General features: G+C 38.7%; 1 protein-coding gene across 3 annotated transcripts; it reads left to right on the forward strand.

Moving 5' to 3' along the window:
- Positions 1–4,575: 4,575 nt before the first annotated feature.
- Positions 4,576–34,918, forward strand: LOC143675756 (isopentenyl-diphosphate delta-isomerase 2-like). 3 transcript variants are annotated; one of them, XM_077151778.1, is made up of 6 exons: positions 4,576–4,616; positions 28,873–28,915; positions 30,279–30,441; positions 30,812–30,904; positions 33,360–33,490; positions 34,082–34,918. In XM_077151778.1, exons 1-6 carry the CDS (start codon positions 4,591–4,593, stop codon positions 34,397–34,399), a joined length of 774 nt encoding a protein of 257 aa, XP_077007893.1. In that variant the 5' UTR covers positions 4,576–4,590; the 3' UTR covers positions 34,400–34,918. The 3 variants fall into 3 exon arrangements, with proteins under 3 accessions (XP_077007893.1, XP_077007892.1, XP_077007891.1); XM_077151777.1 differs by lacking the exon at positions 4,576–4,616 and adding an exon at positions 10,728–10,943; XM_077151776.1 differs by lacking the exon at positions 4,576–4,616 and adding an exon at positions 11,728–11,858.
- Positions 34,919–59,317: the final 24,399 nt, after the last annotated feature.

Raw genomic sequence — 59,317 nt, forward strand, 5'->3', positions numbered from 1 at the left:
TTTCTGCGTGCGGCAGCATCGTCTAGCAAGCAGTGAGAAGCTGAGGAGTAGAGGTTCCCCGACAGCTTAGCGGTTGGGCCAAAACCGCAGTTACCAATGAAATATTTCAAGTTTATTCACTAATGTCAGTTCATATCAGTAAGACCATACAGTATTTGTCCTTTTGTTTTTGGCTAATCTCACTCAGCATAATATCCTCAGGGTCCATCCATGTTGTTACATACTTCATAAGTTTATTTTGTCTTAAACCTGCATAATATTCCATTGTATATATATACCACAGTTTGTTTAGCCACTTGTCTGTTGATGGACATTTTGGCTATTTCCATCTCTTTGCAATTGTAAATAATGCTGCTATAATCATTGGTGTGCAAATGTCCGTTTGTGTCTTTGCCTTTATGTTCTTTGGGTAGATACCTATCAGTGGTATTGCCAGGTCATAAGACAATTCTACATTCAGCTTTTTGAGGAACCACCAAACTGCCTTCCACAGTGGTTGCACCATTTGACATTCCCATCAACAGTGAATAAGGGTGTCTCTTTCTCCACATCCTCCCCAGCACTTGTTATTTTCTGTTTTATTGATAATGGCCATTCTGGTGGGTGTGAGAAGACATCTCATTGTGGTTTTGATTTGCATTTCTCTAATGGGCAGGGAAGTCTAGCATCCCTTCATGTGCCTTTTGGCCATTTGTATTTCCTCTTCTGAGAGGTGTCTGTTCAATTCTTTTTCCCATATTGTAATTGGATTGGCTGTCTTTTTGTTGTTGAGTTGAACCATCTGTTTATAAATTCTGGATACTAGACTTTTATCTAATATGTCATTTCCAAATATTGTCTCTCATTGCATAAGCTGTCTTTTTACTTTCTTGTTTAAATTCTTTGAAGCACAAAAGTGTTTAATTTTGAGCAGTTCCCATTTCTTTCTTTCTTTCTTTGGTCCTCTTGCTTTGGGTGCAAGGTCTATGAAACCGCCTCCAAGTATATGATTTATAAGATATCTCTGTACATTTCCCTCTAACTGTTTTATGGTCTTAGACCTAATGTTTAGGTCTTTGATACATTTTGAGTCAACTTTTGTGTAGGGTGTGAGATATGGCTTCTCTTTCATTCTTTTGCATATGGATATCCAGTTCTCTAGGCACCATTTGTTGAAGAGACTGTTCTGTCCCAGGTGAGTTGGCTTGACTGCTTTACCAAAGATCAATTGTCTGTAGAGGAGAGGGTCTATATCTGAACACTCTATTTGATTCCATTGGTCAATATATCTATCTTTATGCCAGTACAATGCTGTTTTGACCAATGAACCTTCATAATATGCCTTGAAGTCAGGTAGCATGAGACCTCCGACTTCATTTTTTTCCCTCAGGATACTTTTAACTATTTGGGGCACCCTGCCCTTCCAGATAAATTTGCGTATTGGCTTTTCTAATTCTGAAAAGTAAGTTGTTGGGATTTTGATTGCTATTGCATTTAATCGCAAATCAATTTATGTAGAATTGACATCTTAACTATATTTAGTCTTCCAATCCATGAACATGGTATGCCCTTCCATCTATTTTGGTCTTCTGTGATTTCTTTCAGCAATTTCTTGTTGTTTCCTTTGTATAGTTCTTTTGTCTCTTTAGCTAAATTTATTCCTAAATATTTTATTCTTTTGGTTGCAGTTGAAAATGGAATTTGTTTCTTGATTTCCCCCTCAGATTGTTCATTACTAGTATATAGAAACACTACAGATTTTTGAGTGTTGAACTTGTACCCTGCCACTTTGCTATACTCATTTATTAGCTCTAGTAGTTTTGCTGTGTATTTTTCAGGCTTTTCCAAATATGGTATCATATCATCTGTAAGCAATGAGAGTTTTACTTCTTCCTTTCAAATTTTGATGCCTTGTATTTCTTCTTCTTGTCTAATTGCTTTGGCTAGAACTTCCTAACACAATGTTGTATAACAGTGGTGATAGTGCATGTCCTTGTCTTGTTCCTGATCTTAAGGGGAAAGATTTCAGCTTTTCCCCATTGAGGATGATAGTAGCTGTGGGTTTTTAATATATTCCCTTTATCATTTTAAGGAAGTTCCTGTCTATTCCTATCCTTTGAAGTGTTTTCCACAGGAAAGGATGTTGAATTTTGTCAACTGCCTTTTCTGCATCAATCGAGATGATCATGTGCTTTTTCTGCTTTGTTTTGTTGATATGGTGTATTACATTAATTTGTTTTCTTATGTTGAACCATCCTTGCATACCTGGGATGAATCCAACTTGGTTGCTATGTATAATTCTTTTAATGTGTTGCTGGATTCGATTTGCTAGAATTTTGTTGAGGATTTTTGCATCTATATTCATTAGAGAGATTGGTCTCTAGTTTTCTTTTTTTGTAATATCTTCAGCTTTGGTATGAGGCGATGTTGGCTTCATAGAATGAATTTGGTAGCTTTCCCTACTCTTCAATTTTTTGGAAGAGTTTTAGCAGGATTAGTAGCAGTTCTTTCTGGAATGTTTGGTAGAATTCACATGTGAAACCATCTGGCCCTGTACTTTTCTTTTTGGGGAACTTCTTAATGACTGATTTGATTTCTTTACTTGTGATTGGTTTGTTGAGGTCATCTCTTTCTTCTCGAGTCAAAGTTGGTTGTTCATGCCTTTCTAGGAAGTTGTCATTTTATCTACATTGTTCTATTTATTAGCATAAAGCTGTTCATAGTAACCTGTCATTACTTCCTTCATTTCTGTGGGGTCAGTGGTTATGTCTCCTCTTCCATTTCTGATCTTATTTATTTGCATCTCTTATCTTCTTTTTGTCAATCTTACTAAGGGTTTATCAATCTTCTTCATTTTCTCATAGACCTGGCTTCTGGTTTTATTGATTTTCTCAATTTCATTTATTTCTGTTCTAATCTTAGTTATTTCTTTCCTTTTGCTTGCTTTGGGATTAGTTTGCTGTACTTTCTCTACTTCTTCCAAGTGGACACTTAATTCCTCAATTTTTGCCCTTTCTTCTTTTTTGATATAGGCATTTAGGGCAATGATTTTCCCTCTTAGCACTGCCTTTGCTGCATCCCATAAGTTTTCATATGTTGTGTTTTCATTTCCATTTGCCTTGAGATACTTACTGATTTCTCTTATAATTTATTATTTGACCCACTGGTTATTTAAGAGTGTGTTGTTGAGTCTCCATGTATTTGTGAATTATCTGGCACTCTTCATTCCTTTACGATCTGAGAAAGTGTTTTGTATAATTTTAATCTTTCCTAAAAACTCATCACCAACCCATGGTAATATATATTTTTCTTCTATGCATTCTCCTAGCAATTTATATTTTTGCATTTTGTATTGAAGTTCATGACCCGTTTTGAATAGCTTTTATTTATGAAACCAGCAAGGGTTTTCTCAAGGCTTGTTTATTTACATATATTTTGTCCAATTAGCATGGCATCATTTCTTGAAAAGACTGTATGTTTTCCATTAATTAGCTTTTGTACCTTTGTCAAGGTCAGTAGATTGTATTTATATGGGTTCTATTTCTAGGCTGTCTATTCTATTCCATTGATCTATGAGTCTAATCTTTCACCATCCTCTCTTGATTACTATAGCTTTATAGTAAATTTTGAAATTTAAGAGCGCAAGTTCGCCAACTTCGTTCCTCTTTAGTCTTTTATTAGTTAGTCTGTCTTTTGCCTTTCCGTATAAAGTTCAGAATCAATTTTCCATGTATATAAAACAGCTGGCTGGGATTTAAATTGGGATTATGTTTAGTCTATAGATCAAATTATCAAGACAAAATATCTTAACAATATGAGATTTTACCATCCAGAATGTGGATTATTGTTTCGTTTATTTAGACCTTCTTTCATTCGTATTTTATAGTTTGTTGCATACATATCTTGCATGTATTTTGTTACTTATGCCTAAGCACTTCACGTTTTTTTTTCTTTTTATTGGCCTGGGTTCCAGGAATCGAACCTGGGTCTCCAACATGGCAGGCAAGAATTCTGCCACTGAGCCACATTGCAACTGCAACACCCGAGCACTTCACTTTTTTTTTTTAATTTTTTTTTTTTTTTGCAGGCACCAGGAATTGAATCAGGGTCTCCAGCACGACAGGTGAGAATTCTACTACTGAACAACCATCACACTACCCCCAAGTACTTCACTTTTGATGCTATTGTTTTAAGTGGTATTGTTTTTAAATTTCAAATTCTGATTGAAAATTTGCACATGGCTGACATATAAGAAGGTAATTGACTTGTATATTTATCTTGTATACTGTGGTCTAGCTATACTCACTTATTAATCATAGGAGATATTTTTGTAGATTTTTTCATACTTATTTACATAAGATATTATGAAATAAAGATAGTCCTATTTTGATGGGAAAGCAGCCATTGTGCAAACAGGTGCCCCTCCTGAGCTGGCCCAATAAGAGCCTTGAGCCTGGAATATTCCCTTATTCAGAAACTGGACAGTGAGCTCATACTCAGCCCAGATTCTTCCTTATAAGGTAATCCTCCCCTGATCCAGGTGCACAGCAAATCCTTACTTACACATGGGCGTCATATGACAGCTGGACTCTGGCTATCTGCTGGCTGAAAATGACCTTACTCTGTCTCTTCCCTATGTGAGTACACGTTGTTCCTTCCAGTACCTATGTGACTCCCATTTTTAGTATCTGGCCACACTCTTGTATTGGAGTGGGTTGACATCTCCTAGGTGTCTCTTCTGGCTGGCAGTCTGGTGCAGTGGGCATCTCCAATTAATGAGCCATGGCATGGTGGTGACTTAAGGAACCCAGTGTTCCACTAGGGTACCAGCTGCCTGCAGGGTGACAGATTGAGATGATGGCCTTCCTGTGGCTACAGGGAGGCAAGTGTTCTGTAGATACCACATTGTCTACTGGGCCACAAACTACAGAGGTGGGCCCGGGACGGGGGTACTGGAGTTTCACCAGGTCTGGCTAGTTGCAGGCCCCAAATGCCTGAAGCGTTAGCTAGGGGTGATAGCAGAGGCCACGAGGCTTTCTTGGAGAATGCTAATAGATTGCTTTCTATAAGCTTTGAGATTCCAAAGGCGGAGCTGGGGGAGGTGGATTGGTGGGAGGCCTTGACCATTCTCCTTAGCCCCTGCTCCCACCCCAACTCCCCTGCAGAGCTGAGTGGACAAGATTAGAGATCTAGGGTTCGAGGAAGACTGGGGAGCAATTCTGCAGCCACTGCTTATGGCCTTTCAACAATGGCACCAGGCCAAGCCTGAGGGTGACTCAGGAGCTAAGTATCTATCCACAAGCAGGTTCTTGGCACCAGCAGACACCTAGACATTCCTGTGGCTGTTGAAACTGGAGAAAGGAAGAAAGAAGAAGAAAAGAATGTAAGCTGTTTGGGATCTCATTGCCGAAAGGCCTTTAAAAACCTTTGAGACTTGGTTCCTTTGCTTCCAGGATAATGGAGGCAATCTGGTGAAAGCCTTGAGAGTGTCGGATTACACCCCCACCCACCTTCAAAGCCCAGAGCACAACCTGCAACCTCTGCCCAGACAGTAGTGGTAGCTGTAGGGAAGGTGGGGTGGCCCTGCCCCCCACCCACGTCGTCCTGCAGCTGTGGGACCCCAGCAGCATTCACTTGAGCAATGACCGCAGGAGGCAGGGATGACCCTCGTGGCAGTGGCCAAATGACCGAGTGCCCTGTGGACCGGCACCGCGGGGCGGGCACTGGGCTTCAGAGAAGCAGGTTCCTCTGCCTCCAAGACTAAAGAGAGGGGGAGGGAGAAGGTGGGGCGGGAAAATGGGGAAGCAGAAAGACAGGGAGGAAAGATGGTAACTAACCTCACCCCTACTCGAGGTCGCTGTGTCTGCAAAACTGGCACAGGAGGGGTGCATGTCACCTGATGGCAGCTCTCCAAGCGCACCGTCCCCCTTTCGGGACGCCTGAGCTTGGCCCACACCCAGGAGGGCTGCTTTGCGCTGCTCTGAGACTCACCCAAAGAAGAGCGGCTCTGCTGGGCTCTTTGCTCCCCCCACAAACAAACGGGAGGCCTTGCTGCAGTCTGCACCCTGGGGGTGTAGTGACCGTCGGGGTGCTGTTCCCTTGCCCTCCTATGAACCTTGGGATGGGTCTCAGGGCCTCACAGGCTTTTTACCCCATCATCTCTGTTGAAGTGCCTGTGTCCCCAGGAGAGAAGGAAGCCTCGGGGGAGGGGCGGTGTTGGGTGGGAAGATTTCAGAGTGTTGTGATTCTGTGGTCACTGGATGCTAAAAGGATACTGGCATTGGGAAGAGGGGGAAACAAATAATGCCCTCCGGTTTTGGGTCTGAGGCCACCACCAGTGTGATTCTTGTACAAGCTGCCCACACACCTCACTGTGTGGCCCCACCATATAATGTATTATTGGTGGAGATGTGTTTCTATGTGCACTAGTGCCCAATCCCTAATGGGAATTGCTGCAGTGGGAATTGTGTTGGGAATGGGAATTGTCCCATTTTAGTGGGGCATATGAAAGACTGAACTTCAGTGACTCATGAGCTGTGGCTAATGGCCTGCTATTTGATGAGGCCACTGGCAAGCCAAACTGGCATATGAAATAAGACCTCTGTGGGGATAAGGCAATGGGCTAAATATCAATTCTGCTCCTAATGAGCTTTTCTCCCATGCCTCTGGCTGGTGAGGGCATCAGAACCAACAGCAGACCAGGCTTGTCAGCTGAATGTAGAGGCTGAGATAAGACAGCCCATGAGGGTTCAACCTCCATCCTGGACTGGGCTTTCACGTATGGACTGTCACTGTCAATAGAAGACTTAAGAACAACATGAAAAAGCTGTCCTAGTGACAGACTCCTGTCCTCAGGCCAGCATCTTCTGAGCAGATAGATCATAGGGCCTCTCATTTTACTGGATCCTGACTGTAGCTGGGACACATTCTGTGGGTTTGGCCTCGCCATTCCCATGCATTCCACTGACTCAGGCCCCACAATACCCTGCCCAGGCCCGACAATACCCCATGTGTTTCCCGTTCAGCTATTTCCTGAACACATTGCATCTGATAATGACACCAGTTTTGCAGCCCATCAAGGGGCATATGATGGACTTTCCATGCCCTATTACACCATGAAGTCACAGGGTGGGTAACTGAACATTTTCATGGACAACTAAAGGAGAGGCTTAAGTGGCTGTGGGAGGAGACAAGATAACTCCTCCCTGGATGACATACCTCAGGTGAGAAGCCTCAACGCGGCAATTCCAGGAAAGGGTGCTTTCCATTTGTACCGTATGTTTGATAACCAAATCAGGTACCTGGGGAGGCTGGGGGAGGGGACATATTAATGATTTTGCTTTTCAGAAATGCTTCTAAATTTGTTCCCTCCTCCTGAAGAAAAACTCTCCATGCTTCCTTTTCAAATTGCTGTGAGCCCTTTTGGTTCAACTTAGTGCTGATGCATAATCACACATGTTTCTGTTTGCTAAAGCTGCCAGAATGCCAGAAATGGGTTGGATTTTTCAATGGGGTATGATTAGTTTACAAATTTACAGTTCTGAGGCCATGAAAATATCCCAATTAAGGCATGAAGAGGAAGATACCTTCTCTGAAGAAAGGTTGCTTGCATCCGGGGTTCCTCTGTCAGATGGAAAGACACATAGCAATGTCTGTGCTCCCTTTCTCTTGGATTCTGGTTTCAATGGCTCTCTCTCTCAGCTTCTATGAGTCCTTCCTTGTTTCTCCTGGGATATTTCTCTCTAGGCTGTCTGGGCTTTTCCTATCATGTATCCTCTTTGCAAAGAACTCCAATAAAGAATTAAGATTGAATGGGCTGGGTCTCATCTCAGTTGAAATAGCCTAACCAGAAATTCCCACATATTATAGGCCTGTCCCCACAAGAATGCATTAAAAGAACATGGTCTTTTCTGGGGTACATAAAAGATTCAAACTGGCACAACACCTGACAGTACTGATTTCAAGACAGGAAGATGGAGAACCCTAAGGCTGGAGTCCCACCTTGGAAGGTGCTATTGGCGGCCCTGATAAACTGACTGCCTGGTGAATGCATGCTCTGCTTTGGATGCCTTAGCACTGGAAGCTCTTTGTTTCCAGAGGTTTTGCATATGCCCTGTGAGAGTGCACTTTTTCTGTGTTCCCTATTATGACACCTGCTTTTTGAAATAGCCCCTCAACATCTGTTACTGGACAAAGGCAGTGAGCTGTCTTCCCCATGCTCGATGACCCATTCCTGAGACACCCAGGGTTGCAAAGAGAGAAAGAGTTTATTGCCAGGCATGAAGCAGGAAAGCAGATGGCCTATCAACATGAAAATCTCTCTGTTACAATATAAGTACAGTAATTTGGACAGTTTTATAATATCAAAAAAATGGGCAGGTTTTAGGATAATGAGCACAATGACTCCAAATGATGTAATTAGAGGTGATCTAATTAGTTGGCATGCACAGATTGATAACATGCTTAGTCACAGAATATATGTAAGAAGATGGTCTTAATAGGATGGTAGGCATGATTTTTAGTATTATAATGAGGTAAGGTGACTTATAGGTTAAAGTCTGTATTAGTTTCTTAAATGCTGCCAGAATGCAGTATACCAGAATTAGAATGGCTTTTAAAAGGGGGAATTTAATAGGTTACAGGTTTACAGTTCTAAGCCTATGAAAATGTCCAGATTAAGGCATCCAGGGAGATACCTTCATTCAAGAAAGGCCGATGGGTTAGGAACACCTCTGACAGCTGGTAGTCACGAGACTGGCTTCTGTTGGTCCCTTGCTCTTGGTCTCCATTGCTTTCAGCCTCTGTTCCTGTGGGGTTTCCTCACTTTGCTTCTCCAGGGTTGGCTTTCTATCTCTTGGCTTCCTTTGGCTCTCTTTGGGTTCTGGCTTGCTTAACATCTCAATGCTATACCTGCTGGGCTCCAAACATCTTCAAACATGGTGTCTCTATTCTCTGCCTGTCAGCTCTTCTCTGAAGTTTCTTTCACCTTTGTCATTTCTGTCTTTTCTCCAAAAATGTATCCCCTTTTAAAGACTAGTAAACTCTTCAGGGCCCACCTGGAATGGATAAAGTCACATCTCTAGCAAATCAAAAGGTCACACCCACAATTGGGTGTGTCACATCTCCGTGGAGATAATCTAATAAAAGGTTTCTGTCCTGCAATATTGAATCAGGATTAAAAGAAACAGCTGCCCCCACAAGATTGGATCAGGATTAAAGCATGGCTTTTCTGGGGTACCTAATAGATTCAAACTGGCACAAAGTCTGAGCTACCGCACATGTTAGGTGGGCCCATTTTGGTTAGATCAAGCTTCAGTTATCAAGATAACTTTGGACCTGGAGGTGTTTGATTTGAGTTGACCCAAGACTCTTCATTAATAAACATTAGGAACTGTCTTTGGTGAACACGAGTCTCCAGAGTTGCAAAACTGGAAGAAAATGGGTACAAATGAGGGTCAGTCATCAGTTTTTACAAACACAAGGGCACAAGATAAAGGTTATACAATCATCAAAGATCAAGGCAACTAGATTAATTTGACCATTTCTGGTATTTCCTCTTGGCTATTCTAATACACTTAGAAAGTAAAAAAGAAACATCTACAAATTGATTTAATAATCATAATCATTTGTTAATTCCTAACTTCTTGGCTACACATCCCACCCATTCAGGTCTAGGATGGGATAGCTTAGTTTTTCCCATAGGTCCTGAAAAATCAAGGGATGGAGTTGAAGAATCTGGTTCCTAGCTAAGAACCTAGGTGTGATCTTTTCAGGCCTGACCCTAGGCCATTACTAAGGCTTTGTCTGGCAGGTCTCACAGGGGAAAGATTTGGTGCTCAGTCATTGCGATGATACGAAACAAATGCAGGGTTCCCTGCCTGATGCCACAACAGCCAATCCATAGCCCCAAGGTTTCAAAAAGAGAGAGTTTATTGCTATGGATGAAGCAGCAAAGCAGATGGCCTATCAGCCCACAAATCTGTCTCCCCAAGTCTGAGAAGTTCATAGTTTTTACGGATGCAGACAAGAAGGGGTGGGGTTGTTAACTTTACAATAGTAAGTGTACACAGGGCTGAGACTAGTTGAACTTGAGTAATTTCAGATATTAACTTCTGCCTATTCTACAGTATAGAAAGAATAAGACACCTATATAATGGTTCAATAATCATAATCATTTGTTGACTCTTAATTTCTCAGTTACAGCACTACGGTTTCTGAAGGGAGTTGCAGTCAGTCACACATGACACCCCAGGCTGGCCATGCTCTTAAACATGTCTCCATTTGAAATGAACTAAAGAGGATTCATGCTCAAGTGGGGTGGTTGTCTGTACAGCTGCAATCCCCCTTGAGCTCTTTCTTTAATTTCTTTAGCTGACAACTTTAGTATTTGTGGTTCTTGGTTGAGAACTTGACTCCAAGGAGGTCTGGCCATATTTCTAGGAATGGTCCTCCTGGAAGCTGCAATTAAATGCCATGTAAACCTGATAAGGAAGCTTTCCAAATGAATCATCATCATTGGAATTATTCATCATACACATCTCCACCTTCAAATTTGAGGTGGTTGCTGGTCCTACTGATTGTGACCTACTATTGCAATTTTATTTGTTATAACATGGTATGGGTGAAGGGAAGTAGACTGTTGGGCAAGGAGTCATCATATGACCTGCCATGCCTCCCAGGGTTTGCCCAGTCAGAGCCCTGATCCAGAATAATCCCTTTTTTGGGGAGTAGGCTGTGAGCTTATTATACTCAGTCAAAATTATTCTTCCTTGTATGGTGATCCTCCACTGTCCCATAGGAACAGCAAGTTCTTTGAATTGCTTCATCATGTATGTCATGTGACACCTGACCAACTCCACTAATATATCTGCTCCTAGCAGGGAAGGGATGAGGTAGCCCCACTGTAGCATCAGAAGGGACCCACTCGCTGAACTGAAAATGGCCCTGGTCTCTCTCTTCTCTATGTGAGTAAACACTGTTCTATCCAGTGCCTCATGTGAGTTGTGCTTTTACTGGGGACACCAACACTTGCATTGGAGTGGGTTGACATCTCTTTAGTGTCTCTTTTAACTGACATATTTCTTTCTTTTCAACTGCATATTTTCACTTCTTTGTCTTGCTTATTGTTTTAGTTAAGCATTCCGGTTTGATGATGAATAACAGTGGTAAGAAAGGACATCCTTTTCTTGTTCCCAGTCTTATAGGTAAAGCATCCAGTCTCTCACCATTGAATCTGATGTTAGCTGTAGGTTTTTCCATATGACCTTTGTTGTGTTGAGAAAGTTCCCTTCTATTCCTAGTTTGATGAGATCTATTATCATGGGTGGGTGCTGTGTTTTGTGAAGTGCTTTTTGTAACTGAGAAATTAAGAATTAACAAATGATTATGATTACTGAATCATTATATAGATTTTTTCTATATTGTAGAATTGACAGAAGTTAATACCTGAAACCACCAAAACTCAACTAGTTTCACCCTTGTTTATAGTTGCTATTGTAATGGTTATTCTGGCCTAGTCTAGTCCTGTTTATATTTTCTATTGTAATGGTCATTGTAAACTAGTCTCAGCTCTGTGTATGCTTTCTAATGTAATGGTAACAAATCCGCCCTGCCCACCTTGTCTGACTCCATATATACCCTGAACTCCTTAAACTCAGGGAGACAGATCCAGGGGCCCATAGGCCATCTGCTGTCCTGCTTCATGTGTAGCATTGAACACTTTCTCTCTTAAACCCTGGTATTATGGATTGGCTGCTATGTACAATGGGCAGAGAACCCTCTGCTTTTGTCCAGTATCAATTTGGTGACTATGAAGGGAGAAAGATTCCTAAGAAGCAAGGGTTCAGAATGCCTGATGTTTTGGAGCCCCGATGGGACAGGTAAATGTAGTACTTAAGTCTTTTGCGACTGCTAGACTCTTTTAGTCTAGAGGCTTGGCAGCTGCATTTTTCTCTACTCTGCTGGTACTCCAGACCGCTGGCATCTTGAAAAGCTTCAAAGAGAGAAAAGAGTTCCCAGTTTCAGGTCCAGACGTCTGACCGAGTGAATGGGTCATCAAGTTAAAAGCAGATCAGGAAGTTAGTCCAGCAGTTTTGAGTCCCTGGACCTAGGCCTTGAGGTCCTGAGTCCCACTTCCAGAATGTTGTCCCTTGCTCTGATCTCTGTACCTTTCTGTTTTCTGGCTACCATTCAGTATGAGATTTGGGGCCCTACCCTGAGTTTGTTTGTGGAGTATGCTCCTGGAAAGTAAGCAGTCCAATAATTAATTGGTATTTGATGAAATTGAGTATGCCTGCTTAACTATTTAACTGGTGTGTTATGTAGGGATAATGTTGAATACCTGTTTAAATGTTAATTAGTATGTTCGGTCTAGTTATTAATTTGTGTGTTACTTACATATATAGTAAGTGTTAAGTGTCTGTTAAAATTTGTTAGTCATTGTCTTATTGCATTTGTATTGTTCAAGTGTTCCTAATTGGTTATTGATTATTGAAATTCTGAGAAATGGGAAACTTTGGGCAAGTGAGAGGAGAAATGGGGTAACAAGATACATGTTCAATCCTTTATTTGTCTTTCTCAGCAATCAATGTTGAAAAAAATGTAAAATTTTGCCTGTAAAGATTAGCAGCCACCTCCACCCTGTAACCAAGGGTCCAATAGATCAGGAAAGCAGGAAACTCCCTTATTCTCCTACTCTGTATCTCTCTTTATCAGACGTAAAAGACCCTGAGATAGAAATGATCTCCCCCTCCCATACAAAGCAGTGTAGTCATGCTTTCTAAAATCAGCAGCAGAGCCTCTGGCAAGTTTCTACCTCATTGGCAAGTGCCAATTGGTAAGAGCCTACAGCAATGCATGAACAGCGAGGCCCTAGAGAAATTATAATATTCAAGCATACCAGGAAAAGTAGGGTTCAAATTAGCGAGTTTTCTATCTCTATGCTTCTGGGTGGGTTTTTTTGTGTGTGTTATCTTCTATTTGTGTCTGTTTGTGCAGTGTTTATTTTCCTGTCTCCAAACGGTAATACCAAATTGGCAAACAAAACTCTTAAAAGAGCTGTATTCAGATTTCTTAAAGATAAGTAAGCACCTATATAGTAGTACTCTTGGAGACCTAGAGGGGGAGAAAACAATCTAGGTACCAGGGTTCAAAGTGTTAGTTTTTACAATGACAGTAAAGAAAAATAAACAGTGAAAAGAAATCAACCCCCTGGAATTTCCTGAAGGCAGTAGAGGAATGCTTTGGGGAAAGGCAAAGACTTTTCCAATTGCTTTAGGAGCTTTAGAAGAAATATATCTAATAATTAGAAACAATTAAAAGAAGGGCATAAGAACTCTCATCAACACTAAGGCCACCTTAGGGGTCTTAAATCGTTCATTTAAAATTTTTAAAACCAAGCCTTGGTTCTTTCCATCTCACCTAACCCTGCCCCTAGAGCCTAACCAGCTAAGACAGATATGGGGAGGGGTTGGGTAGAGAAGGATGGGTAAGGGTAGGCTTGATTTAGAATTCTTTCTACTGGGTCTGGAGACTAGAAATGAGGGGCGCAGATGAAATATTGTGAAGTAGGCCATGTTTGTTCTGAGAGAATTCCCCAATTTGAAATTATTTTTTAATTCCCAATCATACCTTTGCAACAGTAGCTGCAACAAACAAATCATTATTAAAATATAAATAGCTTTAGGATAATGGTAATAGAATAAGATCTAATTTCCAAATTTCAGAGAGTAAGAGAAAATGTCCCTGAAAGACATAGTGAAGCTTCCTGGAGTTATACTTGGAGAAAACTAAACCACTGTTGCATATTTTCCAGAGCTTGAGGCTTTTGAGAATGTTCATAATTTTAGGATATTATGAAAACAAAAAGATTTTTTTAACCTCCAGTAGAAAAAAGGAACATCATATCTATTAGATCTTTAAGATGGTGAAAAATGTAAGTTTGTGTTTAATGAAATTATTAGTTTGACAAACTATTTTAAAGTAATTAAGCTTTGTAGGAGGTTTAAGACTGTATCAAAGATCCTTTTGGTGACAAGGTATGTGAGTATGTAAATATGCCAATTTGAAACTGTAGTGTACCCCATAAAAGCCATGTTCTTTAATCCTGATCCAATATTGTTGGGTGAGATCTTTTTGATTATGTTGTTTCCATGCAGACATGTCTCCAACCATTCAAGGTGGGGTCACTTATGGAGTCCCTTAAGAGTAAACCATTTTGGAGAGAAATTGCAGAGCCCACACAGGCCAAGACTTTTGTAGGTGCAGGAAGAAAACATCCCAAGGAAAGCTTTGTGGAAATTGTGGAAATGAATTTTGTCTGTTGTGGTCAATGCTGACTAAAATTTGATGAGTTTGAGAAGGGAGAATAGTTTGGTAAATGGCTAGTTTTAATGTGAGAGACAGGATCTGAGTGGATATGAAAAGTTGTAGAATAGTTGAGTTTCTTTTACTCAACACTAATAAAAAATTTGATAGTCTTACTTATCACATTATTGAAGAGCTTTTCATGTCAAACTGTGTGGTCATAAAAAATTGGAATTTAGTCTCTCTTAAAAATAATGCAGATTCCAAAGGAAGAGAAGTTGATTTTATCCAAAAACTAAATTTTCTGTAGCACATAATCTAATTCAACCTGTCTAGGTAGATGATTTAAACAACAAAACTCATGGACCCCAGAATGGGAATGAGGGCTTGCAATTCTGTAGAGTTTAATGTAATATCCTGATACATTCCAGAGTATGTTGAACAGATCATTAAAAAGTACTGGCAACATCCCTTGATGGATAGGAGGAAAAATGGTCCTATTAAGCTTTACCACTGGGAAAAGCCCTGATACCGTCTCAAATACTAGGAACTCCCAAGTCAACAGGCCAAGCCCTTTATCTTGAGGCTTGCTCTTGTGAAGCTTACTTATGTAACAGAGAAGTTTAACTTACCTATAGAAATGGCTAACAGTAACTTTCAGAGAACTTCTTTTGTTGCTCAGATATGGCCTCTTTGTCTCTAACCTGAACTCTGCAAGGAAAATCGTTACCCTCCCCGCTATGTAGGACATGACATTCAGGGGTGAAAATCTCCCTGGTAACATAGGAAATGAATCCCAGGGATGAGTCTGGCCTTAGCACCGTGAAATCAACAATGCCTGCCTGACCAAATTGGGGAAAAGAATTGTAACAAAATAAGGTGTCAGTGGCTGAGAGAATTCAAATAGAGTTGAGAGGCTACTCTGGAGGCTACTCTTCTGCAAGCTTCACCTAGATATTGCTATTTGCCATGGTTTGACAAACCCCAACCAAAACCGTTCCTGCCAACCCTAAAGAATACCCATGGCATTATCTGAGCTTCTACAAAGGTTCCATGCAGTATGATTACTTTCGAGGAACATACAAACTCTAGATGGGTTCCTAGGCCGCATAAGTCCTGAAACCCAGAGGGGCCAGCCTCTCCAGAACATCAACCAGTTCCATCCTTCATCCCATATTATTGACAGTACTTTTCAACATAAAAAAAGTTATAATGGGCATAGCCCAAATACCCCTAGAGATTGGGAGAGAGATCACAGGAGAAGGTGGAGTTGTAACAGAGCAGATAGGATTTAACAAATGAATATGACTGCTGAACCATTATGTTGATTTTTTTCTTTAGTTTCCAATGTCTTGGTGAGTTAGAAGGAAAAACCCAAAATTGTGGAGTTGTAACCCATGACAAACTCTGAAATCTGCTCTACAACTAATTGTTTGCAGTGTGAGTTGAAATATATTGCTTTTTTACATATATGCTATTTTTCACAATAAAAAAATATATAAAATAAAGACACCTAGGGCTCTAACTGAGATTCTATGAAAGTTCAATGCACTATGATTACTTTCCAGAAAACTACACACTCCAAATGAATTCCTGGCCAGATAAGTCCTGAAACCCAGAGGGGCCAGCCTCTCCAGAATATCAACTAGTTCCATCTCCCTATCCCATATTATTGACAGCCCTTTCCAACATGAAAAAGTTTGAATGGACATAGCCCATATACCCCTAAAGATTGGGAGAAAGATCACAGAAGAAGATGGAGTTATAACAGAGAAGATAAGGTTTTACAAATGAGTATGACTGCTGAGTCATTATAATGATATTTCTTTTAGGCTCCAGTGTCTTAGAGCAGCTGAAAGGAAAAACTGCAATTGTGGAACGGTAACCCATACCAAACTCTGAAATCTGTCTTATAACTACTTGTTACAATGTACTTTGAAATTTATTCTTTTTTGTATATATATTATATCGCACAATAAAAAAATTAAAATGAAAACAATGAAAAATAATGCAGATTGCTGTTCTGCTCTTAATGAAACATGATAAAAAGTTTTCTTAACCATCTGGGTATTCTTTCTAGAAGAGACAGATTTTATGTCATATCAGAATAATAATCTTGTTGATTTTTATGCTGACATTATCATCATTTATTTTAGAAGACTTTTTATCGTCACTTTGTTTAAATAAGGGGCCAAATCTTGTTTCACAGTAACCCATTTTCATTTTTAACATAATGTTCAAACCTGACAACTTCAGACATTTTGCCCTTTCAAAATCGATCTCTACAGATTATCTTTTATTTTAATCTTTGCAAAGGATGTGCCCTCTTACCTGGTAAAAGTGAGATGATATTACATAAAGAGTGTTTGGAGGAATTGCAATAATCAAAAAAGATTTTCTTTCCTTCTGTTAACTAAGAGTGAACTGTTATTCAAATATTTAGAGGTTATATAAAATTCCTAAAGACTTGACAATGTTCTCACTGTCCATATTACATCCTCATTCTGATCTGCATGATGTTAGACAACTACTGTTGTCTATTGATGCTATTAGGAATGGTTTTGTTATTCTTAAAAGAAGATTACAGAACAGGCCACGATGGCTTAACAGGCAGAGTTCTCACATGCCAGAGACCTGGGTTCAATTCCCAGTGGCTGCCCATGGCAAAAAGAAAAAGGAAGTTTACAGATCATGGAACAATGAAATCTACTTGTCAGTTATACTGCTTTACTCTAATGCATCTCTGGAAATTCACCTGTAAGTCAGAACTTCATCTTCAACAAAAAGGGACTTTAAAGGAGAAATAGTGCAAGTATATAAATCATGTTCTGCCTGTTAATTCACATAATCCTGGTAAATGTGTAAAGCTGAGTGTGCTGGTTTGAAGCTGTTATGTACCCTGGAAAAGTCATGTTCTTTTAATCTGATCTTGTGGGGGAAGACCTATTGTTAGCTGGGGTCTTTTAATTAGGCTGTTTCCATGGAGATGTGATCCTGCCCATTCAAAATGGGTCTTGATCCACTTATTGGAGTCATTTAAGAGGGACACATTTTGGAGAAAGCACAGACACTTGGAGACAGAAAAAAAAAATACCTCAGAAGATGCTAGCTAAGAGGAGAAATCCAGAATTTTCCCAGGAGAACCTAAGAGAGGACCCAGGAATCAGAAGCTGAGAGCAATGAAGCAGGAGCAAGGACAAGCAGATGCCAGTCATGTGCCATCCGAGTTGACAGAAGTGTTCCAGATGCCAGTGGCCTTTCTTCAGAGTCCAGGTATCATCTTATTGGTGCCTTAATTCAGGCAGTCTCATGGCCTTAGAATTGCAATGTGTCATATAATAAATCCTCTTTGTAAAAGCCAACCTATTTCTGCTATATTGCATTCCAGCAGCTTTAGAAAAGCAAAACAGATTTTGGTACTAGAGAAGTGGGGTTCTGTGATTAGCAAAACCCAAAAATGCTGGAATAGCTTTGTAAATGAATAAGGGGAAGATTCTGGAAGAGCTGTGAGGAGCTTGATAGAGAAAGCCTAGATTGCCTTGAAGAGACTGTTCTAGGATATATGGACTCTAAAGATACTTGGGATGAGATCTTAGAAATGGTCTGGTTGCAAATTGGAAGAAAGGTAACCCTTATTTTAAAGTGGCAGAGAATGTGGCACATTTGAGCCCTGGATTTGGATGGAAGGTAGAATTTGAAAGTGAACAAGCTTGTATATTTAGCTGAATTGATTTCCAAACGGAGTTGGAAAATACAGCCTTACTTCTCATTACAGCTTACAGTAAAATGTGAGAGGAATGAAATGAATTGAGAACTGAACTCTTGGCTACAAAGCAACCAGAAATTAATAGTCTGAAAAATTCTGGGCTTCCAGAAAGTGAGACCCCAGAGAATCATACCCCAAATCAAATAAATCAAATAAAGATTTACCCAACTGTGGAAACAGTCATCCATTTCAGAAAAAGCCAAGAGTGGAAATATAATTATCCTGAAAGAATTTGTGCAAAGTCCTATTGTCTGACAGCTGATACCCCTTATACTGCATGCCAACCGTACAAATTTGTTTTATGAGATCTGTATGCATGGAACCACTGCCAGTCTAGACTAAAATGAAGAGAAAAGACAGATTGAAGGAAAAAGGACTTCAAAGACAGAACCATGGAAACTAAGGTCTGGAGCCAAGAAACCTTGGGCCAGTAGAACAGACTCACTCATGCATGTGGAAAGGGTGAGTTTGCCCTGGAGGCAGTTGGGCAGGCTTACTGCCTTGCTGTTCAAGAAAGGCTTGATACCTCAGGCCTTAGAAAGAGTGGGGCACATTTCTTGGCAATTCAGGAGAGCCTGGCCACCATCCCACTCTTCTGAAGGGGTAGAGTGTGTACTCCAGAGATGGCAGAGAGTCTGGATGCCACCCAGATGCTGGAGGAGGCGGAGTCAAGAACAAGGTGTTTTTCCCAATTTTGTAACCCTCTCTCCAGTGTTTGAAGAGAGCAGGTCCACTGCATAAGTCCTTGGAAAGATGAGACTGCCTCTCTCAAGTGCCAGGGATAAAACATCATTCTATAAATGACTATCAGACTTTGCAATATAATGGAGTTTGCCCTGCAGGTTTTCACAGTTGTTTGGGTCTGGTGACCCCTGTTTTCCTTCCAATTTCTCCTTATGGAAATGGAAAAATTTATCCTTTGACTGTCCCTCCTTTGTAATTGGAAGCAGATTACGTGTTCTAAGTTCCACAAGTTTACAGCCAGAGGAGAATTTCACGTTAGAATAGACCACACCTGTAAGTGATTTTAATGAGATTTTGTACAGTTTATGACTTTGTATTATACTGAAATGGTTTAAGGTGTTTGTGATATTGCAATGGAGTGAATGTATATTGTATACGGAAAGAACATGTCTTTTGAGGGTCCAAAGAGTTGAATGTGCTGGTTTGAGGCTGTTATGATTTCCAGAAAAGCTGCCTTCTTAAAATCCAATCATGGGATGGCACACCTAGTACTGGGAGGGAGCTTTGGATTAGGTTGTTTCCATGGAGATATGGCCCCGTCGATTCAAGGTGGATTTTAATCCACTTACTGGAGTCCATTAAGGGAGAGGCATTTTGGAGGAAACATAGACACATGGAGACAGAAAAGAAAATACCTAGGGACGTGCTAAGCTAAGAGATGAAATCCAGAATTTGTCCTGCAGAAGCTAAGAGAGGACCCTCCAATCTGAAGCTGAAAGCAACAAACCATTAGCAAGGACCAGCAGATGCCAGCCATGTGCCTTCATAGCTGACAGATGTGTTTCAGATGCCAGCGGCCTTTCTTCAGAGTCCAGGAATCTATCATCTTGTTGATGCCTTAATTCAGACATTTTCATGACCTTGGAGCTCTAAATTTGTAAACTCATAAATCCTCTTTGGAAAAGCCAATTCATTTCTGCTATATGGCATTCCATGATTTTTGGCAAACCAAAACAGTGGGACAGAACAAAAACTTCGACATTTTCTGGCTGATGTTTCCAGTATAAGCCAACAGTCAAATGTCTTTATTTCTGAAACTAGCTTCATTTAGAAAATGCTTATAAAAAATTAAGGCCTATATTAGAAACTCTTACAGCAGTCCCATATATCCCTGAGCTTAACTGTTTTTTCTAAGTTCTGAGATGCTTTGTTCTTTGTGTATGACCTGGTAGGTCTTTGGAATTTTGGGTATCTGTGTGACATCTGCGACTCAGCATTAGGGTACTGCAGCTCTGAAACTCAGCATTACTCCAGACAGCCACTTAAAATTTTTTTAATTTTTATTTTTTATCATCCCATAGCTCTGCATTCTTCACCATGATCATTTTTAGAATATTTGCATCACTCCAGAAAAGAGAAAGAAAAAGAAAAAAAAAGAACTCATATACTCCATACCCACAGTATTTCAATCTACCCGGTTCTAACCCTTTATCTTCTCCATTATTTATTTTTACCTCCCCCCCTTTTTTAAACTCATCTATCCACACTCTGGATAAAAGGAGCATCAGACACAAGGTTTTCACAATTACGTAGTCACATTGTAAAAGCTATATAGTTATACAGTCTTCTTCAAGAGTCAAGGCTACTGGAACACAGTTCAGCAGTTTCAGGTACTTCCATCTAGCCGCTCCAATACACAATAAACTAAAAAGGGATATCTATATAATGCATAAGAATAACCTCCAGGTTTACCCCCTAACTCCATACAGCTGTTTTTAAAGTAAAAGAAAAAGAGATTAGAATTTAATTAGAGATGTGAATGAAGTTGATCTGGGTAGGGCTAAAGTAAATCAGAATACAGGATAAAAGATGTTATTGTCTGTATTTTAAGACCTTTTATTCCTTTTTAAGAACAAAGGAATAGATATTTACTTTAACCAACATTTAAATTTTCTGTGGCACACTAACTTAATTTACTTGTCAGTTTATTTAAACAACTTAATTCAGCTTTATGTAGCAGAGAACCTAGACTATGGAATGATATATTAGTATAATTTTGATGTAATACTCTTACACATTTCAGAGTGTTTTGGGCACAACATGAAAAAGTATTTGTAAGGTCCCTGAGGGGCTGGTAAAAGAAAGTGTGGAACTATTAAACTTCCCCACATGAGGAATTCTTACCATTCTTACAAGTAATCGGGGCTCCCAATTAAATAAGCCAAGCCCTTGATCTTTTTTTTCCCCTGTAGGAACAGACTATACATTGGGGAAATTATAATACGTTCATAGAAAGACTAATTTCTCCACAGCAGGAAATAAAGATGAAATTAATAGCATTGGTAATTCTTTTTTTAACTCTTTTTAGTGTATAATATAACATATATATAAAGCAAAGAAATAAAAAAGCAATAGTTTTCAAAGCACTCTTCAACGAGTAGTTAAAGGACAGATCCTAGAGTTTCTCATGGACTGCCGTATGATCCTCGTATATTTTTCCTTCCAGCAGCTCCAGAATATAGGAGGCTAGAGGGTTTAAATATTTTTTTATCATCGCAATAAACTTTTTTCCTTTTTTTTGGTGAATAATAGCATATATACAAAAAAACTACAAGTTTCAAAGCACAGCACCACAATTAGTTGTAGAACGTATTTCAGAGTCTGACATAGGTTACAATTCCACAGTTTTAGGCTTTTACTTCTAGCTGCTCTAAAATACTGGAGACTAAAAGAGATATAAATTTAATGATTCAGCACTCATATTCATTTGTTAAATCCTATCTTCTCTGTATAGCTCCACCATCACCTTTGATCTTTCCATCCCTCTCTTTAGGAGTGTTTGGGCTATGGCAATTCTAAATTTTTCATATTGAAATTGTGTATCACTATTATGGGGTAGGGAGATGGAACTATCTGATGTTCTGGAGAGGTTGGGCTAGGTTTCAGGACTTATCTGGTCTTGGAGGTTGTAGGTTTCTGGAAAGTTACTCGAGTGCATGGAACCCTTGTGGAATCTTATATATTGCCTTAGGTGTTCTTTAGGATTGGGTGGAATGGTCCTGGTGGGGGTTGGCAGGTTATGATAGGTAGCAAGGTCTAACTGAAGCTTGCACAAGAGAAGACCTGAGTAGCCTCTCAACTCTATTTGAACTCTCTCTGCCACTGATACTTTATTAGTTATTTATACTTCTTTTCCCTCCTTAGGTCAGGATGGAATTGTTGATCCCACGGTGCCAGGTCTCCTTCTTCCCTGGAATTCTTATCCCACATCACCAGGGAGAATTTCTCCCTTGGATGTCATGTCCCATGTAGGGTGAAAGGCAATAACTCCAAGAACTTGAGCTTGAGGCTTGCCCTCATGGGAGACTCTTTTTAATAATGCCAAAGCTAAACTTACTTATAGCTAATACCTACAAGGATCCCCAGAGAAACTCTTTTGTTGTTCAGTTGTGGTCTCTCTCTTTAAGCCAAACTCTGCAAATAAACTCACTATCTTCTCCTCCACATGGACATGACGTCCAGGGTTGTAAGTCTCCCTGGAAATGTGGGACGTGACTCTCAGGGATAAGCCCAGCACTAGTATCATGGGACTGGTTGACCAAAAGTGGAAAAAGAAATAAAAGTAAAGTTTCAGTGGCTAAGAGATCCAAATAGAGGTAAGAGATCATTCTGGAGGTTACTCTTATGCAAGTTTCAGCCAGATATTGAAAATGCCACAGTATGCAAGCCCCAGGTAGGCACAAGGTTTTTGTTCTTGAAAACTCTAAGGAACAGCTCAGGTTCTATCTGCAACCTATAAAATGTTTTTTCTCCATGTAACAGGGTTATGTCACCTCCTTCTACTCCTTTTGTTAAAACTTACAATTTTCTTTTTGTTTGTTTGTTTAGTTGTATATTCATCATCATGATCATTTCTTAGAACATTTGCATCAATTCAGAAAAAGAAATAAAAACAGAACAGAAAAAGAAAGAAAACGAAAACAGAAAAAAAGTTGTACACATGTGATAGTTAGATTCAGTTGTCAGCTTGGCCAGGTGCAGGCACCTAGTTCTGTTGCGATGGACATGAGCCAATGGTACGTGAACTTCATCTGTTGCTGATTACATCTGCAGTCGGCTAGGAGGTGTGCCTGCTGCAATGAATGACGTTTAACTTAATTGGCTGGTGCTTACCTGAGCGAGCACAACCTAGCACAGCCCAAGCAGCTCAGCATACCTCAGTACAGCACTCGCATCTCAGCCCATGCCTTTGGAGATGCAGAAAGGAATCACCCCGGGGAAAGTTGTTGGAACCCAGAGGCCTGGAGAGAAGGCCAGCAGAGATTACCCTGAGTCTTCCCCCATAAGAAAGAACCTCAGATGAAAGTTAGCTGCCTTTCTTCTGAAGAACTAACAAAATAAATCCCCTTTTATGAACAGCCAATTCTTCTCTGGTGTGTTGCCTTCCAGAAGCTAACAAGCTAGAACAACATACCATACCCCTTACCCCTCCCTTTCATTGATCACTAGCATTTCAAACTAAATTTATTTTAACATTTGTTCCCACTATTATTTACTTTTATTCCATATGTTCTACTCATCTGTTGACAGGATAGATAAAAGGAGTATCAGACACAAGGTTTTCACAATCACACAGTCACATTATGAAAGCTATATGATTATTCAATCATCATCAAGAAACATGGCTCCTGGAACACAGCTCTACATTTTCAGGCAGTTCCCTCCAGCCTCTCCATTACATCTTGAATAACAAGGTGATATCTACTCAATGTGTAAGAATAACCTCCAGGATAACCTCTCGACTCTGTTTGGAATCTCTCAGCCATTGACACTTTGTCTCATTTCACTCTTCCCCCTTTTGGTTGAGAAGGTTTACTCAATCCCTTGATTCTGAGTCTCAGCTCATTCTAGGATTTCTGCCCCATGTTGTCAGGAAGGTCCACACCCTTGGGAGTCGTGTCCCACATAGACAGGGGGAGGGTGGTGACTTTGCTTGTTGTGTTGGCTTGAGAGACAGAGGCCACATCGGAGCAACAAAAGAGGTTCTCATGGGGGTGACTCTTAGGCCTAATTTTAAGTATGCTTGACCTATCCTTTGTGGGGTTAAGTTTCATATGAACAAACCCCAAGACTGGGGGCTCAGCTTATAGCTTTGGTTATCCACACTGCTTGTGAGAATATCAAGAAGTCAACTTGGGGAGGTTGAATTTTCCCCAGTTCTCACCATTCCCCGAAGGGGACTTTGCAAATACTTTTTTATTCACTGGCCAAATCACTGTGGGATTTATCGGGGCGTCACTCTGGACAAACCAACAAAATCTCAAAAGCATACAATTTTCAATTTAATTATGAACCTTATTTTTCAGAGCCATAAGCCTCCAGATTGTTCCTATGCCATTTAAGCCCTGAAACCCAGACGGACAAGTCTCTCCAAGAACAACAACTAGTTTCATTACTCTACCCTTTAATGAACATGCTCCTTTCCAGCATGAAGACAGTAGAACAGTCCTCACCCAGATATCCCTCAAGATTTATGAACGAACAAAATTAAAAGGGAGTAAAAGAAATGAAGTATTAACAAATAATTTATGACTACTGAATCATTATATAAGTGTTTTACTTTCTATATTTTAAACTAGGCAGAATTTAATTCCTGAGACTACTGAAACTCAACTAGTCTCACCTAGACCAATTGTTCTGGCTAGAACTTCTAGTATAATATTGAATAGCAGTGGTGAAAGTGTCATCCTTGTCTTGTTCCTGATCTTTAGGGGAATTCTTTAAGTCTTTCACCATTGAGTGTGACGTTAGTTGTGGATTTTCTTAAATGTTGAGAAACTCCTTCTATCCATAATTTCTTAGTTTTTATTTTTAAACAATAAGGTGTACTAGATTTTGTGAAATGCCTTCTTTGTTTTTACTGAGAAAATCATGTATCTTTCCCCCTGCATTCTATTTAGGGAGTGTTTTGCTTTGGTAAGGCTGAAGAAATGCAATATACCAGAAACAGAATGGCCTTTAACAGTGAGGATTTTTAGCTTACAAGTTTACACTTTTGAGGCTGAGAAAATGTTCAGATACGGGCATCAACAGGCTGGCATCTTCTCCCCAAAGACCAGCTGTTGGTCATCCTCAGATCCTCTGTCACATGGCCTCACACATGGTAATGTCTGCTGGTCTCTCCTTTTTCTCCTGGGTTTCGTTGATTTCATCTTCTGGCTTCAGTGACCTCTACTCTGAGCCTCTGTGTGTCTTCTTGTCTCTCTTCACTTTCTGTTTGTTTTCTGTGTGTCCTTTATCTTCTTATGAAGGTCTTCAATAAGAGGATTAAGACCCACTTTGAACGTTATAGGTCACATCTCAGTTGAAATAACATAATCAAAAGTCCCCCCAACAATAGGCCTACACTCACAGGAATGGACCAAAAGTACGTGATCTTTCCTGGGGTCCAAACAGCTTCAGGCTACCACATGCAGTTTATAACACTGATTGCTTTTCATATATCACCTTGGTCTGTAAGGTTCTTTCCTTGTAATATCTTTATCAGGCTTGGTATCGGGATAAGTCTGGCCTCATTCCATCTCTTGAATTCTTAGGAAGAGATTTAGAAGCATTGGTGTTAGCTCTTAAATGTTTGGTAGAATTCACCGATGAAGCCATCTGTTCCTGGACTTTTCTTTGGCGGGAGGTTTGATTATTGATTAAATCTCTGTAGCTGTTACAGATTTATAACATGTATAGACATATTGGATATGACAATTATAGCACATAGGGGGAGAAGGGAAAGGAACTATACTGGAGCAAAGTTTCTGTATTTTACTGGAATTAAGTTAGCATGATCTTGAATTAGTTTGTAACAAATTAAGACACATATTATCAAGTTAAAATGACTACTTTGCTTTAACTTTTAATAACTCTGTTGCTTTCCTTTTAAGACATGCTGATCTTAAGACTTTTTGAGTAATATACAATAATTGGGTAAACAGTGTTGGGAGGCAAAATCTAAAGTAATTTTCTACTTGACACAGTTCCTGTAAGTAGAAAATCATAAGTATTTCATTGTTGCTTTACATTTCTAGATACAAAGAAAACGAAAACAGTTTTTATTAATCTTTTTATTTTGAAATTATTGTAAATTCACATGCATAGTATAAGAAACATCATGCTAAGAAATGATCACGATGATGAATATACAACTATGTGACGATATTGTGAGTTATTGAGTATATATCAAGAATGGAACGATCATATGGTAAGAATGTTTGTATGTTGTTATGTTTAATAAATAAATAAATAAATAAATAAATGCAATTTTAAAAAAAGAGAGGGAAATGCTATGGGAAGAGACCATGTTATCCTTTACCCAGTTCTTCCCGATGGTAAAATCTTGCAAAACTATAGTATGATATTACAACAAGGAATTGGACAGTGATATAGCCGGGAAAGTTGAGTAAGAATGATGAGCTCATTGGCTGCGCGGCGCGGGGGCACAGGAGAGTAGGGAAGGAGGTGCATCTGGGCGCGCGTTCACGGGTCGCGCGCTTTGGGAAGGCGCGCGGCGGCGGGCACGGAGAGGCGCGGAGGAGCGGTGGGGGCAGGCAGCCCTATCCGCGCAACCGGGAGCAGCCCCGGGAGCAGCCCCGGGAGCCGGGCGAGACGCCCCCAGAACCTGTGTTCGGCGCGCTGGGAGATTCCGCGCTCGCTGCCACGGATCCCGCCACTAAGGTCTGCCTCGGTGCTATGGCCATGTTCCTGTACATTCTAGAGCAGCGGCCAGCAGGATGCAGTGAGATGCGTTCCCAGACCAGAGCCACTGTTTCGAGTAGGATTGACATCTTAACAATATTTCGTCTTTCAATTCTTGAACATGGAATGTCCTTCTATTTATTTAGGTCTTTGATTTCTTCTAACAATGTTTTGTAGTTTTCTGTGTACAAGTTCTTTATACCCTTGATTAGTTATCTGAATGTAGTTAAAAGGGAAATGTTAGAGTGTACATATGGTAACAATAAAAATCTTAAAAAAAAAATCCATGGAACTGCATAACACAAAGTTAAACCATGGACTATAGTTCACAGTACAATTATGAAATGTGGTATCATCAGTTGTAACAAATGTTCCACAGTAACGCAAGAGGTTAATAATAAGATGGTATATAAGAATCTGTATTTTATGCGTGATTGTTCTGTAACCCACAACTTCTCTAATAAAGACAAAAGAAGTTATTATGGATAATTCATTTACTGTATGAAATGTAAATTTGTATTGAATTGACTAATCTTCTACCTCATAATTTTTTAAATTTTAATTATTTTTATTGTTTTAAAATTATTTTTAAAAATTAATTTGATGTACTGCTGAATTCAGTTTGCTAATATTTTGTCTTGCATTTATAATCATGAAATACTGGTCTATAATTTTCTTTTCTTGTGGTATCCTTATCTGGCTTTGATACGACGGTGAGATTGGTCTTGTAGAATGTTTTAGAGTGCTACACCTTTCTTCCATTTTTTGAAAGAGTTTGGTTGGATTGGTGTCAATTCCTCATGGAAGGTTTGGTAAAATTCCTCTGTGGTGCCATCTGGTCTGAGCTTTTCTTTGTTGGAAAGTTTTTAATTACTAATCAATTTCTTTACTAGTTATTCGTTTTTTGAGATCTTCTGTTTTTCTTCCTGAGGAAGTGTTGGTAGGTTTTGTGTTCTGGGGAATTTGTCCATTTCATCTGGGTTATCTCATTTGTTTGCATACAGCCATTCATCATGTTTTCTTATAGTCCTTTCATTTCAGTGGGGTTGGTAAATATTGTCCCCCTTTTCACTTCTGATTTTAGATTTTTGTGTCTTCGCTCTTTTTTTCCTTCATTAGGCTGTCTAAAGGTGCATCAGTTTTATTGATCTTTTCAAAGAATCAACTTTTGGTTTTGTGATTCTGTCATTTTTTTACTCTCTATTTCATTTATATTTCATTTTAAATTTTCTTCTTTTCTGCATGCTTTGGGTTTAGTTTTCTCTTCTTTTTCTCCTTCTTCAAGTTTTGACGTTAGGTCTTTGCTTTGAAATCTTTCTTCTTTTTTAATGTAAGCACTTAGAGCTATAAATTTCCCGTTCAGCACTGCCTTTCTTGCATCCCGTAAGTTTTGTATGTTCTATTTTCATGTTCATTCCCTTCACGATATTTGCTAATGTCTCTTGTGATTTTCTCTTTAACTTACTGGGTTGTTTAAGAGTATATTGTTTAATTTCCACATATTTGTGCATTTTCCATTTCTCCCTCATTTCTAGCTTTAACCATTGTGGTTGGAGGAGATACATCATATGAGTTCAGTGTTTTAAATTTATTGAGGCTTGTTTTGTGACATAATATATAGTCTATCCTGGAGAATGATCCATGTGCTCTTGAGAAGAACGTATACTCTGTTGTAATTGGGTGAAGTATACTATGTATGCTAGGTTGGTTTAGAGTATTATTCAGGTCTTGGCTTTTCCTTATTGCTCTTCCTTATAGATGTCCTGTGAATGGGATGTTTTTGTCCATTATATTTCAGTGATGATACTTATTGTTCCTTCAGAAATATTTTAATTTTCTTTTTTAAAATATGATGTTGAATGAAAACTTAAACATACAATTCACTCTGGAAAAATATATATTGTCACTAGATTTATCTCCTGGATTTCACCCTAGTGATTTAAAATTACACCTGACCCACTCTCCATTTTTACTAGTGATGTGGATCCAGGGCAGCCAGATCAGTCCCCTGCACCTTTTCTATTTTAGCGAGGAGTCCTGGAGTCAGGTCAAAGTATCTTCCTACTTTCTGAGACCTTGAATCAGGATATGATCTTCACTGCTGATTTTTATGGCTTAATTATAATAAACTTAAAATTCCAGTTTTTCTCTTCTTTGTGCTTTTAAGAATAAGCTGTCAATCCACAAGTCAAATGAAAATTTTTGTATTGTCCTTGGATTGTAATTGGGAGGAGAGAAACAGCAAGAATGAGAACTAGAGCTAGAGAAAGAAGGAGTATGATTTCTGGTGCTTAAGAATTCAAAGATTTGAGATCATCCTAATTAATATCTTTCCAAATCATAAGGGTGTAAATGTACTCTGGCTCAAGTTGGGCATTTGTTTTATTCTCTAGGTTTCCACGCCTGATATCCAGGAATCTCCAGTTTCCAAGAACGGTTAGTGTGTTTTGTCATGTGAGATTTTCTTCCTTTTTTTGGTAAAATTTTGAACATGTTCAACACTATTCTGCCTGAGTTTCTGATCTATCCCGTGTCTACTCATTTGGTGTTTTTTCTTCAGCCAGTCAGTTACTTTGTTAAGAAGTTGAGCAGATTACTAAAAATAAGAGAGCAATGATAAAGGATGGAGTCTCCCATATTTCTTTAAAAATAAAATGAGAAAGGATGATGAAAATATTTTATGTAAAAATAAGTGGTTCTTGGGTGGTGCCCTGGTAGCTCAGTGACAGAATTCTCACTTGCTGTGCCAGAGACCCAGGTTCAATTCCTGGAGCCTGCCCACGCAAAAAAAAAAAAAAAAAAAAAAAAAAAAAAAGGTGATTCTCATTCCTGCCAATCCTGAAGAACACCTAGGGCATTATATAAGATTCCACAAAGGCTCCATGCACCAGGGTAACTTTCCAGAAACCTATAGCCTCCAGATGGGTCCCTAGACCAGATATATCCTGAAATGCAGAGAGGCCAGCCTCTCCAGACCATCAGCTAGTTCCATTCCCCATCTCATATTATCAACAGCCCCTTCCAACATGAAAAAGTTAGAATGGACATAGCCCGAGTACCCCTAAAGAGTGGGAGAAGATAGTGATGGTGAAGTTATACAGAGAGCGTAGAGATTAAAAAATGAGTATGATTGCTCAATCATTATATTGATATTTCTTTTAATCCCCAGGGTCTGGGAGCAGCTAGTAGCAAAAACCCAAAAATGTGGAACTGTAACCCATACCAAACTCTTGAAAATGTTCTACAACTAATTGTTGTGATGTGTTTTGAAATGTATTACTTTTTGTATATATGTTATTTTTCACAAAAACAGAAAAAAAATGGTTGTGATGATAAAAAAAACTTTTTATTTAAAAAAAAGTGGCACTCAGCATATTTTCAAAGAAAATCATCAAATAAGAATGTATTTGGCACTAAAGAGATGCACAAAGTTTTCTATCGGTAAATGATAGGCTAAAAAAATTGAGCTTTCCTTAAAGCATGTGAAATGTCACCATCTTTGACCCAAATCCACTGTTTTGTCCAGGCTCTGACCTGTTCCCCACAAATATTTTGCGAAGAGCACTACCTGAGCTTTTCTTCACTATTTGTTTCTTCCGTGGGGATTGATTATTTGAATCTTAACTGAAAGACTCCTGGGAAGCCCGAGGAATATATATATATATATGTTCTACATTTAACAACTGCCCTATTTTTATACTATTTTTGTTACTTATAAATAAAGAGGTACGTTAAAAATAACGAAAATTATATGACAGCATTTTTCACAGAAACCTGTAATTGTGTACATATATTTTAGGTTGGATCACAACTAGCAACTCTATCTGGAGGAAATCTTGACTGGCTTGATAAGCAGCAATTGCAGCGCTTAGATGAAAAGTTGATTGTTATTGATGAAAATGATAAGGTTATTGGTACAGACACTAGGAAGAATTGCCATTTGAATGAAAACATCGAAAAAGGTAGTATGGAATGTTCTCTTTGTCCATTTTGCAAGATTTTCTCATTTTTTCCAGCCGGCAAGAGGAGGAGAGGGGAAAGAATTAAGGCATTTCTCATGATGAGGAGACCCCTCAATCAGTTCACGTTTGTCTTCTTTAGGAGAGGATTCAAGAACAGTTAATCTTAAACCATTTATATGGACCTTTAATTTGTCAAGCAAATTTTAATTAGGTGGAAATTCTGAAATATTAGTTTGGGTCATCACCATAATCATAGACTTTCTGCTATATTATTTTTTTTCTGTGAGACAGAGACTGAGGAAAAAGTGAAACAAACTATTGTACTGACTGCATATTTTTATGTTCATATGAATGGCATTTATTTTTTCAGGACTGTTGCACCGAGCCTTCAGTGTTGCCTTGTTCAATACGGAGAATAAACTCTTGGTACAGCAGAGAGCAGACACTAAACTTACTTTTCCTGGTGAGTCAGTTCAATGTATAGTTTAAGAGGAAGGTTTCATGTTTGGCGTGAAAGTATCGGGAAAATAAATGATTTGGATTACCAGTGTCCATCTCTCACTTTGGTCAACAGTTAGTTCATCCCTGAGGAAATGGGTAGTACGAACAGATCCTTATTATGCTGATATTTCTTCAAATGACTGTTTGATTTTTGCAATACAACTCTGTGAGTCTTTGGTTGATTTTTGTTTTGTAGTGGAAAGGTATTTCAATGCAGAAGAAATGAGCGATGTAAGGATTTGGGAGATTAAAGTAAATAATATTTAGCATAAAATTAAAGAGAGAAATGATTATTTTACAATACAAGACTTAGAGTTATATATGTATTTTATTGTCAGTTTTATTCACACACCATCCCATATCCTAGGTATACAATCAGTGGCTCTTGGTATAATCACAGTTATTCATTGACCACCATAATCAAGACGACATTCCCATTTCTTACGAAAAAATAATCCCATCCCCTTATTATTGACATTTAGCTTTGGTAAAGTGCCTTTGTTACAATTACTGAAAGAATATTACAGTGCCACTGCTAACTATAGACTGTAGTTTGCATTAATTATATTTTCCTGTATACCACCCTATTATTAATAATAGTGACATGCATTTGTTCTAGTTCATGTAAGAACTTCCTTATTTTCTCACAATTAACCACCATCATCATCCATTTCAGGTTTCGCTAAGTTATACAGTCCCTGTTTTTATCCTCTAGCTTTCATTTTGGTGATACACACACAACACTAGCCTTCCTCTTTCAACCATACTCCCACTCAGCTTTGTTAGTTATACTTTCAGTATTGTGCTACCACCACCACACGTATGGTGGTCATGGACAATAATGGACAAAGTACTGTTTCCATTTCCAAACATTTACAATCAACCTCATTAAGCATTCTGTAGTCGTTAAACATCAGTTGTCCAATCTCCACCCACTTTCTATCTTCTGATCAACTGTGCTCTAGCGTTTAACTCTCGAGGTTGCTCATTATGGTTCATTCATATCAGTATATTTTTCGCACTTACAAAATCATGAGTGACCAATGTAGGGATAACAACTTTAAGGGGAGAAAGCGTGAATACCAGCCATAGAGAGAGCTCTTGTGCATTCTCTTTTATTCTGGGTAGAGTTGAAACTGAACAGGAGTCTGGTTTTCTGTAAAAGAAGAAGAAATTGAAATGTTAAACAAAAAAGAAGGCCTAGGATCATCTGGTTTTCATTTTAACATTTTTTGCATGGAGACTTCTACAGTTTTCAAAAGCACACCTTGCCTACTGCAAGCAAAACTGGATGGAACACCCCACCCCAGCATAAACGATTGTGGTCATGGAGAATCCTTTCTTCCTCTCAGTTCCTTGTTCTCTGAAGTTCGGTGGATTTATCCTAGTCATTCCCAAACTCATTTCTGTATTTGCTGGCCAAGCTGTAGGCAGTTGGCCCTTCTGTGAAGCTGAATTAAGTTTACATAAGAAAAATTTAAGGCTGTTAATTTAAAAGCTTAACTGTGGGGCAGGCCATGGTGGCTCAGCAGGCAGAGTTTGATTGTAGGTGCCTGTCTGTGTAAAAGAAAAAAGGCTTAACTGTGGAACACATAACCACAGTATGCCAATAATGCTCCTTGCTTTAAGATAGACATCAAAATTGAAGCCACCTTCAGGATATACAGAAGTGAGGCAAGGGTTCCAGCTCTGTAATTGTATATTGAGTTTTAAGCAAACTTTTGTAAAGTGACTTAAAGCATTCACTATCTGAGGAGTGAGATGGAACAGAGGGAGAGTTCACGTGGGGAGTGGTTCCCTCTCACTTCACGTGTTCTTGCCATTACTTAGGTGCAGTAAGTAGTGCTTTCCACTAAGAAAACTTTGTCAAGGATATGATAGCTGCAATTCCTCCTATAAAACTATACTCATTAAACAAGAGCACCCTACTTTGCAAATGTGACTCTTGCCTTCTCAGTATCATCTCATGTCAAAACACTTGCCCCAATACACACATCTCACAAATACACTTTCCTCTTCCTCCTTTCCTATGATATTCAGATACTTAGTTGGGGTATAAATATGTATGACACCTCATCCTTGTCTCAGTGCAGCAGAACATACATGAGATGATAAATTCCAATTCAAGGATCTTCCTTAGATGAGCAATAAAGGCAACCCATTCTTAGGAGCACCTGCACGAGGTACCCAGCATTATGCATTACCTTGTCACATACCTCATCCAATCTCTCAGTGCCCATGAAAGCATCAGAGTCAGGCTCTATATAAATGCTCACAGCAAACCCTGTGCTCTTTCTGCTCTCCCAGGCTATATTTGTTACAGATCATTTTGTGTTTCCTAAAGGGTTTGTGTTTTTATTTAGCATATTCTGTTTTCAGGAAATAAAGGAAATGTTTTCCATGTGCATTCTGTCCAGGGTATTTTACTGACTCTTGCTCTAGTCATCCAATATGCAACTCAGAAGAACTGGAAGAAAAAGACGCTGTTGGAATAAAGAGAGCAGCTCAGAGACGTCTGCAGAGTGAGTTGGGAATTCCGCAAGAACAGGTACCTAATATCTGCCCAATAACAGGTGTAACAATAGTTAACCCAGTGCATGAAACTGGGTGAAAGTTGAACATGAGTTCAGTGATGATTTGTGTCCTTGGCTTCGAAAAGGCAAGTTACAAACAAGCAATAGAGAGAGCTGTTGTGCGTTCTCTTTTGTTCTGGGTAGAGTTGAAACTGAACAGGAATCTGGTTATCTATAAAAGAAGAAGGAATTGAAATTTTAAACTAAAAAGAAGGTCTAGGATCATCTGTGAACCAGTCATTCATTTTTGCCTCTATCTGTTAAAGAAGCTGTTAGAGAGAAAATCGATATTTTGTTTACAAAACTGGTCAGTTTCTATGGGAGTTTCTATTGCAGGGTGGGAATCTCTGTAAAGTCTGTCCCAGACAGATATACTGAAACTTTAAAGGCCAAAAACAGATTACTATTCAGACTTGAGTCTACAAAAGTTTAGTTAGATAGAACTAAAGCTTTGGGAACTAACTCTTTTGAAGGAAATGAATATGTATTTGTTTTCTATATTTGTCTATATATTCTCTATATTTTTTACTTTAGCGTTGTTAACATGGCACCAATTTTTGTCATAGGTTTCTCCAGAGGACATGTCATTTATGACAATGTATCATCATAAGGCAAAATCAGATAAAATTTGGGGAGAACATGAAATTTGTTACCTTCTGCTTGTAAGAAAGAATGTTCCTGTAAATCCAAATCCCAGTGAAACAAAAAGTTTCTGCTACATGAGCAAGGAGGAATTAAAAGAGCTACTGGAAAGAGGGGCTAAAGGAGAAGTAAAAGTTACTCCATGGTTGAGAGCCATCTCCGAGAAGTTTCTGTTTAAATGGTGGGATCACTTACCTGATGTGGCCCAGTTTGCTGAGCCTCATAAAATACACAGGGTGTGAAAGCATGGATGACAAGAATTAGCCGTAAATACTGCACCCAAACAGAAAATGCTGTGCTTATATTCCAGGCAAGCTTACCATACAACTGACTTTCTGTAGTTCACCTTTGCCAAACAAACTAACAGACAAAAAACACTTGATTGCTAATAATCTAGAAATCACTTATATTTAGCCTTTCTATCTGCTTCATCTTATCTTCACATTTTTCTTTTTTCTCATTTCCATAATTTTCTTCTGCTTAGTTTTAAAAAGGAAATTTAATATTTCCCCCTTACACTATTGATAAATAGTCAGTCATTCTTATATCTCTGGACTTGACTATGTCAGTTTCAATTCATCTTTCATTTGGGGCAGTCATATACTCATTGTATGGTGTATGGAGTTTATGGAGCGAAAGAAATTGGGTACTGATCACTGCTGAGTGTTGTAATAAGATGGAAAGGATATTCCTGTTGTTCTCTTGCATTGTTTGTGTCCTCCTATAAAGCTCGGAAAATGTGGTATAAGATTAAAATCTGTATCTCTTGAATCTGTGTCTCTTGAACTTTCATTCACAACTGTGGTACTGCATTCACTTTCATTGTTTCGTTCAACCTCACACTAGAGGTTCTTCCATTAAGACAAGAAAAAGACTAAAGTTTGTAAAGATTGGAAGAAAGAAATACAACCATAATTATTTCCGCACAGTATGGTTATGTGTGTCCTAAATCAAAATAATCTTCAGGTAAACCATTTGCATTAATAAATGGATTTAGTAAGATTACAAAATATGAAGTTAATATGCAAAAGTCACGTAAATTTAACAGCTTAGATGAAAGGTGTTAACGCCTCAAAAAGCATCAGCTGCCACAGCTTGACGCAACATGAAATTTGAAAACCCTAGATGTTTTCAAATTTGAAATGTGAAAATTGAATTTGCAGTTTAAAACTCCCAAATGAAAGAGAATGTGAACAGTGACTGGAAAGGGGAACAAGAGAGGTTTCTGGAAACTCATAATGTTCTGTTTCCTGACCTGGGTAGTGGTGACAATGTTCATCCACTTTGTGAAAATTCACCAAGATAAATATGTTAGTTTTCCCTATCTCTGTATGGCTATCTCTCTATATTTTTATCAACATATAACAAGATGATATAAAAAGACATCTTTTTATGTGTCAATAAAGTAAAATAAAATAAGGTTTTAAAAACTCTTCAAAAAAGAAATATCCAGGCCCTGATAGTTTCACTGGAGATCTCTACCAATGATTTAAAGAAAGAACACCAATTCTACACAAACTCTTCCAGAAAATAGAAGTAGAAAGAGCACATGCCAATTCATTTTATATAAGCCAGTATTACCTTGATACCAAAACCAGAAAAAACAGTACAAAAAAGAAAACTACAGAACACCGTCCTTGAGTGTAAATGCATATAATACTTAACAAAAAGTTAGCAAATAGAATTCAGATACAGACACACATGCATATAATTATGCACCATAATCTAGGGGTTTATTTTTGAGATGCAAAGCTGGTTCAATATTTGGAAATAGATTAATGTATTCCACCATATTAACAAAAGAAAAAAATACATGATTTTTGAATTGAATTGAAGAAAAGCATTTGAAAAAAATTCAACAGCCACTATAAAACATCAAGAATCTAGGAATAGATGGTAACTTCCTCAATTTGATAGAGAATATCTACAAAAATCTTACAGCTATATCATACTTAAAGACTAAGTGTTTTCTTCCTAGGTCTGAGATCAAGGCAAGGATGTCTAGTCTTACCCGTACTATTCAACCTAGTATTGGAAGTTCTAGCCAGTGCAGTATGCAAGTAAAACAACCAAAAATCATACAGTAAATAAAGAGAAATAAAACCATCTCTATTTGAAGATGACATGATTGCTTACATATAAATCCCAATGACTCTACAAAAAACTTCTCGAACTAATAAGTGAATTCAGCAAGGTCACATGATATATGACCAATTAAAAAAATGAATCACATTTCTGTATAATTGCAATTCATTTATGGAAAGTGTAATTAAAAATATAATGCTGTATATGATTGCTCAAAAACATGAAATATTTAGGTGTAAATCTAGTCTAATATGCACAGAAATTGTAGTGTTGAAAATTACAAAATGCTGATGAAAGAAATCAAAGAATATCTACATTAATAAAGATACATACTGCATTCATGGATTGAAAGGCTCAATCTAATCTACTAAAAATGTCGCTGTCTCAAACTGATATATTTTTACACAATTTCTATCAATATCTTTGCAAGATTTTTTATAAATAAAGACAAGAGTACTCTAAAATCTATATGGAAATACAAAGAAACTACAATAGCTAAAACAACTGAAAATGAATAAACTTAGAGGAACAACTCTATTCAATATATATGTACAATAATATGACATTGTGATAATGGTAGGGGATAAACAGATTAATAAAATAAAATGGAGAAACCAGAAATATATCCCATAAATATGCTCTCCTCATTTTAAAGTGAAATTTGTAGTTTAATTAAAATAAAACAGGGATAAATTTAACAAACACAAATACTTTTCTGGTCATCAAATTTTGGGACTCAAAGCATCCCCAAAACATTGGAGGCCCAATTTATTCCTGAGAGACATCAATCATCACAAAAGGCTTTCATTCTTGGAACCACTCACATTTCCGTAGCAGAAAATAGAGCAAAGTTCCTCAGATAACCTTCTCCTTTCTGCCTAAAATATTTTCAAAAATAGGCCCTTCCTATACTTCAAAAGAAAAACAAACAGCTTTCTTACTTAATCAATTGGCCTGTTACTCTCACCCTGGCATGTGATCTCTTATTAAAAGGGCTCAAGGTGCCAATTCAACCAGAAATTTCCAGGACACCAGCAGCTACTTCACTGATCTTTCTTATGAGGAGATGAATGTAGCTTTCTACAAGGGAAGTCACTCTTCTGAGATTATTGTGTCAGTTGACAGTCATAAGAGAGTGGAGTAGGAAAGAGGGAGAATGAAAAAGCAAAGGAATAAGAAAAGAATGAGGCATTCATTATCTACTCACAGCCAGGAAGAAGAGTTCAGTCTTAACAAACCACCCACTACTAACTCCAAACATGCACAACCCAAACTAGGGGGGAAGGATAAAGGTCCTAAGGGCTGGAGAGACAAAGGCTGATGACATAAAACAGCAGACTCCTCAACAGACATTTCTCAATTCCCTAACACCGAAAGACGTTTAATTAAAAAGTTGCTGTTCAAAATCGTATGGAAAACATGCCTAAAAATAGGCCTGCAGCCATTTTAAAAATAAACAGGCACTCATCAGATATGAGTGGTATATATCAGATACTAACACTTGAGGGACCTTTGATGTGAATTTGAAAAATGGGCTGGCAGAGAAAAAAGAAGGAAAGAAAGGAGGTGGTAGGGGGATGGAAGTAAGGGGAGTACAATGTGGAAGGTAATAAAGCTAGGAAGAGCATGTTTATAAGCCCATGCTTGTCTACTCCAGCAGTCAAACAAAGCAAGTCCACAATGAAAAAAAAAATCTGAAAGTCAACTTCAAATTCAAAGTACAAAAAATTGCAATCCCAAACAATAAATATGCCAATGCCTTTGAATTGTAAAATAGAGACTGCTGAGACTGGGTACTCAAACAGTTCAATGCTCTTCAGAGGTCATTCTTAAGTATTATCTGGAATAACACTATCTCAGGTTTTATTACTTGGTGTAGACCAGTTCTGGGAGCAGAGAAAATCACCAGGTATTTCCAAGTACAATAGGGCCCTGCAAGCAATCAGATGCAAGCAGAGAGGAATAGGAGAGAAAAAATAGTTGGATACTAAAGAACTTCCCTTGATGTAGACAGTTCAAACTTTTTCTGCATGAATGTGTTAAGAAATGGGAATATGAACTATCATACCAAAGACACAAGCAAGATACTCCTCCCTCCAGAGGAAGGAGGAGAAGTAGACCTTTAAAAAGTCAGAGAGAATGTTACCAAAGCTGCACAAACTGTGCTCTGTCCTTAAGGACAAATACCCAAAGTCAGAAGGAAAGCAGCTCTTCTTTTCCTTCTCTATAATTTTCTTCCATAGTTTTAAAGACTCCAAACCCAGACTCTTGCAGAAATGAGCACAAGTGGCATACAAGGAAGCTAGACAAGTGGCAAGGAAAATGAATAACCCTCAGCCCATCAAACTTCTGTATGCCTTCCCAAATTTCCCTGCCAGTTTAGTTATTGGTAGGTTGTGATTATGATTTGATACCAAAACATAAAAAAATAAAAAGAGGGGGTTGGCTTGGGGCACCCAATAGAAAAATGAACAGGGAAGCCAGAATTTAATTGTTTCCTCTGTGGGCTGCATAGTTCAAAGGAAAAGATGCTTAGAGTCTTCAATCTCACCTGTCTAACTGGGTAGGGGAACAGGAAACAGGGAGAGGATATAGTCAGATGAAAGTCATCTCATCATTTGGCATGGGGAGGAAGAGGAGAAGGTGGAGGTGCAGGGGGCTGCTGGTCTTGCCTCTTCTTCCTTTCAATGTTGAGCCTTTTGGCCACATCATATGCACATGTGTCGATGTTGCTGCTTTCCTCTGATCCTGTCAATGTCCATCTCAAACTGAGCATCATCCCCAACTGCATGCTTCCTGTCATGATTGTTCACATTGGTCAACTTGTTTACATCTACTATGGAGTCTTCAATTAAGGGGCCAGGGCTCATCACTGCTGGGATATTGTGTAGATGGCAGGGTGGGGTCTGAGCCATGGGGGAATTGCAAAAACCCAACAGAATCATAAACGACATGAGTTCCTCTTTGCCTGGGAAGTAGGCAGGAGATAGGTGCATGCTGTTGAGGGTGGGCACAATACAGGTGGGGGTGTTGGGCTTCTGTGCTTTGTTGGGTGGGCAGTGGCCAGGGCAGGTCCCCAGCTGCACGCATTCCCCATGCGGGTGAAAATGTGGGGTGGCTGGGCATGCTAGCTGCATCCTCGCTGCCTCCCCAGTCATGCTCGGCTCACATCACCACCATAACCCCATCCTTGCGCCTCTGCCAGCCTTTCAGCTGTAGCAGCAGCAGTGGGGTCAGTGGCAGCCCCTGTTCATTTTTGACAGAAGTACAAAAGCAATTCAATGGAAGGAGAGTCCTTTCAACAAATGGTGCCTGAACAAGGATATCCTGAGGCAAAACAAAAGCGAAAAATGAACTGCTACTTAAACCTCACACCCTACAAAATATTAAATGAAAATATATTAGGTTTAGCACTTCAAAGGATAGGAATAGAAGGGAAATTCCTTAAACTGATAAAGGGAATATATGAAAAACCCACAGCTAACATCATCCTCAATGGGGAAAAACTGAAAACATTTCACCTAAGATCAGGAACAAGACAAGGATGTCCACTATCACCACTGTTATTCAACATTGTGTTAGGAAGTTCTAGCCAGAACTATTAGACAAGAAAAAGAAATACAAGGCATCAAAACATGAAAGGAAGAAGTAAAACTCTTACTGTTTGCAAATGATATGATACTATATGTCAAAAACCCTGAAAAATCCACAGCAAAACTACTAGAGCTAATAAACTAGTACAGCAAAGTGGCAGGCTACAGGATCAACACTAAAAATCTGTAGTGTATCTATACACTAGTAATGAACAATGTGGAGGAAATCAAGAAATGAATTCCATTTACAATTGCAGCCAAAAGAATAAAATATTTAGGAATAAATTTAGCTAAAGAGACAAAAGACCTATACAAAGAAAACTATAAGAAATTGTTCAAATAAATCACAGAAGACCTAAATAGATGGAAGGGCATACCGTGTTCATGGATTGGAAGACAAAACATAGTTAAGATGTCAATTCTACCTAAATTGACTTGCAGGTTAAATGCAATACCAATCAAAATCCCAACAACTTACTTTTCAGAAATAGAAAAACCAATAAGCAAATTTATCTGGAAGGGCAGGTGCCCCGAAATGCTAAAAGTATCCTGAGGAAAGAAAATGAAGCTGGAGGTCTCATGCTGCCTGACTTTGAGGCATATTATGAAGCTGCAGTGGTCAGAACAGCATGGTACTGGAATAAAAATAGATATATTGATCAATGGAATCAAATAGAGTGTTCAGATATAAACCCTCTCATATATGGACAATTAATCTTTCATAAGGCAAAAAAGCCAACACATCTGGGACAGAACAGTCTCTTCAATAAATGGTGCCTAGAGAACTGGATATCCATATGCAAAAGAATGAAAGAGGACCCATATCTCACACCCTAGACAAAATTTAACACAAAATGGATCAAAGATCTACACATTAGGTCTAAGAACATAAAACTGTTAGAGGAAAATGTAGGGAAATATCTTACAAATCCTATACTTGGAGGCAGTTTTATAGATCTTGCACCCAAAGCTAGCACACTGAAGAAAGAAAGAAAGAAATGGGAACACCTCAAAATTAAACACTTTTGCGCATCAAAGAATTTCATCAAGAAAGTAAAAAGACAGCCTACACAATGGGGGACAATATTTGGAAACAACATTTCAGATAAAGGTCTAGTATCCAGTATTTATAAAGAGATTGTTCAACTCAACAACAAAAAGACAGCCAACCCAATTACAAAATGGGAAAAAGATTTAAACAGACACTTCTCAGAAGAGAAAATACAAATGGCCAAAAGGCACATGAAGAGATGCTCAACTTCCCTGGTCATTAGAGGAATGCAAATCAAAGTCACAATGAGATATCATCTCACATTCACCAAAATGGCCATTAACAACAAAACAGAAAATGACGAGTGCTGGACAGGATGTGGAGAAAGTGGCACATTTATTCACTGTTGGTGGGAATGTCAAATGGTGCAACCTCTATGGAAGGCAGTTTGGCAGTTTCTCAAAAAACTGAATATAGAATTGCCATATTACCTGGCAATACCATTGCTATGTATTTACTCAAAGGACATAAGGGCAAAGACACAAATGGACATTTGCACACCAATGTTTATAGCAGCATTGTTTACAATTGTAAGGAGATGGATACAGCTAAACTATCCATCAACAGATCAGTGGCTAAAGAAACTGTGGTATATACATATGATGGAATATTATGCAGTTTTAAGACTGAATAAAGTTATGAAGTATGTAACAACATGGATGGACCTTAAGAATATTATGCTAAGTGAGATTAGCCAAAAAAAAAAAAAAAGAACAAATACTGTATGGTCTCACTGATATGAACTGACATTAGTGAATAAACTTGGAATATTTCATTGGTAACAGAGACCATCAGGAGATAGAAATAGGGTAATTGGGGTTGAAGGGATACAGATGGTACATCAGGACTGAATATAAAAACTCAGAAATGGACAGCACAATACTACCTAACTGTAATACAATTATGTTAAAGCACTGAATGAAGCTGCCTGTGAGAATGATAGACGGAGGAGGGCTGGGGGCATAAATGAAATCAGAATGAAAGATAGACATTAGAGATTGAGATGGTATAATCTAAGAAAGCCTAGAGTGTATAATAATAGTGAGTTAAAGTACAAATTTTAAAAATGTTTGTGCATGAGGAAGAACAAAGGAATGTCACAACTGCAGAGTGTTGAAAATAGATGGTAATTAATATTTTAAAATTTCACCTTATGTGTGAGACTAAAGTTAAAAATGCTTTTTGGTACAAAATTTATATTTTCACTAGTACATTTCCTAGTATAACTTATGTAGATAGCTTGATTGAACACCATAAGTACTTGGAACCTAGGGTAGAACATGAGATTTTGTTGGTTTGTCCAGAGTGATTCGATCAGTGAGTGGAAAAGTATTTGCAAAGTCCCCTTTGGGGAATGGTGAGGATGGGGAGAAATTCAACCTCCCCAAGTTGAATTCTTGATATTCTCACAAGCAGTGTGGACAACCAAAGCTAGGCTGAGTCCCCAGTCTTGGGGTTTGTTCATATGAAACTTAACCCGACACAGGATAGGTCAAGCCTACTTAAAATTTAGGCCTAAGAGTCACCCCCAAGAGAAACTTTTTTGTTGCTCAGATGTGGCCTCTCTCTCTACAACCAACACAAGAAGCAAGCTCACCACCCTCCTCCTCTCTATGTGGGACATGACTCCCAGAGGTGTGGACCTTCTTGGCAATGTGGGACAGAAATCCTGGCATAAGCTGAGACTCAGCATCAAGGGATTGAGAAAATCTTCTCAACCAAAAGGGGGAGGAGTGAAATGAGACAAAGTGTTAATAGCTGAGAGATTACAGAGTCAAGAGGTTATCCTGGGGGTTATTCTTACACATTGAGTAGATATCACCTTGTTATTCAAGATGTAATGGAGAGGCTGGAGGGAGCTGCCTGAAAATGTAGAGCTGTGTTCCAGTAGCCATGTCTCTTGATGATGATTGTATAATGATATAGTTTTCACATTGTGACTATGTGATTGTGAAAACCTGGTGTCTGATGCTCCTTTTATCTACCATGTCAACAGACAAATAGAACATATGGGATAAAAATAAATAATAGGGGGAACAAATGTTAAAATAAATTTAGTTTGAAATGCTAGTGATAAATGAAAGTGAGGGGTAAGGAGTATGGTATATATATAATCTTTCTTTTTCTCTGTTATCATTTTATTGCTTTTTCTGTTGTCTTTTTATTTCTTTTTCTGAATTTATGCAAATGTTCTAAGAAATGATGAATATGCAACTATATGTTGATATTGAGAATTACTGATTACATATGTAGAACAGAATGATATGTTAATGTATTTGTTTGTTTGTTCTTAATTTTTTTAAATTAATAAATTAATTAAAAAATGTGTTAAGTTTGGGGTGGGCCCCATGGCTCAGCAGGCAGAGTTCTCATCTGCCCATGCAAAAAAAAAAAAAAAAAAAAATCTAGTATTAAAAAAAGTGTCTGATTTAAACATAAAACTAAAATTTTTTGTTAGAAAACATAGGCGAATATCTTTGGGATAAAGATTGGTTAAGTGCTCTTTGATGTAACACTGAAAGTAAAATACGAAAGAAAAAATCAGTATATTGGACTTCATCAAAACTAAAAACTTTTGCTCTGCAAAAAACACCATTAAGAAATTGATAAGACAGGCTACAGATCCAGAGAATATATTTGCAAACCACATATGTAACAAAGGGACTATATCTCATGTATATAATGAACTCTCAAAATCATAAGTAACAAAACAAAATATCCAAAGAGAAAATGGGCAAAAGACACAAACATTTTACTGAAGAGAATAAAAGAATGGCAAATAAGCAGATAAAATGATGTTCAATATCATTAGGTATTAGGGAAATGCAGATTAAGACCACAATGAGATATCACATCATACCCATTAGACCATTGGCAAGGATGTGGAGAGAGATTGGAACCGTTGTGTGCTGCTGGTGGGATTTTAAAATGATGCAACCCAGGTAGAAAACAGTTTGGGGATTCCTCAAAAACTTGAACATACAATTACCATACAACCTGTTGTTTTAATTTTGTTAAATGCTACCAAACTGCCATATACTGGAATGGGATGGCTTTTAAAAAAGAGAATGTATTAAGGTACAAGTTTACAGTTCTAAGGCCATAAAAATGTCCAGACTAATGCATCCAGGGAAAGATACCTTGGTTCAAGAAACACCGATATCTGTCACATGAGCAAGCATGTGGCTGGCATCTGTGATTTTTGTTCCCAGTTTCATTGCTTACATATTCTAATGCCAATTGTTCCCTCTGTAAGCATCTGTGGGCCTTCACTTAGATCCTCTGGGCCACAACTCTGGATTCTGGTTTTCTTAGCATCCTATGGGGAGGAACATGGCTCTGTATTTCCAAACATTTGTGTCTAGGCATCTGCTTTCTCTTTTGGCTCTCCAAGCATCTCCAAATATATGCATCTTTGTGGGCTCTAAGCTTTTTCTAAAATGTTTTCTCTTTTAAAGAACTCCAGTAACCCAATCAAGACCCACCTTGAATGGGGGAAGCCACATGTCCATGGAAGTAATCTAATCAAAAGGTTTTACCCACAATTGAGTGGGTCAAATCCATGGAAACAATCTAACCAAAGTTTTCCACCCCACAATATTGACTCAGGATTAATAGAAATGGTTTTTTTGGGGTACACAACACTTTCAAACCAACACACCTGGCAATTCCACTACTAGATATTTACCAGATATAATTGAAAAAATGTGTCTATGCAAATACTTATAAATGAATACCCATGGAAGCATTATATAATAGCAACAAAGTATATATTCCAACCCAGTTTTAGGAGGGTTTGGGTTAGGGCAGCCATAAGACCAAGAACAGGCTAGACCCAGAGTTAAGCATGGATTTTATTGGAACTTACAAACAGGAGAAGATTCTTCCCAATGGTGACTGATTGGAAAATGGAAGTCAGTGTTCCACAAAGGGCAAGGACTGCAAGGGACAGTTTATAAGAGTTTAAGATAAGGGTGTGAAAACAGAATTTCAGCAGGGCCACATGACACAGGGGACTAGAGGTTTGTCATCAACAGTGATGGGGAGGTGCTTTAATGCTTTGTCCATGATACTATTGTACATCCTTCCCCCCACCCCGTTGAGGAGGTCTGATGACTTTTAACTTCTGTCCTGATCATTGTTGGTGGCTACATGCAGTAACATATTCTCAACATGGATGGGGTCCAGCTTTGGGTTATCACAACCCACCTTCACACAGACTGCATTGACCATAGGACAGACATTGCCTCCATTTTCTACAGCAGTATAAGAGACAACAGAACACTAAGAGTCCCCCATGTAGAGATAACAACCACAAAGAGATGCTGTAATGGCCAAGAAAGGAAATTAGAAGATTCTTTTCCAGATTTTTTAGTGCATGGAGTTCTGCCAGGCCAGCAGAGTATTTTACACAGCCCAATTCACAGACTTGCAGTTTGAATAAGTGTGGTGTGCTTAGTTTGAAACTATTATGTACCCCAGAGAAGCCATGCTCTCTTAATCCTAATCCAATCTTTGATTAGGTTGTTTCCATGGAGATGTGACCCATTCAATTGTGAGTGTGAGTGACCTTTTTTTTAGCTGGGGATGTGACCTCACCCATTCAAGGGAGGTCTTAATTAGTTTACTGGAGTGCTTAGAAGAGCCAACACAGAGAGCAGAGAGTTCAGATACTTGAAGAGCCGATACAGGCACAGATGTTTGGAGATAGAGATAGAAATAGCCTAGCAAGTCTGTGCAAACCCAACATTGGGTTCGATTATGGGCATGATTTGCTGCTGAAGTCCACTGTAAGAAGGTGTTTACTAGAATTTTTTTTTTTTACAAGGGCAGGCACCGGGAATCAAACCCGGGTCCTTTGTCATGACAGGTAACCATTCTTACCTGCTGAGCCACAGTGGCCCACCCAAAAAGAAAGACCTTTATGGGGAATAATAAGGGGTAATTTTCTGCTGACTTAACAATATGCATGCTATAGTTCTGTTGGTTAACAACAAGGTTCTCTAGGCAGAGTTACATTATGGGAAGTTTTTAAATATCAGAAGCTTTCCCCTTGCAATTTTTCAAAGTCCTCTTCTGTTACATCAATAGTTAGTTTAGGCAACAGTTATACATAAGATCCTGTGAGGACAGAAGGATCCAGATTGGTGATAAAAATTTTAACAAGCATTTTTTATGTAAATCATGATCAGACTACAATATATTTTCAGTGACTCCTATTCCCCACAGGCTTAATATTCCCAACCAGTACAAATGCATAGGTTGGCAATAAGGTCAAAGAATCTCATTCCCCCCCCCACTTGCATGGTCTGAAGCATAGATAACAGCAAATAATTATCAGTCCCCTTTTAGGCTGTAAAACACCTGGCCCTTTAATTTGTAGTCTCAGAACCTGCCTCAGTCTTGTCATTATTATTTCAATAGGAGCTGGGGCTGCAGCCTGTGGCATTGCATTTAAACAAGTTAAGGCCTGATGGAGTTTCTGTTTGATTGTCCTCTGTTGCAAGGACTTCTTATCTTTTTTTTTATTAATTAAAAAAAATTAACTAACACAACATTCAGAAATCATTCCATTCTATATGCAATCAGTAATTCTTAATATCATCACATAGATGTATGATCATCATTTCTTAGTACATTTGCATCGATTTAGAAAAAGAAATAGGAAGACAACAGAAAAAGAAATAAAATGATAATATAGGGAAAAAAATAAAAATAAAAAATAGAAAATATATAAAAAAACTATAGCTCAGATGCAGCTTCATTCAGTGTTTTAACATAATTAAATTACAATTAGGTAGTATTTTGCTGTTCATTTTTGAGTTTTTGTATCCAGTCCTGTTGCACAGTCTGTATCCCTTCAGCTCCAATTACCCATTATCATACCCTGTTTCTAACTCCTGATGTTCTCTGTTACCAATGACATATTCCAAGTTTATTCTCTAATGTCGGTTCACATCAGTGGGACCATACAGTATTTGTCCTTTAGTTTTTGGCTAGTCTCACTCAGCATAATGTTCTCTAGATCCATTCATGTTTTTACATGCTTCATAAATTTATTCTGTCTTAAAGCTGCATAATATTCTATTGTATGTATATACCACAGTTTGTTTAGCCACTAGTCTGTGGATGGACATTTTGGCTGATTCCATCTCTTTGCAATTGTAAATAATGCTGCTATAAATATTGGTGTGCAAATGCCCGTTTGTGTCTTTGCCCTTAAGTCCTTTGAGTAGATACCTAGCAATGGTATGGCTGGGTCATATGGCAATTCTATATTCAGCTTTCTGAGGAAATGCCAAACTTCCTTCCACAGTGGTTGCACCATCTGACATTCCCACCAACAGTAGATAAGTGTGCCTCTTTCTCCACATCCTCTCCAGCACTTGTCATTTTCTGTTTTGTTGATAATGGCCATTCTGGTGGGTGTGAGATGATATCTCATTGTGGTTTTGATTTGCATTTCTCTAATGGCCAGGGACATTGAGCATCTCTTCATTGCCTTTGGGCCATTTGTATTTCCTCTTCTGAGAAGTGTCTGTTCAAGTCTTTTTCCTATTTTGTAATTGGGTTGGCTCTCTTTTTGTTGTTGAGTTGAACAGTCTCTTTATAAATTCTGGATACTAGATCTTTATCTGATATGTCATTTCCAAATATTGTCTCCCATTGTGTAGGCTGTCTTTCTACTTTCTTGATGAAGTCTTTGATGCACAAAAGTGTTTAATTTTGAGGAGCTCCCATTTATTTCTTTCTTTCTTCAGTGCTCTTGCTTTAGGTTTAAGGTCCATAAAACTGCCTCCAATTGTAAGTTTCATAAGATATCTCTGTACATTTTCTTCTAACTGTTTTATGGTCTTAGACCTAATGTTTAAATCTTTGATCCATTTTGAGTTAACTTTTGTATATGGTGTGAGATACGGGTCCTCTTTCATTCTTTTGCATATGGAAATCCAGTTCTCTAGGCACCATTTATTGAAGAGACTGTTCTGTCTCAGGAGAGTTGGCTTGACTGCCTTATCAAAGATCAAATGTCCATAAATGAGAGGGTCTATATCTGAGCACTCTACTCAATTCCATTGGTCAATATATCTATCTTTATTCCAGAACCATGCTCTTTTGACCACTGTGGCTTCATAATATGCCTTAAAGTCCTGCAGTGTGAGACCTCCAGCTTCGTTTTTTTTCCTCAAGATACTTTTAGCAACTTGGGGCACCCTGCCCTTCCAGATAAATTTGCTTATTGGTTTTTCTGTTTCTGAAAAATAAGTTGTTGGGATTTTGATTGGTATTGCATTGAATCTGTAAATCAATTTAGGTAGAATTGACATCTTAACTATATTTAGTCTTCCAATCCATTAACAAGGTATGCCCTTCCATCTATTTAGGTCTTCTGTGATTTCTTTTAACAGTTTTTTGTAGTTTGCTTTTTGTAGGTCTTTTGTCTCTTTAGTTAAATTTATTCCTAAGTATTTTATTCTTTTAGTTGCAATTGTAAATGGAATTTGTTTCTTGATTTCCCCCTCAGCTTGTTCATTGCTAGTGTATAGAAACACTACAGATTTTTGAATGTTGATCTTGTAACCTGCTACTTTGCTGTACTCCTTTGTTAGCTCTAGTAGTTTTAGTGTGGATTTTTCTGGGTTTTTGACATATAGCATCATTTCGTCTGCAAACAGTGATAGTTTTACTTCTTCCTTTCCAATTTTGATGCCTTGTATTTCTTTTTCTTGTCTAATTACTCTGGCTAGAACCTCCAACCTGATGTTGAATAATAGTGGTGATAATGGACATCCTTGCCTTGTTCCTGATCTTATGGGGAAAGTTTTCAATTTTTCCCCATTGAGGATGATATTAGCTGTGGGTTTTTCATATATTTCCTCTATCATTTTAAGGAAGTTCCCTTGTATTCCTATCTTTTGAAGTGTTTTCAACAGGAAAGGATGTTGAATCTTGTCGAATGCCTTCTCTGCATCAATTGAGATGATCATGTGATTTTTCTGCTTTGATTTGTTGATATGGTGTATTAAATTAATTGATTTTCTTATGTTGAGCCATCCTTGCATACCTGGGATGAATCCTACTTGGTCATGATGTATAATTCTTTTAATGTGCTGCTGGATTCGATTTGCTAGAATTTTGTTGAGGATTTTTGCATCTATATTCATTAGAGAGATTGGTCTGTAGTTTTCTTTTTTGTAATATCTTTGTCTGGTTTTGGTATGAGGGTGATGTTGGCTTCGTAGAATGAGTTGGGTAGCTTTCCCTCCACTTCAATTTTCTTGAAGAGTTTGAGCAGAATTGGTATTAATTCTTTCTGGAATGTTTGGTAGAATTCACATGTGAAGCTGTCTGGTCCTGGACTTTTCTTTTTGGGAAGCTTTTGAATGACTGATTCAATTTCTTTTCTTGTGATTGGTTTGTTGAGGTCATCTATCTCTTCTTGAGTCAAAGTTGGTTGTTCATGCCTTTCTAGGAACTTGTCCATTTCATCTACATTGTTGTATTTATTAACGTAAACTTGTTCATAGTATCCTGTTATTACCGTCTTTATTTCTGTGAGGTCAGTGGTTATGTCTCCTCTTCCATTTCTGATCTTATTTATTTGCGTCCTCTCTCTTCTTCTTTTTGTCAATCTTGCTAAGGGCCCATCAATCTTATTGATTTTCTCATAGAACCAACTTCTGGTCTTATTGATTTTCTCTATTGTTTTCATGTTCTCAATTTCATTTATTTCTGCTCTAATCTTTGTTATTTCTTTCCTTTTGCTTGCTTTGGGGTTAGTTTGCTGTTCTTTCTCCAGTTCTTCCGAGTGGACAGTTAAGTCCCGAATTTTTGCCCTTTCTTCTTTTTTGATATAGGCATTTAGGGCAATAAATTTCCCTCTTAGCACTGCCTTTGCTGCATCCCATATGGTTTGATATGTTGTGTTTTCATTTTCATTCGCCTCGAAATATTTACTAATTTCTCTTGTAATTTCTTCCTTGACTCACTGGTTGTTTAAGAGTGTGTTGTTGAGCCTTCACGTATTTGTGAATTTTCTGGCACTCCGCCTATTATTGATTTCCAACTTCATTCCTTTATGATCTGAGAAAGTGTTGTGCATGATTTCAATCTTTTTAAATTTGTTGTGACTTGCTTTGTGACCCAGCATATGGTCTATCTTTGAGAATGATCCATGACCACTTGAGAAAAAGGTGTATCCGGCTGTTGTGGGGTATAATGTCTTATAAATTTCTGTTAAGTCTAGCTCATTGATTGTAATATTCAAATTCTCTATTTCTTTATTGATTATCTGTCTAGATGTTCTGTCCATTGATGAGAGTGGGGAATAAAGTCTCCAAGTATTATGGTAGATGTGTCTATTTCCCTTTTCAGTAATTGCAGTGTATTCCTCATGTATTTTGGGGCATTCTGATTCAATGCATAAATATTTATGATTGTTACATATTCTTGTTTAATTGTTCCTTTTATTAGTAGATAGTATCCTTCTTTGACTCTTTTAACTGTTTTGAATTTGAAGTCTAATTTTTTGGATATTAGTATAGCTATTCCTGCTCTTTTCTGGTTGTTATTTGCATGAAATATCTTTTTCCAAGCTTTCACTTTCAACCTATGTTTATCTTTGGATCTAAGATGTGTTTCCTGTAGACAGCATATAGAAGGATCCTGTTTTTTAATCCATTCTGTCAGTCTATGTCTTTTGATTGGGGGATTCAGTCCATTAACATTTAGTGTTATTTCTGTTTGGGTAATACTTTCCCCTACCATTTTGCCTTTTGTATTATATATATCATATCTGATTTTCCTTCTTTCTACACTCTTCTCCATACCTCTCTCTTCTGTCTTTTTGTATCTGACTCTCACGCTCCCTTTAGTGTTTCTTGCAGACCTGGTTTCTTGGTCACAAATTCTCTCAGTGACTTTTTGTCTGAAAATCTTTTATTTTCTCCCTCATTTTTGAAGGACAATTTTGCTGTATATAGAAGTCTTTGTTGGCAGTTTTTCTCTTTTAGGAATTTAAATATATCATCCCACTGTCTTCTTGCTTCCATGGTTTCTGCTGAGAAATCTACACATAGACTTATTGGGTTTCCCTTGCATGTGATGGATTGTTTTTCTCTTGCTGCTTTCAAGATCCTCTCTTTCTCTTTGACCTCTGACATTCTAACTAGTAAGTGTCTTGGAGAATGCCTATTTGTGTCTATTCTCTTTTGGCTGCGTTGCACTTCTTCGATCTTTAATTTCAGGTCTTTCATAAGAGTTGGGAAATTTTCAGTGATAATTTCTTCCATTAGTTTTTCTCCTCCTTTTCCCTTCTCTTCTCCTTCTGGGACACCCACAACATGTATATTTGTGCACTTCATATTATCATTCAATTCCCTGAGCCCCTGCTCAAATTTTTCCATTCTTTCCCCTATAGTTTCTGTTTCTTTTTTATTTCAGATGTTCCATTCTCCAGTTCACTAATTCTAACCTCTGTCTATTGAAATCTACCATTGTAGGTTTCCATTTTTTTTTCATCTCTTCTACTGTATCTTTCATTCCCATAAGTTCTGTGATTGGTTTTTTCAGACTTTCCATTTCTTCTTTTTGTTCATCCCATGCTTTCTTCATGTCCTCCCTCAATTTATTGATTTGGTTTTTGAAGAGGTTTTCCATTTCTGTTCGTATATTCAGAACTAGTTGTCTCAGCTCCTGTATCTCATTTGAGCTATTGGTTTGTTCCTTTGGCTGGGCCATATCTTCAATTTTCCTGCTGTGTTTTGTTATTTTTTGCTGGCATCTGGGCATTTAATCAGATTTCCCTGAGTGTGGGACTCAGCAGGTTGAAAGACTTTCCTGTGAATTCTCTGGGCTCTGTTTTTCTTATCCTGCCCAGTATGTGGTACTTGTCTGTCTGCGGGTCCCACCAGCAAAAGATGTTGTGGCTCCTTTAACTTTGGAAGACTCTTGCTGCTGGGTGTGTGGTGGAGACAGAGGAAAGGTTGTAGGTTGGTTTTAATGGCTTCAAATTGTGAAGTCCTGGGATCTGAATTTCTTGAGAGAGGGATTCCACCTGAGTTGCATTTCAGCCCTCCTGTGGGGAAGATTCAGGTGGTATAGAGCCCTGAAAGCAGCCTGTTTCTGTGTTCAGGGCAGTTGCAACCTTTGTAATCCCAGCGCTGATCCCAGAAGCAACCAAGCGTCCATAGAAACAGCTGCAGAAGGCTCTGATTCACCCCCTTTCCTCTTTTTCAGTTAGCCCAATAGGTGACTTCTGCCTTGATCAATTTCGCCTGAGCTGAGGGCCTATTTTTAGTAGTTAGAAGTTGTTCATTAATGCCACTATTGTTGTTAGGTTGGACTCAGTCTCTATTACCATTGGAGACTCTTTCCTTTCCCTCCGGAAAGTTGCCTGTGGGGGAGTGGCACCGGCTGCCACGGCTTGGGGAACTGCTGATTCGAGGCTCCCAGCCGGCCAGGGAAGCCGCATGTGGGAGGGGTGCCCGTCGCTGGCCGCTGCAGCTTGGGGAACCGCTGATCTGAGGCTCCCAGCCAGGCCGGGAAGCCACATGTGTGGGAGGGGCGCCAGTCGCCGGCTGCTGTGGCTTGGGGAACTGCTGATCCGAGGCTCCCAGCCAGCTTGGGAAGTCGCCTGTGAGGGAGGGGCACTGGCCACCAACTGCTGTGGTCTGGGGAAATGGACGCAGCTCGGGGACCTCACCGCAGCGGAGTCTCATAGCCGGTCCAGCCAGTCCAGATGGGTACACTGTGTGCCTGGTCTCTGTCGTGGCTCTGGGAGCTGTTCTGTACTGTTTCTAGTTATTTAGTAGTTGTTCTGGAGGAGGAACTAAGATGTGCGCACCTTACTAAGCTGCCATCTTCTCGGGAATGTGGAAAATCTTTTGCCTGATGATTTGAACTTATTTAAAATGTCCTCCAGATGAACAAGGATTTTGAGAATTACTATGAGAAGAAGTTATGCCAGCTTGTGAGCACCATTTTCTTGGTGAGCACTTTTACCTCAGACTCTGATAAGGCTCAGCCAGAGCTGTTCTGTCCCTCTACTGCTCCATTGGAAGGGTGGATGTACTCCAAGTACTCCCAGAGCTACGGGCGCCTTCTCTGTGTTTCCCATGGGAAGAAATTGTTTCTCCTTCCTGTGGCTGTGGTCTCCTATCATCTTTTAGCTGCTCCTTTAATAAGCCAATCATTCTTTCAGTAAGGTCTGTGCATTTGGGATTGTAGGGCAGATGGAGCAATAGCATGTTGTCCTGATCCATGGCCCAGGATTGGGATATCTGCCCAGTGAAAGAGGTCCCCCAATCATTGTCTGTCTGTGTTGACAGTCCATGCAGAGTGCTTACTCTCTCCAAATATGAGAGGATGGTTCATTGGTCTGCCTTCCCCACTAGGAAAGCTAACAACAATCCTGTATCTGTGTCCATGACAGTAAAAAGCATAACTTGCCCCCTCCTAGAGCAGAAGGGGACTGATGTAATGAATTTACTATTGCATCACCAGGATTTGTGACTGGTCATTGTGACCCATCTGGTATAGTAGACCATGTGGTCGATGCAGTTAGTACAAAGGACATTCTCTAATGATGTCCACTAACTTCTGGCATGTGCTTGGCAGCAGGAACTGATGGTCCAGATGCCACAGGGTTTGACACTCTTGGTGTCTGCTTTTTCAATGAAGCCATTCTGCTACTTCCATGGCTTCAGCTGTGATCTATGACTGTCCATTGTTCCTGCTTCCAGATTGCCAATCAAGTCATAAGGCCTTTGTAAACAGCCCTGTGGTCAGTATAGACAGCACATTTTCTGATTCATGCACTATTACTATCTGTACTGCTCTTAACTCAGCCCATTGACAGTTTCACAACAGCACCAGTCTCCCATCATATAGTGTCAGTACAGGGTTGTATTGCCACAGCTGTCCAGGTGGGAGGCTGCCTGCTAGCAGAGCCATTAGCATACCAAGCAGATTTGGGAATGGTACACTTGCCTTCTATAGTGAGTATTTCAACAGTTGTTTCATGTGCAGTAGCATGAACTGTTGAATCTTCTATATAGGGCACTGTCCAAGAATCTTGTGCATTTCTGTACTGAGAGGACTGCACCTTGGCTGCCCCTTTCCATATTTGTGACTAAAAGCCAAGGTGTATTCATTTAGAATATTTCCTCAGCTACAGACCCCACCCAAAGCCAATATTAGTCCCAGCAACATCTGGTTTACAGGACAACTCCGGCTCCATACCCCATCCCAACCCCAGTGGTTGTGCTATCAACCCTTTTGCTTTTTCAAAAAAAAAGTCCTCCCATTTCCAAGTACAACCTTATCTAATTAGCATGTACAAAGGTTTTAGCATTTGGGCTAAGTAATGAACAACATGTTTTCAATACTACCACAACCTCAAGAAAGTCATCAGTTGTTTTGGAATACGCAGCATAGGAAAACATTTAACTTATCAATTACTGCAGAAGGAATAATTTTGTCTTACCCAACCATACAACACTTAAGAATTTGACAGGAGAGCCAAGGCATTGCAGTTTGTCATGATTAATTGACTATCTCAAGGTGAGATAATAATGAGCCTGGGGCTTCTTTTAGTTCTGAAAGATTCATTTATTAACAGGGCATCATCAATGTAGTGAAATAGACTTTTCCACTTAGCCAAATCCTTTGCCAGAGACTGTGGTAGTTGGTTGCTATATGTACAGAGCCTTGATAGTGTAGTGAAAGTTCTTTGTTCTCCTTCCCAGGTGAAGACCAAAGCAGGTTGACTGGCCTTATTTAAGGGAATACTAAAGAAAACATTAAGGTTAAATCTAAAACAAAGTGATAATGACATATTGAGTGTAAATTCTTTGTAGTAAAGAGGTAACCTTTGGAAATGGTGCATACAAAGATGGCTTTATTTTATCCTCTGCTTCCCAAACCCTTGATTTTCCCCTGTTCACCATAGAAAAATTTATGGCATCGTGAGTTTTTAGGTCTCACCCTAGAGTAGTTTGCATTCTCTGGACTCAAACCTGAGGCAATATATAGCCCCTGAATTGGGCATAATCTGCATGCTAGAATCTCCAACTGACTGTTCACTCAGTGCAGGTGATCAGAGAGACCTTCTTTTATGCCTGGGCAAGGTGCATATCTCCTTTTAGTTCTAATTTGGTGCTTGTTCTGCCTGGGTAGCCATCCACAAATCATGATATGGTTGCCACTATTTTACAGTCTCTTTTATTCTATCTCAAATTTAGTTGTCCTGCTATCTTTTGCAAAACAATTAGAAATCCTGCTGGAGTTGACAGGGTGTTCCCATACTCACACAGTGGTGCCCATTTGTCTAGGAGGACATACATTCCTCCTCACATGGGTGATAGAGACCAACTTGGGATTTTCCCCCATGGATTCTCCCTTCCCAAGACTCATGCCCACTATAGGCAGTTGCTCTTTGCTTTCCTGAGAGTTAAGAATTGTTCCAACACAGCTTTTGGAGGGCTTTGGTTGGGGCAGCTCTAAGATGAAAGAATATGCTAGGTGGAGGGTTAGGTATGGGTTATTTTTAAATGTATTTTATTTATGAAGTCTACCAACATACAAAAACAAACATTCTTACCATATGTTCATTCCATCCTACATGTATAATCAATTATTCACAATTTCATCACATAGCTGTGTGTTCATCATCATGATCATTTCTTAAAACAGTAGCATTAATTCAGAAAATTGAAATAAAAAGAAAACAGAAAAAAATTATACATACTATTCTAGTTTGCTAGCTGCTGGAATGCAATATACCAGAAATGGAATGGCTTTTAAAAGGGGGAATTTAATAAGTTGCTAGTATACAGTTGTAATGCCAAGGACATATCTCACTTAAAGCAAGGCTATAGAAATGTCCAATCTGAGGCAACCAGGGAAAGATACCTTGGTTCAAGAAGGCCAGTGAAGTTCAGGTTCTCTCTCTCTCAAGGAAGAAGGCATACGGATAACACAGTCAGGGTTTCTCTCTCATCTGGAAGGGTATATGGTGAACATGGCATTATCTGCTAGCTTTCTCTCCCGGTTTCCTGTTTCATGAAGTGCACCGGGAGACGTTTTCCTTCTTCATCTCCATCTGGTGGACTCTCTGCTTCATGGTGCTACAGCATTCTCTGCTGTCTCCTAATCTCTCATTCTCCATAATATTTCCTCTTCTATAGGACCTCAGAAACTCATCAAGACCCACCCAAAAGGGTGGAAACACATCTCTCCTAATCCAGCTAAACAACCCTCTTGATTGGGTAACATCTCCAGGGAGGTGATCTAATTACATACAATATTGAACAGGGATTATTCTGCCTCTATGAAATGGGATTTTGATTAATACATGGTTTTTCTAGGGTACATACATCCTTTCAAACCAGCACACGTACCATACTCCTGCCTCTCCCATCACTGATCACTAGCATTTCAGTCTACTAAATTTATTTTACATTTGTTCCCCCATTACTTATTTATTTTTAATCCATATGTTTTACTCATCTGTCCATAAGGTAGATAAAACAGCCATTAAACACAAAGTTTTCATAATCACACAGTCACATTGGTAAAGCTATAGCGTTATCCAATCATCTTCAAGAAACAGGGCTACTGGAACACAGCTCTACCCTTTCAGGAAGTTCCCTCTAGCCTCTCTCTTACACCTTAACTAAAAAAGTGATATCCATTTAATGTGTAAGAATAACCTCCAAGATAGCCTCTCAAATCTGGAATCTCTCAACCACTGACACTTTATTTTGTCTCATTTCTCTCTTCCCCCTTTTGGACAAGAAGTTTTTCTCAATCTCTTGGTGCTGAGTTCCAGCTCATTCTAGGATTTCTGTCACACATTGCCAGGAAGTTCCACACCCCTGGGAGTCATGTCCCACATAGAGAGGGAGAGGGCAGTGAGTTTGCTTGTCATGTTGGCTGAAAGAGAGAAGCCACATCTGAGAAACAAAAGAAATTCTCTTGGAGGTGACTTTTAGACCTAATTTTATGTAGGCTTATCCTATCATTTGCAGGGTTAAGTTTCATATGAACAAACCCCAAGATTGGGGACTCAGCCTGCTTTGGCTGTCACTGCTGCTTGTGAGAATATCAAGGATTCTCCACTTGGGGAAGTTGAATTTTCTCCCTTTCTCACCATTCCCCCAAGGGGACATTGCAGATACATTTTATTCACTGTTCAAATCTCTCTGGGATTTATTGGGGCATCACTCTGGACAAATCTACAAAATCTCATGCTCTACTCAAGGTTCCATGTACTTATGGTGTTCAGATATGCTGTTCACATAAATTATGTTAGGAAATTAGGCATGGATTTTATTGATACTTATGAACAGGAGATTCTTTCTGACATTGGCCTGTTGGAAAATGGAAGTCAGTATTCCATAATGGATGGTGAATGCAAAGAATAGTTTATAAGGATTTAAGGCAAGGATGTGACAACAGTAGTCAGCAGGATTTTGTGACACAGGAGTCTGGAGGTGTATTATCAACAGTGATCAAGAGGTGGGAGAAGTTTTAATGCCTTCTTCCTCCCACCTCTGAGGAAGTCTGATGACTATTAACTTCTGTCCTGTACTGCATAAGATACATGCAGTAACTTATTCTCAATATGGAGGCGGGCTTGGGCCCTGGGTCTCCACAACAGAAACAATTCAAAATGACCATCAAATGGAGAAAGGATAAACAAAATGCAGTATATCTACATAATGAAATATTAGCCATAAAATGGGATGAAATATTCAGTTATGCTAAAATGTGGATGAAACATGAAAATATATCAAGTGAAAGTAGCTAGTCACAAAGGGTCACATAATATATGTTTCTGTTTTTTTGAAATCTGTAAAGCAGATAAATCCATGGATATAGAAATTAGACTATTATTTGCCAGGGCTAAGAGCAAAGAGGAATGGGTAGTGACTGCTGTTAGCTAGGAGGATTTTTGAAGGGGATGAAAATATTCTGAAATTCATAGCGATAGTATGCCAGTTTGAAAGGATGTGAGTACCCTAGATAAACCAGGTTTTAATCCTAATCCCATTGTGTAAAGGCAGCCATTTGTTCTCATCCCTATTCAGTACCATATGTTGGAAATTTTAGATTATCTCCATGGGGATATGCCTCACTCAAGAGTGGGTGTTAAACTGGATTGGGTGGAGACATGTCTCCAGGTGAGTCTTGATTACTTTACTGGACTCCTATAAAAGAGGGAACATTTTGGATAAAGCTGGAGATTCAGAGAGAGTAGAGAAGAATGACAGAGGCATGAGAAAGCCACAACAGAGAACACCACGGGACCATGAAGCAGAGTCCACCAACCAGTGACTTTTGGAGATGAAGAAGGAAAATGCCTTCTGGGGAGCAGGAGAGGAAGTTAACAGATGATGCCGTGTTCACCACGTACCTTTCCAGCTAAGAGAGAAACCCTGATCGTGTTTGCCTTGTGCCTTTCCACTCGAGAGAGAAACCCTGAACTTCATTGGCCTTCTTGAATCAAGGTATCTTTCCCTGGCTGCCTTAGATTGAACATTTCTATAGACTTGCTTTAACTGGGAAATTTCCATAGCCTAAAAACTGTTAACTTGCAACTTATTAAATTCCCTTTTTAAAAAGCTGTTCCAATTCTGGCATATTGCTTTCTCACAGCTAGAAAACTAGAACAGACAGTGACACAATTTGGAAATCTGATAAAAACAATTCATACCTTTAGATGTGAATTTTATGGAATGTGAATTATATCTCAATAAAGCTACTGTATTAGGTAAGGTTCTCTAGAGAAACAGAATCTTCAGGAGATATTCATAGAAAAAAAATGCATAATAATGTCTCACATAACCATGGGGATGTAAAATTCAAAATCTATAAGGCAGGCTGTGAAGCTGGAAACTCCAGTAAAGGGTCTGGATGAGGTCTACAGGAGAGGAACACCAGCCAAAGTATGAAGAATGACTGTGTCTTCTGAATTCTATGTAAAAACCTTCTGGTGATTAGATTTAGCATCATGCACTGCAGAAGACACTTCCCTTGACTGATTACAAACAGAATTAGCCAAGGAGGCAGCCAGCATAATCATGATCCCAGTCCATGAAATGTCCTCATATGAACAAGACAGGCCAGTGCTTGCCCGACCAGATGAACGGTCACCATGACCTGGTTAAGTTGACACATGAACCCATGACAGCTATCATAAAATAATAATGAATATGGAGATGATTGATATGTTCATTATCTTGATTGTGGTGATACTTTGACAAGTGTATACTATATATCAAAACTCATCAAACTGTGCACTTCATATACCTTCAGTTTATGTCATTTATACTTCAATAATTATATTTCAATGTACTTCAATTAATCTTCAATAAAGCTAAAAAAAATAGACTAGATGCACAAGCATTTAAACAATTTTTTTTCTT

The sequence above is a fragment of the Tamandua tetradactyla genome, chromosome 1 (genome assembly GCF_023851605.1).
Source record: "Tamandua tetradactyla isolate mTamTet1 chromosome 1, mTamTet1.pri, whole genome shotgun sequence".
NCBI lineage: Eukaryota > Metazoa > Chordata > Mammalia > Pilosa > Myrmecophagidae > Tamandua > Tamandua tetradactyla.

Coding starts and splice junctions, on each gene's coding strand:
- LOC143675756 (XM_077151776.1), top strand. CDS start 11,743: ATGGGCAGAGAACCCTCTGCTTTTGTCCAGTATCAATTTGGTGACTAT. Junction 11,859..28,872: donor TTGGAGCCCCGATGGGACAG/GTAAATGTAGTA, acceptor TTTATTCTCTAG/GTTTCCACGCCTGATATCCA. Junction 30,442..30,811: donor GAATGAAAACATCGAAAAAG/GTAGTATGGAAT, acceptor TTATTTTTTCAG/GACTGTTGCACCGAGCCTTC.